Below are 72,089 nucleotides of genomic sequence, written 5' to 3'. Positions count from 1 at the left end.
CATTGACGCTTGGGGTCAGGCGGGACGCCTAAAGTCGAGAGATGAGAGGTGAATAAGCCCTCATTATGATGCCTGGGTTCGGGATGACGCCTAAGGTTATGAGACCCTTGATGGGAGATGCAGAGGTCACCCAATGAAGGGTATGAGCAATGTGTGGGCTGTAACACCCCAAATTTTCTGACCGAGTGTGTCACTATGCTGGGTCCCAAAATATACATAAATTCCTTTTTATCACGGTACATATCTTAAATCTCAAGTACCGAATTCCAAACAAACCCCCCTAGCATATCATAAAAATTGCAAAAGCGATAATCGAAACCTGATATGGTACACAACTGAATTCACTTTTATTATATCATGAGAATCCGTACCATAGTACATCTTCAAATACTTCAATACATGGAGACTCATCATTAAGAGATAGCAACTAAATACCTCAATTATACATCGAGCTAAACTTTCATTTAACAAAACTAAACCTCAACGAGACATAGCTAAAACATGCTACATACGACAACAGATAACTTAATCTTCTTTCCCTTAGAGCTGCTCGTCAAACCTGGAACGTTTGAATATTCCAGGGACATAGTCCAATTAGAAGATGAACCTTCTAGTGAGAGCTCCAAAAACAGTTTATATCAATGCATGAATAGGTATAAAACGTATGAGAAAAACGAGGACTACTCCGAAGTGCCTCGAGAACATGTCAGCCTCCTCCAACGAGAGCTTTCTTAAAGGCGCACGCACAGTGCCTCTCGGGAGGTCCCTAACCATGTCACCTCGGCCCGACCTCATAGAACTCATGCAAACACCACATCCACTGTCCCTTAGACTCACGGTCTTCCCCACAAGAGCTTTCTCGATGGCGCACGCATAGCGCCTCTCGGGAGATATCCGACTTTTACCCTCGGCCAACAACAAATAGGTACAAAAGTATGGCCACACGAATTTTATAAATGCAACAGTTAAAAAGACAACAACATATATTTTTCAGAAAAATATAGTTCATATATGCAACATGATTTCACGTAAGAGAATAACAAGCATTTATGTATAAGAACTTCACAAAACACGTCTCATGTAATAGAAGTCTCCCATAAGAGAATAAGATTTGGAGTATAGGAGTCTCACCTTGACTTAATTTCGGAATTCCTCAAAATTTGTGCAAATCCACCTTCTCACACGCCCTCAGGCGTTGAGCAAGTGCTTCTTCTTCTCTAGGAACAAAAGCCTTCTATCCACTAAGCTCGAAACACTCTCGTCTAGCACAAATTTATCACAACACAGAATGAGGAAACCCTTGGCCATGAGCACCTTATTTGTAATACCCTAAAACTTGTAAGTTATTTCTATTTAATAAATGAAACGATTTCTCGATTTTCTTTAGGTTCTCAAAGACTCGGGAATTTGTGAGATTCAAGGATCTTCAGGGGACTTAAGGGCAATGGACTTCAAAGTTTATTTAAACCTAACTTTGGATTCCAAAAAGATATCAAAAGTGGCTATGGATTTCAAACCCAAATTAAATTCAATTAATGGACACATGTCACCATATGGATGGAGACACATGGGTAGAAATGATTACATGGACACGTGGCGTAATTTGGGTGGAAAATAAAAAGTAATGATTAAACACCAATCTCGAGGGACACGTGGCACTATAGGATGGAAGCAATGATGAAGGCTCACATCTCGAGGGACACATGTCGTAGTAGGAAGAAAGTAATAATGAAAGCTCATATCTCGAGGACACGTGGCACCGTAAGATGAAAGCAATCATTATGGCTCAAATCTCCATAACACGCGGCGAAAATCCATTCGTTAAAGGGTTAAAAATGTCATGATAAGGCTCATATCTCAAGAGCCACTTGTCACCATGGGAAGAAAGCAATAATTAGGGTGTAAATCTCAAGTGCCAAGTGTCACCATCTTAGAAAGCCAAGTGTCTCAATCCTATGGATTTAAGGGCACTATATAAGAATGCCTTGGGTTGGGTTTTTGGCCACCAAATTAAGGAGGTAAGTTGCTTATAAAGGAGGGGAAACTCTGCTGTAAAGAAGGGAAGGAAACCCTGCTTGAGTAGGAGCCGAAAGCAAGCCGTTGGAAGGCACGAGCCCCTTGAAATCCGTGCAAAACAGTAACCAAAACTACAAGGTAAGCTCATCTTTTTTCTGTAATCACGTAGAGGGTTGAAATAGGAGTCCGTAGGTTCAAACGGCACTCGAATCGGAGTTAAAATGAGAGAGTTATACCCGTTTTAATTTTCAGGGTCGGAAGTCCGTCTGGCGCGTGAGCCGCACGCGCCCAACAGAGCTGCGCGTCCAGCCGCGTGGCAGCCCTTGTGGGAGCGCGTGTGGGCGCGTAATAGGTCTTCTTGGATTGAAATTTTTCATGCAAAGTCCTAATTTTAGTAGCTACTTACCTATCTAAATATATGTTATGTTTGGATACAAAAAGGTCTCGATTTTTATAGAACAGTCCACTTGGAGCGACGTTCGGCCGTGAATTTGTGCAACCAAGAAGTGGGAAGCTTCGGTGAGTGGTTTCAAAACTGTATTTCTCACATGTTGGGCATATTATTGAGCATGTTGGCGGTGATTGCAAGTGCATATCATTTTTATTTCATTTGATACGCATGTTTCTTTCCATTTGTTCATGCATCACTACATGTGGCTTGTGACTAGTTGTGAATATCATGGGTGAAGGGAGTCTTCACTTGGCCGTGTTGTTAGGCTGTGTTACATGATAAGGTTGGCAGGGGTGATTGCAACACCGTGGCGTCACATCCACCTGGAGCATGCATCTCTGCATTTTTCATTTGCACGCATGAAGTTATTTTTAACCCTCACTTAGATTTAACGATCTAACCCGGGTGGTCATACCCCTGGAATATTCAAATGTTCCAGATCTGTCAAGCTCGGGCTCAAAGGGAGAAGGCCTGGAGGCGGTACGAGTGTAGTTATCTTGTTTAGGCATCTCTTATGATGTTATAGTATGTTACAAGATTTTTACTCTAACTTTGACAATATTTTGTCTCGTGGAGAATGAAGTCTACTTTCCTTGCTATCTTGATAAATTGTGTGTGTGAATGTTTATTTTATGGAAGTCCCAACATTTCAGGTTACGATCCTTACTGTAGTATATGGGATTTCCTTAACGCCTGTGTAAATATTATAGTACCTTATATACTATCTTGGGGTTGGGGCGTTACATTATTTATAGGTTTGGAAACTTGGCCACTAAGTAAGTCACAATCATTTCAAATCTTTTCTAAATCTTCTAAGATATTCCAATCATTTCAAATCTTCTAAAATATTCTCTAATCATTTCAAATCTTTTAAGATATTCTCTAACCATTCCAAATCTTCTAAGATATTCTTTAATCATTCCAAATTTTCTTAGATTTTCTACATCATTCTTATCTGATTCAAATCTTATCAATTCAAATCTTATCCAAATCAAATCAAATCTCATCAAATATTATCAAATAAGTCATCCTGAGCTTTCATCTTATCTTTAAAGTCATCATGAGATTTTATCCTTAATCTCCCAGATGCCCCTAAGAAAAAGGTTTCAAGAATTACACTTTGGCCCAAACTTTTCAGGTAATTGCACTTAGACCCTTTTCAACTTGGTCCCTAGGCCAATTTTTAATTGCATTCTAGTCCCCAAAGAATGGACTAATTACGCTAATGCCCCTAATTTTTGGATAAATTACACTTTTACCCGAACCTCAAAAATTACGATTTTGCCCTTGGCTAAAAAATTGAACTTTTCTCTCAAGACCTTTATAACCCTTCGAAATATCCTAAAAAATTCCCTTGAAGATTCCGAAAAAACATCGTTTCGACCTCCCTCTGTCAATTTCGAAAAACTGCACTTAGGCCCGAATCTTCGTTTTGGCTACAAACCATTTTGTTTCTTCCAAAAAAAAAAAAAACTACTGAAGGGTTTCTCTACATACCAAATATTAACTTTCTCGGGGTTCCGTTGACTTCCCGAATGCCCCGTACGATAATTCGGTATTTCAGCCTAAATCATAACTGTCTTTTTGGCTGTACTAGAACCATTCCCGATCCAATTTCTTTTGGTGCCATAAATCATACCTCAAGATGCTTAACGATGTCACATCATTTTCCTTAAGCATCTAGGCTCTAGGGCACTCCCTGCAGCTGATTCAGCAACTAATTGCCATTTCAAGCCCATTTTTTGATATTTTAAACTACCTTAAAATACGTGGCAACCTTACAAAAATATGGGGTATTACATGGGCCGAGGGTAGTGAATTGTGGCAACAGGACATCCGTGGGCTATGCGCCTTCAAGAAATGCCAACTTTGGATGCCATGTGGGCAGGGGCATGGTAAGCAATGTGAAAGCCTGAGAATTTTATATTCCAAGTCATGGGAGTCTGAGCGAGGCGTGTGGGAAGGCCAAGCTAGGCATCGTGACTGAATGCATACGTGAGTGTGCAAAGAGAGACAAGAGGTCTCAATTTACCTAAAGGGTAATGGTAGGTGCCCTATGGTTATGGGTGCCGAAGCATGACGTAGGCTCAGTGTGTTGGTTGTGAATTGAGAGGTCATTGATAATCAAGCTCTAGGATGAGTTAGGTGGTGAAATGAATCATGATGGGTTTGGATCCATTATCATGGAAAGTTGGAGCTTTCAAATTTTGAATGAGAGTCGTGAGGTATAATCTTGTGGGGTAAGATCAAAAGGCCTCAAGATGTGAAGTGGTTTGAGAGTCTCTTAAGCGGTAAGAGATGTAAATTCCTGAGGAGCGGGGTTTATGGTATGAGCTCGAGGTTATCAAGGCAAGGATAACCAAGTAAAATGGCTTTAGTAAGATGGTGGCGGAACTATCATAGCTCGGAAGGCTTTAAGTAGCTTTGAGCTATGGGTGCAAGGCTCGATGTGCCGGATCGAATGCTATGGACCGTGTGGCAGAGGACTAATAAGTTGGCTCGTGTTGAGGGCAAATGGCCCATGGGCCTAAGCAATTTAGTGAACTGCAGGTGACGGTCAGATCCCGAAGAGCTGGAGCAGCACCTTAGAAAATTTGGTCAAGTGAGACCGAGAATCTTTTGTAAGGGATAGGACATCTAGAGTAGTCCTAAGGAGGAATCGCAGAACGCGGTAATGATCCGATAGATTTTTGCCGAGTAGGAAGCCTGGTAAGGATAGTGGCTGCGAGCGTGGCGAGGTAGTCACGATTGAAGCCTCTCATGAAGCTAAGGGAACTTTCAAAGTTAATGGGCAACGATTGAAGCCTTATGTCGATAGTGGACATATATCTTTCTCAAAATCCACCATTCACTTGAAGGATTCTTGAGAAAGATAACTTAGTCAAGCTAATGACTATAAAGAAGCGCTTGATGGGAGGCAACCCATTCGAAATATTATTTATTTTTTCTTTTTATTTCTTATTTTTTAGAATATTTTTGGATTGATTTCTTATTTCATTTTTTTTATTTATTTTTCTTCTTTTTAGGACATGTTGAATAAAGAAATCCAGCCTCTCTTCTTTAAAAGAATAAGCCCAACAATCTTCAAGCATTTCAAGAAGATCTACATCAAGGGAGTATTGCTTTTCTTTTCCTCTTTTCTTATTTTTAAACATTGGGGGTAATGTTTAATTTAAGTGTGGGGGTGGGAAATTTATTACTTAATTTTTTTTTATTATTACAAAAAAAAAAAAACAAAGAAAGAAAGAAGAAATATATAATGTGCATGAAGGATGATTTTCTTTAGAAAAATGCTTTATTTTCTTATCTAGGCCAATTTCATGTTTCCTATATTAACTTTGGTTCAATGCATAGTTAATTCAAAATTGGGAATTCTTCTATTTGATTATTGATTCTGGGTTTAACAGTGTTAAGGAAAATGAATTGATTATGCCGAATTATCATGATTGTTGAAATATATGCTTCTTGACAAAATTCATGAGATTTTGTAATTATGCATGATTGTTTATGTGAGAATAATATTGTGATTATTTCTCAAAACTAGGCCTAAACAGAGTTGAAGTAGAATAGGATGATGGAAAAAAAAAAGAGCAAAAAAAATAAAATATAAAAAAAATTATTATTGTTATTTATCTACTCCTATGTTTTTGAGCTGCTTAGTAGTAACTGGGGGTTGACAGTGTGCTCATACATCATCCTTTACGTCAAACGATAGTTCAAAATATGAGTATTCAAATGCATTCTAAACAATTATTTAGGGAAGTAACCGGGTGTCTTCATCACAAAATGTCGACATTCGTGTCAAAAACCAAGTAATGCTTAGAAAATAGTGATTCAAAAAAAAAATCATTATCCTTGTTACTCCTTATGTTTGTAGTAGTGGAGAGAATTGATTGCAAGAAAACTATTGCATGATTCAATTGTGTTAGTTGTAAGGTTTCATGAATTAATTTTGAAGTATGTATGGCATCAAAAGTGACGTTTTTGTATGATTAATTCTTTCAATTAATACTTTAAGATTTAAGAGTTGATATGATAATATGGATGGTAACCAATTTTGTGATTAATTATGCGTTGATATGTTATTGGAATTCTTGATTTTGGCATAGCATGAAAATGAAATGTTTATTTTGTATTTCTTCTCTATTTTGCTTGAGGACAAGAAAAATGTTAAGTTTGGGGGCATTTGATAGGGTTGAATTGTTTACATATTTTTATCTTAACCTCGTGTTATTTTTCTTACGTAAAATGTGTGTTTATATGAATTTTATATTATTTTAATCTTGTTTTGTAAGAATCCAGCAAAGGATATTATTTCGAAGATTTGAGCGTAAAAAGAAAAAAAAAGGAAAAAATATATATTATAAAGTTAATTTTAAAATTAATATTATAATATAAAATAAAAATAAATATTTTAAATAATTAATTTTATAATATAATTAAAGTTAATATAATTAATAATATATTAAATATTAAATATTAAATATTATATTATATATTAAATTATAATATTTATATATATATTATATTATATATTATCTTATATTATTTATATTTATATATATAATATTATAAAAAATTAAATAATATATCTATATATATAATAATGGCTAACAGTGGCATATGAAGGGAGATTTGGGCTCGGGCACGGCCAGCGCTATATATATATATATTATATTATAATAGAAGGAAAAACATGGAATTTGAGGGCTAAAGGTGCACAGAGAAAAGAGGAAGCGGCCGAGCACTTGAGGTGTGCACAATGAATAAGGAATTGGAGCGAAGAATTGAAGGGTGCCCGGAGGAAAACAGAAAGATTGGAGTGGGCAGCGACACAACACGTATCATCAATTGCGACCCAGATCTGGGCAGCGACACAACACGTATCATCAATTGCGACCCAATCTTTCACTCTTTTTCAATTTCAGTGTTTATTTTTACTTTAATAATGTCTAGCTAATTATTTTAACTAACGTTTGGATGGATTTTAATTTTGGGATTATGTGATTATTTGTTTAGTTCGATTCAAAACCCGATTATTATTTGCGTGAAGAATTTATATTGTTGTGTTTAATGCTTTAAAAGATTAGCCACCTTTTAATGATTTAATTATTTATGCATGACTGACTAAATGATTGTTATAAATTAGATCCATAGACAATATAAATCACATGTTTGACTATGAGATCGAAAGATGATTAGCTCATATGTGAGAATTGAGGAGGCTTAGTGAGTCAAATCCTCTTTCGAGATTAAAGGTTTCCAAAAAACTTAGTGTTCATTTATTTCGTTGATATCTGCTCAGAAATCTAGCAGTGAAATTGAATTAATAAAGGATTAATATGACTTGAAAAAGCTTATTAATTAATTGAGGAAATTCCACCATCATATGCAAATATTTATAAAATACTGTAAGGGTATTTTTGGTTTTGAATTGGAATTGAATAAATAATTACATAACCTAGATTAAATGAAATCTAAACCCCAGTGCACTCATTAATTAATTTTTCTCATAAAGAATCCAGTTTTCCATTTATTCTTCTTTTTATTGATTCGATTAATTAATTAGTTCAACTTAGACTAATTAAAATTATTTTGGTATTGTGATCTAGTGCTCGTGGGATCAACACTCTTTTCATCACTATATGCATATTTGACTAGGGTACACTTGCCCGAATTAATTGTGCATAAATCACACATCAGTTATGGACCAAGTTGAAGAGTTAGCCCATTGGGGTTAATAAATGTGTTGGGCCATTAATGTGGGCTTGAACCCATGTGCATAAAATGTGGTGTTTTAATTAAATGAAAAATGAGATGGTGTAATGACTAAAGAGGGTTTATATTTTGCATTGTGTGTGAAAAAGGTAAAGGTAATGTGGGGATTTCACAAATGAGTGGAATAAAGAAAATGTGAAAGAAATAAGAAATTAACAAAAGACCAAAAGAGGCTTGGATACTTGTATGTGTGTGTGTGTGCAATTGGAGGGTAAAATTAGAAAGTAAAGTTGGTAGGTAGGAGCAGGTGGCTGGCGGGAGAGCCATGCCTCCTTGCTTTTCTCCTTCAATTTCTTCTTCTTCTTCTCTACATTTTCTTGTTTCTTCTTACCACAACTTCTTCTTCTTCTTCTTGCTACTAGGCGCCCAAGTAGTAGAGGTGGCATCTGGTTCTTCTTCTCCTTTTTAGGCATCAACCAACTTAAGGCAAATTCCTATTCTTCTTCTTCTTTTAAGCAAACATCCAATATTTATTTCTTTTAAATGGTGGCTAAGATGTTTCTTTTGCATAAATGATCATGGCTTTTATCTTTGTGGTAGTCTTGAGAACCATTTTTGTAGTTAATGGATTTTATTCCATTTATTTCAAAATTTATGGGTTTTCTCTTAAAATGTTTGTTGAATCTCGTTGATAGTCTCCATGGGGTTTGTTCACCCCATGTTTTTTCCTTCAAGGAATGGAAAATTGGGGGTTAGGAAACTAGCCTTGGGAGTTTGGTTGTGTTTGTTGTTTTTTAGTTCTGTTGTGACTTCGGTCGACCTAAGTCATCCAATGGCTTCGGTTGAAGTCTCGATCAACTTAAGGTTATGGGTTGGCATTCTGCCCAACTTCAGTTGACTTAAGTTTGATTTCGATCGACTGAAGCTTAAAAGTCATCATTTTGTCCAACTTCAGTCGACCTAAGATACTTAGCCATTTTAGCACCCACATTTTTTTTAACACGAGGAATTATGTGCACCTTGTGCTCTTTTGAGCATAACTCTTTGTAGAAATATTGGAATCAAGATCCACTTTTTGCGTTGTAATCTAAACTCAATAAGATTCGATTTGGTATAGGAATTGAACCATTTGGACAACTATTGAGCCCGTGGGATTCCTTTGAAATGTATGCTTGATTAGTAGCTTTCTCGTTCCTTAAAATTCGTTCTTATTTAAATATTAAATTTTGTGAAATAGCCAAGAATCTTAGTGGGCAAAAATTGAGAATGTGTATAATATATTTGATTATGCTCTAAATTACTGCAATTAACTCCATCTAAATGCTAAATGATGCAAGTAGACTTAAGGGCTTTGGAAGTAAGACAGGAATGATAATGTGGTTATATGGTTGCATGAATTAAATTGTGAAGTGCATATAAAAATTTTGGATACATTAAAATGCCCTTATAATTGTATGATAGATAGGGGCCTTTGATAAAGGAAATACACCCATAAAACATTAAGGATATTAACCATAATATGCCTTATGATTGTGATTATATAAGTTGCATTTGAAATTGATTATGATGGTGGGATTATGGCATATATGAAGTATGTTAAGCATGGCAGTAATTACTATTGTGCATTCATAGTATGGCCATGTATATGAAGCTATGTTTTAAGAGCTTGCATGTTTTAAGGTATTTAATTGTGTAATGGCATACACATGAATTACATAAGAATTGTTTTATTGTAATTGAACATGAGCATATGAAGATGAAATTGTACATATCTTGTATAGTGGTGTGTCCGCATAATGATCTTCTATGGCATGCCATGACGCTATTTGAGCCAAGATCCCCTCGGGAGGTGCGACCAATCATCCCTACGAGCCAAGATCCCTTTGGGAGGTGCAGCTGAGCGGTTTCGTAAGCCAAAATCCCTTCGGGTTGTGCGGTAAACGGATGGTGCAATGATGTCCCATGAGCCAAGATCCCTACGGGAGATGCGACGAACGGATAATGCGTTGTTAAGTGATTTCCTGATTTCATTTGATGTGTATATATACATAAGCATGAATGTGAAGGCTCGTGAGCCGTTGTGGTGCATGTGAGCTCATCACTATATATATATATATAAATACATTTATGATGATTGAATGGACGCATACAAATGCATGATGACCGTAGCATGGAAATGAATATAAGGGAAAATTCATGAAATAAATCTGGCATGACATGCATGGCGATGATGCATATGAGCTCCATTATTACCTAAGAGGAAATGAGTAAATGCATGAGATATATGTGGTGCATGTGATAAGTAGATACATGTGATGTAGGTTTTACATGACTTAAGGGATATGTGTCGTCATGTTAAACCTTGTGTATGTCTATATGAGGCATGTGGTTAAAGGGGCCTTATATGCCAATCTATTATGCATGTGCATGGGAACTTTATGGGATTGAATGTTTCATAACCAAATGTAAAGAAATTGTTTTCTTTGAGGATGTTGTGTTTTGATTATAGAAGGCATGAGTCCAATCAATGTCCATATCTCAGGTAGCGTCTTTTCTTGGCTCTAAGTTATTCATGTCTTCCCATGTCGATATCATTATCGTTTTTATTTACTTTATACTTGTTGAGCCTTGTGGTTCACTTTATTTATTTTGTCATTCCAAGAAAGGGGAAGATAGTTATTTGTGGTGAGTCCTGATTAGATGTGTACAAAGATATCACGGCCTCAAGATCCATGGATATAGTTTTGAAGGCTTGAGTACAGTACTTCATTATGTATCTAAAATTTTAGTGACTTTTGTTTTGAAAATGTATGGATTGTAAGCCTAAGATAATGATGTAAACAATGTTGTATAATTTATTTTACCTCCTATTGTTAGTGAGCAAATACGGAAATAAAAAATTTTGAGTGATTCTTTGTATCTGTATCTATTTTGAATGGACCTTCTCTCGAACTTCCTATGCTAATAGGTAAATCCGAGAGCGAGCCTTCACATTGATGATCTATCTCTTAAATTTGATAAATTAGATCCTTATCTTATAAGTTTTATGACTAATTTTTGTGTAATATTAAGGGGGAGTATTTCTCTTAATCTTTTTACTTGGAATGATATAGTTTACTCCTATGTTAAATCATTTAATGTATATGCCTCTTATATGATGAATGGCTATGAATTTGATATGGTGTTTTGATATTTTAAAACAATTATAATATGAGTGATTATTTAGAATAATACATTTTTTGCTATATGATCATGAGTATGGAATAAGGTATCAAAAGCTTTGAACTATTTAGAGATTATTATGGCCACTTATATGAATGACTCATGTATATGGATTATATGCGTATTAAATAACTTATCATTTTTAATTCCTTAATGTTATTGATTACGTTATCTGAAGGAGGAGCTTGTGTTAGAGAGATTGATGTAAGTGTGTCTAAAACTCAACTTTTTTAAATTGTTGATTTAAGAGGGAGTTTTTGCAGTTGCTTGTTATCCCAAAATCATTTAAATTTTTTTTTTCTGTTTAAGGGAAAGTATTAAGTTTCAATTTTCAAAAACATACCTTTTTTATTTATGGCAAAAAAAGGGAGAGATATATATTGAAATTGATTTTCTAAAAAAGAAATGAGTTTTGTCATCATCAAAAAATAGAAGATTGATGTTTTACTCTTGTGATTGATTTTGATGATGAAAAACAACAATTGGTTTTGAAATTTAAGTCAAACAAAAATCTATTTAACATACAATGAAAAAATGGTTTCATGTATTTTGTCAACATGATCAATCAAACTATATTCTTATACATAGAGATTTGCACAAACAAGTATTATAATGAAATCTCCTAAATGATTTTCAAAAATTAGTTTTGAATCGTTGGTTAAAATAAAACTAAATTTTTTCAAAGGCAAAAGACCATCTGTCGACCGTTTTAGCATTTTGGACCAAATTGTCGACATATTGAAAGAGACTGTCGATCATTCGTGTTAAAAGGCTTCTGGCTGTCGAATGCCTTAGGGTTGTCAACCGACACAATGCTCATTCTCAATGTTTTGCAATTTGCCTTATAGCTCTAGACCATTCTACTATGAATTGTCGACCGAAAAATGTATGTTAATGGTAGTTTGATGTTTTGCCTTTGATATGATTTTGATGATGAAAATTAATTATATTTTGAGGATGAAATTATTTTGTTAATAGTTATTAACTTGGTGCTTCAAATTACTTTTATATGATCTATTAAACACCAAAATTAAAATTAATTTCATCATACATTCTAATGTTAAAAATCTTGTAAAAAATTTCTTGATGACATTTGGAATATTATGTTTTTATTTGATTAAAAATGTGTAACGACCCGCTCCCACTTACGAGCGCCACTGATAAATAATCGACCGGATTACTCACCCAACGAACCACAACTAAAAGGTTGGACTATGTTTCAACAAGAAACGCCCTAGGTGGGAACTAGGTTTCGTCTTTCCCTTCGCTCTACTCGGGAATCGATCCCAACTCAACAAGAAAACACAGCAAACCGAGACCCGAAAACAAGTGAGCTTCACCTCTCTTCAGCTCGCCTCATAGCAAGCCAAAGGTGACCTAGGCACAAAGCTAGCATAACAAACACTTCGTTGAGTATTGGGGATTTATGAGAACATACCTCGCTGATCTTTACTCGGTCCGAACTTGGCTTCAACAACTCAAGCCACACAAAAATCACGCGGACTCACAATCATCTATCACACTGATATGATTACAACAATTAGATACATCCACGCTCAACCACATACATTTACTCACAAGAGTATACATACATAACACCACATGGCTACATACAAGAGATAATAAAATACACAACTCGGGCAACACCACTAGTTGCCACAACAGCCTCTTGGCGCCATCCCTGCTTGCATCTGGACTTGCAACATCTACACATGAGGTGAAACCTCATGATTCATAAAGACTCAGTAAGGGTGCAATGCATGTAAATATGAATATAACTATGTTTATGTATGCTGAATGCATGCAAATGAGGCTAGGCCCACACATCCTCACAACTTACCAAGGTTTGAGGCATCAACCTATCAGCCCCCACAACACTAGTCCTCCATATGGCCATAGGTCCGCTAGATCTCACATCACGCGAGTGTTAACCACTACATGCAAATGCAACATAAAAATATTATCAAACACATTTACCAACTTGCAAGGCCACCTCCACATAGGGCCATCCCTTACCTAGCTCAAAACCTCATCTCTGCCTCGGCACGACCTCCAGCCTAAACCTCGAACTCCTCTAGGATCACCGTCTTCCCGGTCAAACCTAGATGCCACACAAACCTATTCCCATTAGGCATTAATCTAAAGCCTATGATTTTGCCACACACTGCAAAACTACTCATCAACAAATTTCCAAACAACCCCCAACTGAGGGTTTAAACCAACCAACACTTCACGTTATATCATCTTCACAACATCCCAATAACATGCTAATGCTTGAAAAGAAATTTAATAAATTTACCTTGGCTAATCTTGAGAGAAATTCGAAAAACGCCCAACCGACGTTGCCTTTCCAAGCTGCCACTTGTGCCAAAATTCCATTTTCGAGCTTTCGACACGCTCCTCAAGCTCCAATTTAATTTCCATAACTTTCCTCAATTTTTCTCGAATTTTTTGGGATTTTCCCTATTTTCTCATTTATTTCCAGAATTTATTTTATTTTCTTTTTTTATTTTTTTTCTTTTATTTTTTTCCTTCTTCTTCCTTGGATCTTCCCGCGCGCGCACTGTGCTTCTTCTTCTTCCCCACGCTCAGCCACCTGCTCCTTCTTCTACTTCACACACGGAAGCCTCTAGCCACCGCCTCCCAGCTTCACCGGCCGCCGCTGCTTCCCGAGCCATCACCGCCGGCCACGCTGCACCGGTTGGCCGCCGTCGCCAGGAGCCATCGCTGCAAGTAGCATCGCGCGCACCCCTGTGCGCTGCCATGGCCGATCGCTGCTGCACGCATCAGCCTGCTGCTGCCTTTGGCCGCTGCTCGCACGACTTCACCGGCCCCCTATTAACCAGCCATTGTTGCTTCCCTCGTCGCCCCGAGCTCCTGCAACCGCAGCCATGGCTGTAGTTGCTGCCTCCATCCGCGATCGCCATGGCCGCTCCAACTGCTTCGCTGCAACGCCTCCGCCATTGCCTTCCCTCGATCTCTCTTCTCCCTCTCGCGAGCTCTCTCTCCTTCTCTCGCTCTCACTGATCTCTTGGCTATCACTCACATTCTCTATATTTTCCAAATATCAGAGGAAGAGGGATGCACGAAGCTTCCTGGAAGCTCACCTCACACCTATATATATATATATATAATTACATATTAAAGCCTCCTCATTCACTTTAATTACACTTGAGGGATTTATTAATTATAATTAGAAATTTAGATAAATTCACTTTGACCCTCCATGCCTTAATTAATAGATATCAAGTCCCACTAAATCTTGATTTCTCCAAAATTAATTACCGATGCTTACTTGATAATATTGATTTCGTCCCTACGCCTGCACGGGACCTTTATTCCATCCGAAAACACCTAAGGGTTGTCTTACTCGCAAAATCGAACCACCCCTAGGGCCCTCTCAGCTTCCCGGAGGTCCCCTACGACAATTCGGTACTGACACTCATTCCGGCTTATACCGAAATTATTTCAAAAATTATTCACGATCGGACTGCTTCCAGCATCATAAATCTCGTCTAGAGACTCTCATCAATCTCTTGCCCTCTTCCCTGGACATCCCAGTCCCGAGGCACTCCCTGCCGTCAATTCGACAATTTTAATAATTAATTTCTCGAAACCGACTCTTGGGCTTCCTGGACCACTCGAGATCCTTTCAAAATAATCAAAATTATTTATTTTCAATACCATGTAATACCGGGTATTACATTCCACACCCCCCTTAAAGAATTTCATCCTTAAAATTTACTTTACCATACTTTCCTGCCCAAGACAATCACATTCTCAGGCTACTCTCCGAATCCCCTACTCGAGAATCTCGTAGCTGAACCATTTCTCCACCTTCACCTCAGATTATTCCCACCTCAAGGATTCATTTAGGCTTTTGGTCCTCTGACTCTCTAGGACATTCATCAATCTAATATCCACTTTGGCCTCCCGCCAAATCGCCCCACTGGTCGTTGGTCATGCCTTACTACAACGATGTCCATCTCTTGATGGATTTCCTCTGCCTCGAAGCATTGCTTTGTAGTTTATTTCCCATTTCCAGTCAACCGAATCCAACACGCGTTAACATTGTATCACTGATCAATCTACTATGATTTTACGTCGATCCCTCACGGCAACGTTTCTCACTGCCAATCATATATGGCCACGATTTTACGCTGGTCTAACCAGCAACGTCTTAGCACTGATCATCAGCCGCAATGTCTCTTCTAGTGCCCACAAGACACTCTAACACCCATTCCACCATGGCATACCGCCATTAATTACAAGCATGCATAGTTTGAGTCGATCCTCATGGCAACTTCTCATTACCGATCAATTAATCATGCTAGCTCTACCTGGGAAGCAACCATTTGGCCTACCCAGCCAACTTCGACCATTTCAAATATGGCCTATTACCTTGACCAGCCGACCCTCATTTATCGATACGATTATGCATAATTGACATACACAACACTATGCCAGACAATTTCATATTGCAATCATACGTGTGCTACCCGAGTCCACCTCGAGGTTGGCGATGCACGCACCATTACAATCTCACCTCGAGCTTAACCATGCTCGGGCCACAACCTTCTCCTAACCAGGAGTTTTTCGCATAAGCACACAAACTACGCTGGCCTTCACTTCTGGACGATATTACACGTTAGTAGGGGTCTCATACCTATACCTGGGAACTCTTCACTGAGCAACCCCTCTTCAATTCTCCACCCCATTTCATCTTTTACAATCATGTCCCATGCTAGGCCTTACCTTGGCTGTTAAACCCTACCGCGAGTCATGGATCCTACCATTGCGCTTAAAGGCGTGGAACCATTAACCGGCCCTTATCATCACCCACGGTGTGTGGCACAAGTGATCGGCTATTTACCATCTGCACAATCACTTATTACACTGCACCTGTAGGTTGACTCGTGCCTTTGGTCCCATATCATAACAAGCTAACATGGTTACACCCCCACTCTTGTAGCGGTTTTCTTAGCCAAATTCACTCGCCCAACTTCAATTTCATTGGGACCTTTCCAATTCTGCCATTTCTCAACAGAGCCTCATATTATGGAGGCATGAATCTTTTCGGCCATCTTAAATCAGGTTCATTCTCAATTCGCAATAAACATCTAACTTAAACCATGCATAATGGTTCTCCTTATCCTTCTCGACAATGACATACCAGGTCAGCAACGAATTTCCTTCCACGGACGTTGCATCTCCCCTCTCACAGGTCAACCTGATCCATACAACCCTATTCTTGGATTAGCTTTTCTCTACCATCTTGCCATTTCTCGGATGGCATACTGATCCCTCGAAAATCTCTGGCTTCTCCCGAATTTTCCTATACACTTTGATTCAATCAGGTCACATCACTGGGTGAGCGACCACATTGGCTCTAATGCCATCATCATCGGCTAAGATGACCTATTGCCATCACTTAGCGCCACATCCAACCGCAACTGCGACTCCGGAGCCACCTACGCCACTAATCGACTATTCGCACGATGCCCCGCGGCCATGGCTAGTTGTCGCTCGTCGCTGTTGCTATCAATGGTCGGCGCCTTCGGTCACCACCAGCTACCCTTAGTCGGTCACCAATCGACTCTTTGTTAGCTGCTTTCTTTCACACCCATTAGCCTCTAACCACGAGACTAAATCTCATCAATTGCCCCCATACCAAGGCATCCCTCTAGCTGTATTACTCATAGCTTTCAGGTGATTTCATCACCTAAACACCATTCTTGGGAGCCAATCTCGTCCCACTAGCTCTTCATTCGAGCTCTCATCACCCATTGGCGACATCTTAAATTCGCCCTCAACTTCCATTTAACCAACTCGATTAACTCTACCCGGATTGCCCAGCTCACAACCAACACATCCTTCCTCCAGGCATTACACTTACAATCATTGACTATGACTTCGATTTAAACTCCACCCATTGGAAATCACCCCTGCCACTCCTGTGGAACTCACACTTCCACTCGATGCCACAGGACTCACCTTCCTACGCAGGCACTCGCCATTATACTGGCTTTCCCCGGGTGATCCATCCTATTAGAGTTCTAGTGCCTTAGGAAGTTTATCCCATGTTGTTGCCCCATGCTCAACTTTTCTTGGAATTCTACCCAGGCTTCATTTCAACACTACCATCTATAACTCCCGCTTTAAGGAGTGCTCTCCTTCAAGCGGCATAATTCTGCCCTGACCAACCATCTTTTATCACCTTAGATCTCTTTCTCAAAATTCGCCTAGTCTAGCCACCAGGACCCGCTGAACCTTTATGTACACGGTTAATCAACAAGGCTTTACATCACAGTCCTCGAGCCTCACGCTCTCATCATTGCCATCAGGTGCTACCACCTGGCAATTGATCATGTGTCATCGACCGGAAATCCATCTAGTGCTACATGAGGATACTTCCTCATTTTCGCATCGACACATCAGGACTAACACCAGACTGTGCAATTGCGAGCCTTCGTGGATTTTGAACCGTGCCTTATCCACTTCTTCAGCCTGTCACAACTCACATCGCAGGATTAGAGATCCCCTTACTCGGAGCCTTCACGCGCTTCAATATTCCCATTTCATGGTTGGCTACTAACTCGTAAGTCTCGCCTTCCATGACACTTACCTAACATCCTGGAGCCATTTACCGACTCCACCAATCAACCTATCTTCCTGCAGCATCGCAAGGTCACACTGGGTCCATCATCCCAATTTACCATAATCATTTCGGTCAATTTAACCACAACTGCGTTAGCATCCTTTAGCAAGGAGCATCGCTACGCATCTTGTTATCCCACCATAAGATATCACTCAATCAATTCACAAACCTTCTTACAGCCAAGACAACAAAAGGCACTACCCCGATACTTCAACTCTCATGGAAATTTAGGTTTAGCCCAGACATAACCTACAACACAGGTCTTCGGCATCTAACCGTCTCCATCGTAGACGGGTTACTCCACATAAAGGGCTGCAGTCCCTCTCGTGAACTAACTGTCTATATCTAGTGGTGCTTAGCATTAGACCCGTCAACAGTAGGCATTAACCATAGCGTTATTCCCACTCTAGACCCGTTTCTTTTTCTCGGGTTTCTTTCTCGAACATCTCGAGATGCTATGACGCCTTAACATTCGCTAAACTGCCTCAACACCGATTATTACTCGCAGTTGAGTTGTGGAACTGACCACAGCCTTCGTCACCCCTATCGAGGGTCTCACAGATCTACAGCCCCTGACCATCTGCATAATCACTGTGTTGCCCTGTGTTTTAGGTGAGCCAACACATGGTCATCATTACCGTGTCACTCCCATACACTGCCCCAACACTGGTTCCCCGTCGTGTTGCCCTGTGCTTCAGAGAGTCAACACTTAATCATCAATACCATGTTGCTCCCTTACATTGGCCCAACAACAGTTCCCAACAGCATGGCTCAAGCCCAACATTGATCTGCTTCGCACCCCGTAGTGTGACTCCTAGCCTTCCGGTCCCACCTCTGATAACGAACCCGGCATAGCTACCTTGTCACGCTCGCAACCATTATCCTCACCAAGCTTCCTACTCGGCCACTAATCTATCGGATCATTACCGCATTCCGCGATTCCTCCTTTGGACTACTCTAGATTTCCTATCCCTTGTAGGAGACTATCGGTCTCACCTATCCAAATTTCCTAAGGTGCTGCTCCAGATTTTCAGCATCTGACCATCACCTGCAGTTCACTAAGTTGCTCAAGCCCCTGGGCCACTTGCCCTCAACGCGAGCTAACTCATTAGTCCTCTGTCACATGGTCCATAGCATCAGATCCGTCACATCGAGCCTTGCACCCATAGCATCAAAACTACTTAAAACCTCCTCGAGCTACGATGGTTCCACCACCATCTTACCAAAACCATCTTACTTGGTTATTGTAATACCTCGAGAGCCCAGAGAAATTAGTATATATCGAGGATAGTGTAAGAAAGGAAACAACACCAGCTGGATACCTTTTGGGCTGAATGTTGGCAAAGAACTCCCAAGTTAAGCGTGCTTAACCTGGGGTAATCCAGGGATGGGTGACCCCCCTGGGAAGTTCGCGTAGGCCCATCAGAGTAAGTTGTTCCGGTCCTTCCTATCGCTCGGTCGGGTCGTTACAGGTGGTATCAGAGCCGACCCCCGAGCCTCTGAGCGCAGTGGTGGGGCAAACCTCAGCAAGGAGGCTGAGTCCCGAGGGGTGTGTGTGTGTAGGCCCCTATGGGGGGTGCGTGTAGGCACCTTAGGCGAATCCTACATCGGCCATGCAAGGGGAGAGATCTGGGACCGGTTGTAAGGTCGCATGACGAGGACGTCATGTGCTTAAAGGGGGGAGAATGTAATACCCCGAGAGCCTAGAGAAGTTAGTATATATCGAGGATAGTGTAAGAAAGGAAACAACACCAGCTGGATACCTTTTGGGCTGAATGTTGGCAAAGAACTCCCAAGTTAAGCGTGCTTAACCTGGGGTAATCCAGGGATGGGTGACCCCCCTGGGAAGTTCGCGTAGGCCCATCAGGGTAAGTTGTTCCGGTCCTTCCTATCGCTCGATCAGGTCGTTACAGTTATCCTTGCCTTGACAACTCAAGCTCATACCATGAGCCCCGCGCTTAACCTGGGGTAATCCAGGGATGGGTGACCCCCCTGGGAAGTTCGCGTAGGCCCATCAGGGTAAGTTGTTCCGGTCCTTCCTATCGCTCGATCAGGTCGTTACAGTTATCCTTGCCTTGACAACTCAAGCTCATACCATGAGCCCCGCTCCTCAGAACTCTACATCTCTTACCGCTTAAGAGACTCTCAAACCACTTCACATCTTGAGGCCTCATGATCTTACCCCACAAGATCACACCTCACGGCTTCCAGTTAACATCTGAAAGTTTCAACTTTCCACAACAATGGATCCACATCCATCATGATTCACTTCTCCACCCAGCTCACCCCAGAGCTTGACTGTCAACGGTCCCTCTATCCATGACCGTCATGCTGAGCCTACCTCGAGCTCCGGCACCCATAGCCATAGACCACCTACCATTACCCTCCATGTAAATTGAGACCTCTCGTCTCTCCTTGCACACCCATGTATGCATTCAGTCACTACGCCCGCCCTGGTTTTCTAGCACGCCTCGCTCGGGCTTCCATGACTTGGAACTAAAATTCCAGGGCCTCCACATTGCTCACCATGCCCCTGCCCACTTAGCATCCAAAGTTGGCATTTCTTACGTGCGTATAGCCCACAGATGTCCTGTTGCCATACACTCATTGCCCTCGGACCACACACCCGTTCATACCTTTCATTGGGTGACCTCCGCGTCTCCCATCAAGGGTCTCGTAACCTTAGGCGTCATCCCGACCTTGAGCATCACAATGAGGGTCTATTCACTTCTCATCCCCCGACCTTAGGCGTCCCACCAGACCCCAAGCATCAGAATGAGAGTTTTGATTGGCCCCTCATCCATCAATCACATGAACGGTCTTTTGGCCCTTCATAACTAGGACATCTAACCTAATGGCTCTCACACGCATATCAACGCATGCCTAATTCCTTAATCCCAAATTTGGATTCCCCTAGATTCCAGCTCGACCTACTTGGGATTTCCATCTCATACAAACACCCACTAGGGTCCACTTGCCACACACCTATCATTCCCAAGGATAAACCTCGTCTCATCATGAAACCAACTAAGGTCCACTCATACCCTAAGCACATTCCCTCCGAGATCGTCATAACAATACGATCACATCGCATCACATACATCTAGCATCCTGACTCCCTTCAGAGTCCTTCTAGATTCTACTTATGTTATGCCTTCACTGGCCATGACATACAGATGCATTACATGCACACTCCCCATAGAGTCTCACTGCAATTTAATCTTACCCCCTTCCTGGGGCTCGCCACCTAGCTCGCTGATGACTCATTTCCTTGAGCCCCGAGCTAACTTCCACTTTAGCTCACTCTATCTCAAGCGCACAGGCCTTACTGCACCACTTCCAAGGGACAACTCTATTCCCTCGAACATGCTCGACAAATCCTTGACATAGGGACGCTCCACTAATCCCACCCAGACTAGTCATGCTTCGGCTTTGTGTCCCCACACAAGCCTCAGCTCTTCAATCTCAAGGAGTTCCCATCCTTAGAACATTTCATATCCCCGAAATGCCACATTCGGGTTTTCTTAACACCAACACCCACAGTTGGGTTTCCGGTTCCTCATACTCGACTTGTATACCCCTTACAGCATATCATCTCAACCCATGATATTCTCTTATCCCTATAACAGGAATATCCGAGCACACCATTCAAACCATCGTAAACCTCAACGCTTCGACCCAATCCATAGGGTCCTTAGACCACATGTCCAACTTTCAAGGTTATCGGACTAACTTCACATCAAAGTCTCGATACCACAACCAACTGTTCTCGACCCCAACTCAGCAGTTAGGACATTCCGACTTACATCCAAATCATGTCAGACAATCCCCGACTCAAAACTCTGGCAATCGCTCACATCAATCACTTAATCAACCATACATAAGATTCCAACAAGCTAGCCTTCCCACTCATATAGCTAGTCATGCTCTAATACCAACTGTAACGACCTACTCCCACTTACGAGCACCACCGGTAAATAATTGACCGGATTACTCACATGACGAACCACAACTAAAGGGTTAGACTATGTTTCAACAGGAAACGCCCTAGGTGGGAACTAGGTTTCGTCCTTCCCTTCGCTCCACTCAGGAATCGGTCCCAACTCAACAAGAAAATACAGCGGATCGAGACCCGAAACCTGAGTGAGCTTCACTAATGTTCTACCCTTATGTTTAGTTTTGATGATGAAAAACAATATGGTGTTTTATCCCCAAGTCATGGGTCAAGTTTATGGTTTTCAACAAAAATCAATTTCAAATACTTTGTTAAAATGAAAACCAAATGATTTATATTCTTATACATGGAGATGTGAATAAACATGTATTATGATAAAATCTCCTAAAGTGTTTTTCGAATTAGCTTTGAAGTCGTTGGTCAACATAGAGCTAAAATTGTTCTAAGGCAAAAGATCAACTAGAAATTCAAATGAAAGGTTTTCAATATAAGTTTTTCATATTTTGAAACATGCACGAAAGGTTTTGGCTTGAAACTTAATCGTATGAAAAATCCTTTAGTTCATGCATCATGTCTTGAAACTCATTTTGATATCGTTTCAATATTTTTCTAAGTCTGGAAAACAAGCACCTTATAAGGAGACATATATGAAAATGTTTTCTTTTTAGAAAACTAACTCCCGGTAATTCAATAACTAACATTTATTAGTAATAAAATGATTTTTAACGAATTTTTCAAGAAATGAAAAGTGTATATCTTGGAGGTGGTAAAATAGCAAAATCCTAAGTTCCTACTAAAATCCAAATTCTACTTTTTTATTCTTATGGATTTTGATTTTTTTGATATTTTTATTGAATCCAAATGGGGGGTACTTTCTTATTTACATTTATGTATTAAAGTAAATGGAAGGTAAAATATAAATTAAACAAAATGAAGACATTTTGTATTAATCAAGTGTGCTTCTACATGTTATCTATTAAGTTTCCAGATTTTCCAAGAAGATAGTCGACTATGCTGTTTAGTGCTGTCGATTATGCATAAGGATAGTCGACTATGCTTGTTCTGTCTGTCGACTATATCTTGCATCTGTCGACTATTGTGAAAGGATAGTCGACTATGCTATTTCATCTGTCGACTATGTTTGTTCATGAATTTCAAAATTTTCTTTGTAAATTTTGATCTGTCGACTATGTAAAAGGATCTGTCGACTATGGGATTTTTTGTGTTATAAGATAGTCGACTATGCTTATTTTCTCTGTCGACTATGTGTTTCGCAGAAAGCTTCCAACGACTATTGTTTCAAATCCCAACGGCTCCAAACGGCTATATTTCTCTTCAACTTTGTGGGATACTTATATATACATGTCATGGATGATCAAGAGAAGGCTAATGGACGGAAACGAGATGATCTAAATATTACAAATCATTTTATTTGTGCTTACAGTGTTCTCTGTGCTTTCATTGTTATATTTTTCTAGCAAGGCTTTGTTCTATCATTGTAAATCTATTCTTAAGCCTAGTTTTCATTGTGAGAGAACTTGTAACTAAGAGTGTTAACTCTTAGCTTCTCTCTTTCATTTGTATCGTTGTTATTTTCCTAGCTTGTGTAGCTAAAGGGCCCATTTGAGTGGGAGGTTGTAATTCCTAGTCTCGGACTAGAGGACCTACTCGGGTTGAGTAGGGGGTTGATAGTGGATGGTTTGAAAAATCCTTAGTGAGGAGCTAAGGTAGTGGATTAGGCTTGGGTTAAGCCGAACCACTATAAATCTTTGTGATCTCTCTTGCTTATGTTTCTTTTTATTTGTTTATCACTGCTAGCATTTCATTATCCTCACGTGCATTGAGTTATTTATTTTCAATCAAAAGGATTTCAAAGTTCTATCAATTAAGTTTTTTTTAAATAACCAATTCACCCCCCCTCTTGGTGTGTGCCATAGAACCTACTGTTCTAACATTCACCTCTCTCCAGCTCGCCTCATAGCAAGCCAAAGGTGACCCAGGCACAAAGCTAACATAACAAACACTTCATTGAGTATTGGGGATTTATGAGAACATACCTCGTTGATCTTTACTTGTTTCGACTTGGCTTCAACAACTCAAGCCACACAAAAATCATGCGGACTCACAATCATCTATCAATACACTGATATGATTACAACAATTAGATACATCTACGCTCAACCACATATATTTACTCACAAGGGTATACATACATAACACCACACGGCTACATATAAGAGATAATAAAATACACAACTCGGGCAACACCGCTAGTTGCCACAATATCCTCCTGGTGCCATCCCTGCTTGCATCTGGACTTGCAACATCTACACATGAGGTGAAACCTCATGAGTCATAAAGACTCAGTAAGGGTGCAATGCATGTAAATATGAATATAACTATGTTTATGTATGCCAAATGCATGCAAATGAGGCTAGGCCCACACATCCTCACAACCTACCAAGATTTGAGACATCAACCTATCAGCCCCCACAACACTAGTCCTCCATATGGCCATAGGTCCGCTAGATCTCACATCACGCGAGTGTTAACCACTACATGCAAATGTAACATAAAAACATTATCAAACACATTTACCAATTTGCAAGGCCACCTCCACATAGGGTCATCCCTTACCTGGCTCGAAGCCTCATCTCTGCCTCGGCACGACCTCCAGCCTGAACCTCGAACTCCTCTAGGATCACCGTTTTCTCGATCAAACCTAAATGCCACACAAACCCATTCCTATCAGGCATTAATCCAGAGCCTATGATTTTGCCACACACTGCAAAACTACTCAACAACAAATTTCCAAACAACCCCTAACCGAGGGTTTAAACTAGCCAACACTTCATGTTATATCATCTCCACAACATCCCAATAACATGCTAATGCTTGAAAAGAAATTTAATAAATTTACCTCGGCTAATCTGGAGAGAAATTCAAAAAACGTCCAACCGACGTTGCCTTCCCGAGCTATCACTTGCACCCAAAATTCCATTTTTGAGCTTCCGACACGCTCCTCAAGCTCCAATTTAATTTCCAGAACTTTCTCCAATTTTTCTCGAATTTTTCAGGATTTTCCCTATTTTCTCATTTATTTCCAGAATTTATTTTATTTTCTTTTTCTATTTTTTTTCTTTTATTTTTTCCTTCTTCTTCCTTGGATCTTCCCGCGCCCGCACTGTGCTTCTTCTTCTTCTTCCCCGCGCGCGGCCACCTGCTCCTTCTTCTACTTCACACACGGCAACCTCCAGCCACCGCCTCCCAACTTCATCGGTGACTGCTGCTTCCCACACCATCACCGCCGGCCACGCTGCACCGGCTGGCCGCCGCAGCCACGAGCCATGGCTACAAGCAGCAGCGCGCGCACCCCTACACGCTGCCATGGCCGATCCCTGCTACCTTTGGCCGCTGCTCGCACGACTTCACCGACCCCCTATTGGCCGGCCATTCCTGCTTCCCTCGTCGCCCCGAGCTCCTGCAACCGCAACCATGCCCGCAACTTCTTCAAGCCGCAGTTGCTGCCTCCATCCACGACCGCCATGGCCGCTCCAACTACTTCGCTGCAACGCCTCCGCCATTGCCTTCCCTTGATCTCTCTTCTCCCTCTCGCGAGCTCTCTCTCCTTCTCTCGCTCTCACTGATCTCTCGGCCATCACTCACATTCTCTATATTTTCAAAATATCAGAGGAAGAGGGATGCACGAAGCTTCCTGGAAGCTCACCTCACACCTATATATATATATATAAAATTACATATTAAACCCTCCTCATTCACTTTAATTACACTTGAGGGATTTATTAATTGTAATTAGAAATTTAGATAAATGCACTTTGACCCTCCATGTCTTAATTAATAGATATCAAGCCCACTAAATCTTGATTTCTCCAAAATTAATTACCGATGCTTACTCAATAATATCGATTTCGTCCCTGCGCTTGCACGGGACCTTTATTCCATCCGAAAATACCTAAGGGTTGTCTTATTCGCAAAATCGGACCACCCCTAGGGCCCCATCAGCTTCCTGGAGGACCACCCCTACGATAATTCGGTACTGACACCCATTCGGGGTTATACCAAAATTATTTCAAAAATTATTCCCGATCGGACTGCTTCCAACGTCATAAATCTCGTCTCAAGACGCTCATCAATTTCTTGCCCTCTTCCCTGGACATCCCAATCCCGGGGCACTCCCTGCCGTCAATTCGACAATTTTAATAATTAATTTCTCGAAACCGACTATTGGGCTTCCCGGACCACCCGAGATCCTTTCAAAATAATCAAAATTATTTATTTTCAATACCATGTAATACCAGGTATTACAAAATGTGCCAAAAATCTTGTGCTAAATTTCTTGATGGCATGTGGAAATTTATGTTTTTATTTGATTAAAAATGTTGTACAAAAAAAAAATCAAAAAAATGTTTTTAAAGAGGTTGAAAATAAAACTAGCACTATTGTCCCCATGCTCGAACCCTCACCACTAGCTGCGCCCAGGCTCTTATGCGTGCGCACAAGACCACTCGATCTGCAACACTTCTCATTTATGCATGTGCACAAATTAATTATATGATAAATCGAATCCCTGTTTCCTTGGCAAGCTATCGATTGATCTTTCTTGGTCTATCAACCAACATAATGCATTTTTGCATATGTTGATCATTTGCTTCAATTTATTAACCGACAGAAGCTTTGTATTGAAATTGTTGATCATTTTTCACTCATCTGTCGATCGATTTTTAAATTTTAGCTAACCAATTGACTGATGTTCTTCATCTGTCGACCGTTTCTATTGCAGAAACCTCCAACAGTTAGTTTTTTCACTCATCCAAAGTGTTCATCTCACTACCAACTACTGTATTCTTGAAAGATCTCATCAAATACTATAAATAGAAGCCATATAGATGATTCAAACCAATTAAGAGAATTTACAAGCTTTCAAGTGCTTTATCTTTCAAATACTCATTTGTTCTTCATTTTTCTTTCTAAAAACTTTGATTATCATTTGTATTATTTTGTTCAGGTCTTATATTTATTTTGAGAGATTTTGTAATTAAGAGTGTTTTACTCTCAGATCCTCTTTTTTGTATCATTCTTGATTTTTCAAACAAGCTTGCTAGAGAGTCTATATTAATTGTAGAAGATTGTATTTCCTAACTTGTTACTAGAGTGCCTACATAGATAGTAAGAGATTGCATTTCCTAGCTTCTTACTAGAAGATTTGCTTGTCTAAACAAGATATAATAAATTTCTAATTTATTATTAGAGGACATATCCAAAGTAACAAGAGAATTATAGTGAATTGATTAAAAAAATTCTTAATGGAGAGATAAAGAAATGAATTAGATTTAATTTAAGCCAAACCACTATATATCATTCTCTCTCTCTTTTTTGTTTTTCTATTTTTTGTTATTGTTTCAATTATTGTGCCAAGCAAATTCTCTCTTGCATTATAATCTGATTTTCCATAAAAAAAAAAATTCAAATTCAAACAAGCTTTTAAATAACCCAATCAAACTATTGGATATTGATACCATTGCTATACAATCCCAACGTTATTACTCTCTTATAGTTGCTCAAATGAAACATTTTCAGAGATTAAAAGCTATTAAAAAAAAGAAGGGGGACTGGCTTTACAAAAAAGTTGTAGCAGCTTGTAGGAAGGAGCTTAAAAGCTATGTTTGACCAAAGAATAAAAAATAAAAATAAAAATTAGCCACAACACTCTTAAAAGGCCTTAACTGTTGCTCTAATGGTAACCATAGTACCCGTCGTAGATAACAAGTTTAAGCTTGGCAACAAACAATTTGAATAATAATTACCATCCCATATCTCACATATATATATATAGCCTATATATATATATACATATACAACTTCCAGACTCTCAAAAGGCGATAAAATATGATGATGACAAAGGACAGAACAGGAGAAATGGATAATAATGATGAATACAGAGTTTGATCATCCAAAATGTCAATGCATGCATAAATAAATAAATAAATAAATAAAAATCATGGAAAATCCTATTCAAGAAATCCCACAGTTGAGTTGAGATGTAATACAATAATTCTTGTATTAGTTCACCCCATATATATATATTTCTGAAGCAATGGTTTGACTTTTGAGGGTTTGAACCAAACCTACCAAGAAAAATACAATACAACCAACCACCACCCAAAGGATAAACGACTCCCATCCCAACTGAGACGCCCGTAGATATCTGAAGAAACAACTCTACAATCCAATAGACTTCTCCACCTTCTGGATTTGGTTCAGGAATATCCATGTCATCTGCAAAATCACATCATCCAAAACTTAGAGCCAAACTTGTATCCATCCCCTTGGGACAGGCAGAAAGACAGGGAGACAGAGAGTACCAACCATGACATGTGGGGCAATTCTAACACAATATACTGGAAATCCTGTATAGAACTTGAAGGGTCCTCCAGATTTTAGGGTTTTCGTGGCACAATCCAAAGAACCTGTGTAAGGGTATTTCCCTTCCGCGTCAGGTTGCATCTTCTGTATTTGCGTTTTCACATAATCAAAGGGTAAACTGCAGGCTGATGCAAAGAAGCCTGAAACTGTGCTGGCCCCTGAACAGAAGAAACAACACGCAAACTAAACTACCTAAATGGAAAAGAATGCCATTACATTACGTTATCTACTTACACAATTCCTGTAACATTAAACAACTATGTGCATCACAATTTGGTATGGAAAAAAGGCATTCTTCAAGGTCCCAAGGAGTATAAAACTTTAATACACAACCTACTCATTAGCAAAACAGTAATATGTTATGTCACTGTTTTGTTTATTTTTTCAGCATTTTCTGTTTTGAAAATAAAAAAATTTAGTAGTCATCATGTGATGGAGAACTTGACTTAGTCTTAGAAATATAGCAAGTTATTTGAGAGCCATAGAGTGGGATAAAGGCTGGATATGTTGTTGTTGTTGTTGTATTTGAGAGCCATGGTGTTGTGCCAATGGTGCATCTCGATCAGATTTTTCTTATTCCTTAAGATTAGCAGTTATTGTGGGAGAAATTTTAGATATGGGCGAGTACAACTGTAACGGCATCTGATTTTAGCAATTAGAAAGAATTATGCAGAGGAAATTAATTCTTTCACCCCTAAGCTATTCCATTAACTTGGGAAACTTTGTTACAATTGTAACCCGAAATTCAAATTTGACTGAGATTGGGACTCCTAATTTGATCGTGATTATGACTTCGAATTTGACTGTAATTATGATGTTGTCAAATTCGATTTTAAGTGAGATTTATCTTATTTAGAGGAATATCCTTATGTATCATCTTCTGATTAAGATGTGATTTCATGTGTACATCTACAGATGATTTTAGATCTATAAATAAATGCTCAATGTTCTAGAATTAGTTGCAGCTATATCACTTTTGTATTACTAATATTTTGTTTTTTTTGTCTGTGCTTCAAAAGTACTCGAGGAAACAGAAATGATAGAAGCATAAACAATTCAATGGTTTAAAACTGTGCATTTTATCTGACAAGGAGTCTTACCTAGAATAGTAGCAGCTTCACCAAAACCAAGAGAATCCCTGAAGAACTCCACACTTTGGTCATATGAAGCAAGCATTCCCATATTGAGTGCCATCGCTCGGACTACAGTTGGCCCTGCACCTTTCCAAAGTGCCAAAACTCCTTCATCTGCAACAATCCGATAGAGGGCATGGAATGCATTTGTGTAGTTCCGGCGTTGTGCTGCAGGCAAAGTAGCATCTGCCTGCATCCGAATGAGAGCCAAATCTGCAGGACTTCCAACACATGCTCCAATTGCTCCAGCAGTTAGCCCACACAAAGCCTTCTGATACAGAGGTAAGGGCTTCCCATCATTGGCCTCAACTGCCTTGCTTGTCAAAATCCTAACACGAGATGATAGGGGAAAAAAAAATCCACATTTACGTTAAAAGATTCATATTCATTATTCACAATGCCATCTATTGTAGCCCTACATGTAACAAAACCAGGAAAGGGTTTAAGTTCCAAATTGTGTTTTACAGAAAAGCATTTAAGAACACTTGGATTTGACCTCGTGGGCTTAGGAAAAAAAAAAACTATACCCCTCTGTTTCTTAATCTTTAGAATAAGCCAACAAATACATGGACTTTACTGCTATTTGTCCACTGCTGGAATTTCCAATAATCGAACAGAAATTCTCTTACACAGATTATGGATCCAAGTTCTTATTAACATGAAAATTCATATAGCTGGACTCGTATTCAAAATTTCAAATAGAATGTCTGCATTTTAATAGATTAGTTGCATAAAAACGTATACACAACTAGTCAGTCCACATATATAAATATACAACTAACATCATGTAATAATAGTGATGCAGGAGCAGATTATTTGCTCATTAGTGTTTTTACTTATTTTAATTTGTAGTTGTGGTCAATATTTAAGTTACTAGGTTTTGAAAACTTTTTTATTATATTAGTTTTAATGAACAGCGGCTGCTAGGTGTCCTTTAATGATTATATGGCTGAAAAAAGGGTAGCTTATTATGTTGCTAGGTGTCCTTTAATGATTTGAGGGACTGTTAAGTCAAGTCCCAAGGTTCCAGCTGCTGTCCAAGGCTGGAAAAGTGCCTAAAGAGCCTCAAGAAAGGACCAAACAAACAATAGTTTTAGAAGGAAAGCCCTAGAGTTCTTGGGGCTTCAAGTTACAACCAAAAAGGGAAGGAAGTCATGCATTTTGGAGCTTCAAAGGGTGCTAGCAACAACTCTACACAATCTGTCATTCAATGTTTCCAACTGTCATGAGTTTTATCATGCCTCTTATTCTAGTCTTCAATGTCAAGTTAATTTGCTAGAGGCTGAAACTGAGCACGAAGAAGACATTGGAGAACCCCTTTATGATGAATATGTCAAAGATTTGGAAGAAATTAGACTTACTACATGTCCAGGGTGAAAGTCTTGCCGTATGGCAAGTTTTATCTACTCTTAAGGTGGTAGAACAAGAAGATTGGAGAAGTCATAGCATATTTTTCACTAAGGTATCTTGTGGAGAAAATGTTTGTGATGTTATTGTCGATAATTCTAGTATGGAGAATACTGTGTTGAAGGGAACAGTGGAAAAATTAAAAATTGCTATACAAAACATCTCCAACCTTGCAAAATCTCATGGATTTGGAAGGATGGTGAGATACCTAACACTTTAATATGTTTGGTTCAATTTAACATGGGTGGTGTCTACAGAGATGAGGCATGGCATGATATTTTACAAATGGATGCTCGTCATATTTTATTAGGTAGTCCTATTTATTGATCGTGATATGAAACTTCATGTGCCACCAGAGGATAGGTCTAAAATTCGCCACCAAGTGGAAGACTTAATTACTAGAGGATTCATGCAAGAGAATAGAAGTCCTTATGTATCGTGCTTACACTACATGCTAAAAAGAAGGATGGGTCATGGAGAACATGCATAGACAACCTAGCAATCAATAAATCACAATTAAGTTTAGATTTTTAATTCCAATGCTAGAAGCAATGTTGGAACAACTTGTTAAGTCAGTGGTGTTCTCTAAGATTGGCATGAGAAGCGGTTATCATCAAATCCTACTCAGGAGTGGAGATTAATGGAAAATAGCTTTTAAAACTCCAAATAGCTTATTGGAATGGCTTGTAATGACTATTGGCCTTTCCACTACCCTAAGCACTTTCGTGGACATGATGACAAATGGAAAGTGATTCTTAGATTCTAAATCTCTACAGTTGAGAGCCTTAAGTAGTGACAAGGTACAACAAGAGTTTCACAACTTCTTCAAAAAAATTGATGATCATCTTGCTTTTTGGCCAAGTGGGCATGTATATTTAGGGTTTATCATACGCGTACGAGTAGATTTTAGGATGTCTTATGTTTAGGGTTGTTCTATAATTTCTTGTATTTGTAGGTATGCTTTTTATTTATGTTTGGACATATAACGTGAAGGATAGTTATGTGATTAGATTTTTCAAAACTCCCCCTCTCAAATGCTCTCACTAAGTTTTTGTGAGTATTTATGTTTGCATGTGTTCTTCTTCTCTTGTCTCTGTTCCCTTCTCCATCCCCTACTGTCTTACATCACGTATGGAGGTTTCATATTTACTTAACTTCTCCATTATTATTATTTTTTTAGCTAATAAAACTTCTCCACTAATACATGCAAATATACCACTAGTTTTTCAAATATTAAGCTCTTAAGATGTAGTCAATCCCCTATCCAATCCCCGCCCGCACCCCCCAATATATATGTATATGTGTATATTTGTATATGTAGAAGGGTGGGGCATGGCCAAGAGGAAAATGAAAATACAAGTTCAGTTACACGATTCTTCTTATTATGCACTGAAAAATAAAATAAGATGCAGATCATTCAGATTGTATATTATATAAGGGTAAAAATAAAATTGGATAGTAAAAACTGTGTTGCTTACTTATAAAATCTGGATTAAGTTAATACAAGTCCAAATAAAGACAAAGGTGGTGCTTTGATTAGGAAAATACAGCTCCCTTTGTAATTCATCTCACAAGGACATATTTGATGCAGTATGGGAGGAAGAATCAGCAAAAACAATAGCAAAAATTGTGTGGAAACAGTGTAAGGTCAAATATGAAATTAGGGTTTAAGAAAACCAAAAAGTTGAATTAGAATAAAAATGGCTAGCTACAAAGTATCTTAAAAGAGACTATTTATACTAGGTTACAGCTATAATAAATCCTAATCCTTGATCACAAGGAGTCCATCTAATCTTAGGAATCTTATATTTTTCAAAAGTCACATGCTAGTCACATGACTACTTATTACAGCTAATAAATAAAAAAGTATTTAAAACCTAACCTTAAGAATCTAAGAAGAATTAAACTGACAAGACCCCAAGGATCCCCAAGGATATAATAGTAATACGTATTATATGTAATTCTCTTTTGGTTGCACTCTTCTGCTGTAGTTGTTAGTATCTTCAGCTGTAAAGCCTATAAATAGGCTAGGTTAGTTAGAGAAGACAGTTTTGAATGAAAATTGATTTCCAGACTTCTCTCTCAGATTCTCTCTAAAATTCCCTCTCATTTTCCTCTAATCTCTCTCTCTCTCTCTCTTTCTCTATTCTGTCTGCATTTCTCCCTCTATTCTTGCTGTTATCTCCCTCTCTTCCTGTCTAACTTCCCCTCGCATTCTTCCAAATTCCAATCTAAACCCTAGATAAACCCTAGGATCATGACATAAACAAATAAAAATAAAATACAAATACTAATACTAATAAAGAATGAATTTGCTCCTGCATCAATCTCCCTGTGTAGAAAACAAACTCAGTTCAGACGAGAAAACTTGGAGGTGTTGATCATAAATGCTAGGATCAATTTTCTGCAACTCTTCTTCGGATATCCAAGCACTTTTTGTTAGAGGTTTGCCCAATCACCAGACAGGAAAGGATTGCCTCATCGGGAACGAGCCCTTTCATATCAAGAACTTGAACTCAAAGTTTCAGGTCTCCCAACTCAAGTTGGTTCACAAACTCCTCCATCCATTGGATTCTATTGGCATTGTTGTTGCCAAAATACAACAATCTATTTTTAATTGAGGAGAGACGCAAGAGTCTTGGGAGTCGTATCTTTGCTGATGAGAATCTGGACAAGCAATTGGATCTGATAAAGATCCAGATCTGATAGTCTGATAGGGCTGATGATCTGGTGGCCCAAAATGATCAGGTGACCCAAAATGACCGAGTGGCCTATGACCGAGTGGCCTAAGGGTGACGAGTAGCCTTGACCGAGTGACCTGAGGATGACAAGTGGCCTTGTTCTCGACTGAGGCCATTCGGTCATGACCGAGTGGCCCCCCACTGGGTTGTGGTCGAGTGGCTCCGGCCTTCCCTCGTCCTTTTATGCCTTTAGTCACTTGATTTTCCTTCAATTGTTTCTTTCTTTTGCCTTGTACTGATGTTCTTTGTCTTTTGTGCAGGTGTTTTGCTTCCTGTGACCTTCCGTCTTTCCTGTTGTGACAAGGTAACGGTCTCGTATTTCTTTAATATGTCGAGGAGAAGACCGGCATCACCTCCCGGCCCCGCGCACATTCCTACAACTTCGAGTTCCAGGCTTCGATACGGGGCCTATGAGCAAGTTTATGACGCCACGCTTTCTGGATTTATGGTGAGGTACCCCCGTCTTGATGAGCCGGACCTCTCTCGGGTAGACGAGGGCTCCCTTGGTCTTCACTTTGCTTCATTTGAGGTGGGACTCCGCTTTCCTCTTCCGCCCTTTGCAAAGGCGTGGTTGCGTCACTACAAGATTGTTCCCGCTCAACTTCATCCTAATGGTTGGGCTCAGATGGTCGGCTTCTCTGTACTTTGTCGACTGAGGGACGTCGTCCCCTCCTTGAGACTTTTCAGTTGTTTCTATCGACTGCGAAAAGCCAACAAGGATCGTGCCCTTTACACGCTCCAGAAGGTGTCGGGCTTAGAGTTGTTCATTGCTCTTCCAAACAAGATTAATCGTTTTGAAGAACGGTGGGTAGTGATAGAACCTCCACCTAATTGGGATGCTCCTTTATTTTGGAATCATCAAGACGCCAGCCAAGGGTTTCCTCCCTGCAAGGAAGTTCGGGGCGTGTATCGTCACCTAGTAGAAATGTTAACGGCACAAGGCCCCGTTGACTTGATGAGCCTCTTGACGGTGGAGAATTTCATAATCGCGGGCTGGGGGGTCGTGACGCCAACTGCTCCTCCTCAGTCTTCTACGCTATCTAACCAGGAAATGGAAGGAGTCGAGGAGGAGGAGATGGAAATGCCTGAATCGTCTTCGCATCCTCCTTTTGATCCTCAGGAGGAAAACACTCCTGGGGGTAGAATATCTTTTGACATTGCCTTCCTTTTTTCTTTTCCCATTATTGCATTTTTCCGTATTAACTGCTTTGCATTGACTTTTGCAGAAATGGCTGGGTTGAATAGGCTGATGGAGTTACGTAGACGCCAGCGTGAGGAGGAGGCACGTGTTGTAACAACAGCTGGGACTTCTACACATGGTGCCGAGGGATCTACAAGTTCTCGCCCTCCTCGGTCACGTAGGCCTGCCGGTGTTTCTCCCATTGGAGTAGAAAGGCGACGTCGTCCCAGAAGTGACCAATTGAGTGCCGAAGCTCCTTCTCACACAGAAAGTCCATCTCTTCCTCTTTCTCATGAAGAGGCCGTCGACCCTCCATCTTCTGCTCCCAATTCGCGAGGGGGGCGAACCTCGTCTTCTCGGTTTGCTGGCGATATGGCTCGGGTGGAAGAAGAATGTCGCCACCCTGTAGTTCCTAACAGGAAAGATCGTCACCGTCTTGGGGGGGAGAAAGCATTGAGACCACCTCCTGTACTTCCTCTTCCGGGCGAGGTGAAGCACACTGTGATTCTCGGGGATGGTACAAAGCTTACTAGTCGAGACTATGAAGTTTCCCCCGGGGTATTGGAAACAGACTCCGTCACTGAACCAGGGATTGGCGCTCACCTCATTTACTCCACCATTCTCCCTCGAGATGAACGACGACTTATCGGTGGCAATTATGCCCAGACTAGGGATGAAGTGGAGCAACTTCTGGTGCAAGGGGTTCAAGGGATAGTTGCCTCTAATGCTAGGGACAGGGCCTATCGTGAACAAGTAGAGGCCCAAATGTCAGACTGGAGGAAGCGCCAATTTTCTTGGAATGAGAAGCGTCAAGAGTTAAAGGGTCGTGCTCGTCGGGCGGAGCTCGGGAAGAAGAATGTAGAGGCAGAGATTGGGCGCATGGAGGATCGACTGTCCGAGGCTTCTGTTGGTACCTTGGGTCTTCATGGGGAAATTTCAGACTTACGCTCTCAATTAGAAGCTGAAGAGCGCAAGAATGTTGGTTTGATGGCGCAACACGAGGCACTTTTGCAGGAACATTCTCTACGCCTGTCAGAGTTGAAGATAAGTCGGAAGGATGCTCGGGATATTCGGGCTGAAGCAGTGAAAGAATATCGTCTCTCAACCGACTGTCAAGATAGGAAAGGAAAATATGCTTCAGGTTTTCTGAAATATGGGTTTTATCTAGCACGCGCCCATCTGGAATCTCAACGTCCGGGAGAGACTTTTCCTGAACTTTTCCTTACTCTAGAGGTTGAGGAGTCTCATCAAGTAGATTGGCGCCAGTATGAACCGAACGAGCCCATGAGTCCTTCTTCTTATTTGGATTCTTACTCGGTGGATGATTTGGAGAATTTGGCGGGCCCTTGGAACCCGTTTCCTTTCAAAGAAGGCATGGTGGTTGACCCCGGAGCCATTGGAGAAGATCCTAGCGCGGCCATTGAAGATATCTCTCAAACGGTTGAGGTTGAAGAAGGGGAATTCCCCGCGGATCCTCCTGGGATTCCTGTTGCATCGTTGGGATCTTCTAAGCGTTCCTCTCGCAAGTCTCGCTCCCGCGAGTAGACCCTCATTGTGGTTTGATTTCAGCTGTTGTCGGGCGAATGTGCTCCTCTCGTTGTAGTTTGTTTGTTGGTTTTATCAATGAATGTTTTTTCTTTGTCCTACCCAATGTGTTTCGCTATTTACTGCTTGATTCATCCTTTTATTGTTGTCTTTAGTGACATAAGGCCAACACTTTTCTTTCGCTATTGGATCATGCACGATGTGGCGAGCTTGAGCGTATTTTCCTTGTTATCGGGGTAACGAGCTCGATCGTAGTTTTACCTCGTTGCCGGGCCATAGGCGGGACAACGGGCTCGATCGTAGTTTTACCTCGTTGTCGAGCCATAGGCGGGACAACGGGCTCGATCGTAGTTTTACCTCGTCGCCAGGCCATAGGCGGGACAACGGGCTCGATCGTAGTTTACCTCGTTGCCGGGCCATAGGCGGGACAACGGGCTCGATCTTAGTTTTACCTCGTTGTCGGGCTATAGGCGGGACAACGGGATCGATCGTAATTTACCTCGTTGCCGGGCCGTAGGCGGGACAACGGGCTCGATCTTAGTTTTACCTCGTTGCCGGGCCATAGGCGGGACAACGGGCTCGATCGTAATTTACCTCGTTGCCGGGCCATAGGCGAGACAACGGGCTCGATCGTAGTTTTACCTCGTTGCCGGGCCATAGGCGGGACAACGGGCTCGATCTTTTCTTTTCCGCAAATAAAATGACAAACCATGCGCACACAAGCGTTTTTACGTGGTTCGGCCAAATGCGCCTACGTCCACGGTCCCATTTAGGACTTATGTTATTGCAGATATTTTCTCAGATACATTGTTCATATACAACTTCAGATAGTTCAAATTCCATGTTTTCCCCATAGTGTCTCCTGAAAGAGTCTGTAAAATGCAAGTGTTGGGGCCAAGCAGTTTTAGAATGCGGTACGGCCCTTCCCAATTTGCTCGTAACTTTCCATCATCCCTTAGCGCGTTGGTTACAACAGATCTTCGAAGTACTAAATCTCCTTCTTTCATGGGTCTGTTCTTCACCCGAGAATTGAAATAACTGGCTACTCTTCTTTGATATGCAGCTATCTTCATGGCAGTGTTATCCCTCTGCTCTTCAATCAGATCCAAATTTTCTCGCAACGCTTCAGAATTCCTTGCGCCATCCTCTTCCTCATATACCATCAGTCTTGGGGACTTAGCTGAAATTTCAATGGGAATTAAAGCCTTTGTTCCATATACCAGATTGAATGGAGTTTCTCCCGTAGCTACCCGACTAGTTGTTCGATAAGCCCACAAAATGGTGAGCAGCTCGTCGGCCCATGTGCCTCTGGCTCCTTCAAGTCGGGTTTTTAGGCCATGTAATATGGTTCGGTTACTGACCTCAGCTTGCCCATTAGCTTGGGGATACGCTACTAAAGCGAATCTTAGTTGAATTCCTACGTCGTTACAGAATTTTCTAAAGGAGTCACAGTCAAATTGCTTCCCATGATCCGTGACGATAATTCTTGGTATCCCAAACCGGCACACAATGTCTTTCCATACCATTGCCTCCACTTTTCGTTCCGTAATAGTAGCCAATGCCTTAGCTTCAATCCATTTGGTGAAATAGTCAGTGGCCACTATTAAAAATTTTCTTTGCCCGGGCGCTTGAGGAAAAGGTCCCAGAATATCCAAACCCCATTGAGCGAATGGTATAGGCTGGAACGCAGGTTGCAACTGAGATATTGGGGCAGATTGGACTGGAGCGTGTCGTTGACATTTGTCACATGATTTGACTTTCTTTAACGCGTCGGACCTTAATGTGGGCCAAAAGAAACCGGCTCTCAAGATTTTGGTTGCTAGGGCTCTTGCTCCCAAGTGCTCTCCACATATTCTACTATGAGCTTCTGTCAAGACATATTCGGCCTCTTGAGGGCCTAAACATTTGAGAAGAGGTGTAGTGTAAGCTCGCTTATATAATATCCTGTCTATGATGGTAAACCTTGAAGCCCGCATCTTAAGTCTTCTTGCTTCTTGTGGATCATCTGATAATTCATTATTAGTGAGATAACGATAGAAGGACGATCTCCAATCCACTCTTGTCTCCACACACGATATTTCTTTTTCTTCAATGCTCGGCTGATGAAGTATTTCAACAAATACTGCTCTTCCGGTTGTTTCTTTAGTGGACGCTAGTTTAGATAAAGCATCAGCATGTCCATTGAGTGATCTGTTTATTTGTGTTAACTGAAAACTCTGAAATGTCTGTGCTAGGTCTTTCACTTTGCACAAGTATCGGGCCATTATCTACTCTCTGGTTTCATATTGTCCCTGAAACTGCTGCACAATCAACTGAGAATCACTATGAGCAACCAATCGTGCTACTTCCAATTTTCTTGCTATCCTCATTCCAGCGATTAATGCTTCATATTCAACTACGTTGTTGGTACTCGGAAAAGCAAACCGTAGGGAATACTCAAACGTTTCTCCATCGGGGGATACGAGTACTATCCCAGCACCACTCCCTTGTGAACCAGATGCCCCATCAACAAACAACAACCATTCTTCCTGCCTATTTTCTGTCGCCTTACCGGAGTGTGTGCATTCTACAATAAAGTCAGCCAGCGCTTGTCCTTTTATAGCTTGTCGAGGTTGATACTGGATATCATATTCACTTAACTCGATGGACCATTTGGTAAGGCGACCGGAACATTCGGGCTTTTGTAAAATACTTCGCAAGGGCTGATCTGTAAGTACGATGATCGAATGAGCTTGGAAGTATGGCCTCAACTTTCTGGATGCGTTTACCAGTGCTAATGCCATTTTTTCTGCCACTGGATAACGTGTCTCGGGGCCCTGCAATACCTTACTGACATAATATATTGGTCGATCCACCTGTCCTTCTTTCCTGATTAATACTGCACTTATGGCTTCATCACTTATCCCCAAGTATAAGTACAATGTCTCTCCAGTTTCTGGTCGTGTTAATAGGGGAACTTCTTTCAAATACTCCTTTAACGCTTCAAACGACTTTTGGCATTACTCCGTCCAGTCAAACTTTTTTCCTGCTCTTAATGTTTGTAAGAAGGGTAACTCTCTTTCGGCTGACTTGGAGAGAAAACGTCCAAGAGCTGCCATTCGCCCTGTCAATCGCTGAACTTCCTTAGTTGATGCTAGTGGTTCCATGTCCAATATTGCCTGTATTTTCTCAGGGTTTGCTTCGATTCCTCTTTGCGTGATCATGTATCCCAAGAATTTTCCAGACTGTACGCCAAAGGCACACTTTGTTGGATTCAACCGCATCTTGTATTGTCTAAAGACTCCCAACACTTGCGCTAGTTTTTCTACATGGGATTCGTCCTTTCGACTTTTCACAATCATGTCGTCAACATATGCTTCCATTGTGTCGCCCAGCAGTTTTTTAAAGACTTTGTTCACCATGCGTTGATAAGTGGCTCCGGCGTTCTTGAGTCCAAAAGGCATGACTTGGTAGCAATATGTCCCCTTTTCAGTGATGAATGACGTCTTCTCATGGTCCGGGGGGTACATCATTATTTGGTGGTACCCTGAGAAAGCATCCAGAAAGCTCAAGAACTGGTATCCAGACGTTTCGTCCACAAGACGGTCGATCCGTGGTAGCAGGTATGAGTCTTTGGGGCATGCTTTATTTAGATTGGTGAAATCCACACAGACACGCCATTTTCCATTAGGTTTTGGGACCATAACAACATTGGCCAATCAGTCTGGATATAATACCTCTCGAATGAAGCCCGCTTTTAGCAATTTGTCAACTTCTTCTTCTAATGCGTGTTGTCTATCAGGCGCAATGTTTCGCTTCTTTTGTCGGACCGGCTTGAATTAGGGGTCCACATTCAAGTGGTGACATATTACTTCTGGACTGATTTCTGGCATATCTTCCGGTTTCCAAGCAAATACGTCTGAATTTTCTCGCAGGCATCTTGCAATTTCTTCTTTCGTATGCTCTGGAAGCTGGGATCCCACATACGCTATTTTCTCTGAATCTGATTCACTTAGATGTACTGTTTCCAATTCCTCAACAGGTTGAGGTTTACGTGCGGCTCCTTCCTCCAAGGATTTATGTATGGCTTTCTCGGCTATGGATAAGGTTTCTTCAGCTCTTTTCCCTTTTGTGGACGATACATAGCAAGTTCGGGCTTTCTTTTGATCTCCTCGAACTTGTCCTACTCCGACGGGTGTGGGGAATTTCATCAATAAATAGCACGAGGATACCACGGCCCTTAGATCATTGAGTAACGGGCGTCCCAAGATCATATTATATGCTGCCGAGGAGGTTTTAACCACCATGAAATTTGCTTGTCGAGTTACGAGTTGGGGGTCCTCACCTAATGTGATAGGCAGCTGAATTGATCCTGCAACTGGAACTGCTTCTCCAGTGAAGCTATATAGAGGTGAGGATACTTTCTTCAGCCAGTCATGAGATAAATGCATTTGTTCAAAACAGTTCCAATAGATCAGGTTGACAGAACTGCCACTATCTACCAGAATTCTACTGATGGGGTGCTTGGCAACGACTACTGAAATAACCATGGGATCATCATGTGGGAGTATTACATCACCCCGATCGGTTGGGGCGAAGGTGATTTGCTCTTCATCATCTCTTACCTCCATTACTGAGTTAACTTGGTAGGCTTGACGGGCGTATGCTTTTCGGGAGGCTGATGTGTCCCCACCTAGGGTTTCCCCACCTGAAATAACTTGAATGGCCTGCTGAGTCGGTTCATTGTCTACATGAGTATCTTGTCGACGATCTCCTCTTCTCTATTGTTGTCTCGGATTTGGCCTTTCATGCCCATCACGCCTATCTCCCCTTTGCTGGGGTTCCCTGTTTTCTTCTTCTTCGTGTCTCACATATCTTTGCAAGTGTCCCTCACGAATGAGCATCTCAATCTGATTCTTCAATTCTCTACAGTGGTCAGTGGAATACCCTCTGGTTCGATGGTATCTGCAATACTCTCTCTGATTTTTTCCCATGGGGCGGTCAACTCTGTGGGGTAGTTTAAGAAGTCCTTCTCCCTCTATTGCAACTAATATAGTTGATCGGGGTTGTAAGAGCCGAGTATAATGATTAAAATGAAGTTTTGGTACATCTGGTCTTCTATTCCTTTCCTGTCGTCGAATAGGCTCTTCTTTCCCTTCACGTTCCTTTCTTTGTCTTCTTTCCCCGCCACGTTCCTCATAATCTCAGTGTGAAGGATATATCGGTTTGCTCTGACAAATAAATCGGCCAGGGATGTTGGAGGGTCTAAAGAAAGTGATTCTTGAAGAGAGGCGAGGCATGTCCCTTGGAGCATAGCAGATACTGCCACTTGAGCCGGCAAGTCTGGGATTTCAAGAGTAGCATTGCGAAATCTATCCACAAATTGACGTAAGGATTCCTTATTCCCTTGTCATAAGCTGAGTAAATAGGTGGCATCCTTTTTTCTTCTACTGTTAATCACGAAAGCCTTGGTAAATTCTGTTCTAAGCTGCCCAAATGATGAAATAGAGGCTTCTGGAAGGCTGTTGAACCATGTTCGAGCATGTCCTGATAACGTTAAGGAAAATGCTCGGCACATCAAGTCGTCGTCCCATCCGTGCAATATCATCAGCGACTCGTAATTCTGAACATGATCATATGGGTCATCCTTGCCGGAATAGGGGGTGATCTGAGGCATCTTGAATTTTCGAGGCAGAGGTCTTTCTAATATATCTGCAGTAAAAGGACATTTTCTATGCTGGTGCTCTTCTGTTGCCGGGATTAATTTTTTCTTCTCAAGCACCTCTTCTACTACTCTTTTCATGTCATCACGCATACTAGCTGTCGTCTGGTTGTCATGTCTTGTTGGTGTACTGGCCACTGTTTCGTGATACCTCCGCCTTTGAGGGCTTTTGGTCCTGTTTTCAATTCTTGGGTTTTCATTTTTTCGAGGCACGGAATGAGGGATCCTTCTTGGAGGTGGTGACCTGGGTCTACCCTCGCGTGGAGGCGTAGATCGTGAATGTGAATCGGGAGTAGCCTCTTGATAGGAATCAGCCCCTGTCTCGGGTTGAGGTTCAAGAGGTGGCATAAACTTTTTTAGAGTATCTGGCAGCGTCCCTCCGGGTATCATACTTTGGAGTACACCAGCCATGTCTCGTAGTGCTTGCATGCCTTCAACGTGTTGTTGTCTCAATGCTTCATACTCTTCCCACGGGACCGTACGTGGTGGCTGTCGTGAGGTCCCAGCTTGATCAATAGGGAGTGATCCTGAGCCCATGTTAAGTGGAGGTGGGATTGATTGATCCCCCATCTGTCGGTTTGGAGAAATGGAGCGATCAGCTCCTTGCGTTTGAGCGTTATGAGGGGGAGGATGATGTTGCTGAGAATTGTGAATAATGGGAGGCGCTCCCTGTTGCTGAGAGTTTCGTGGTGGCAGGCGTGTCTCTACGCCTTGAGAGAGAGTTCGTCGGTGTCCCCGAGTGTTTGCCATTCTTAAGTTAACTTTTTGTCTTGCGTTTCCCACAGACGGCGCCAATTGTTGTTGCCAAAATACAACAATCTATTTTTAATTGAGGAGAGACGCAAGAGTCTTGGGAGTCGTATCTTTGCTGATGAGAATCTGGACAAGCAATTGGATCTGATAAAGATCCAGATCTGATAGTCTGATAGGGCTGATGATCTGGTGGCCCAAAATGATCAGGTGACCTAAAATGATCAGGTGACCCAAAATGACCGAGTGGCCTATGACCGAGTGGCCTTGATGACCGAGTGACCTGAGGGTGACGAGTGGCCTTGACCGAGTGACCTGAGGATGACGAGTGGCCTTGATGACCGAGTGACCTAAGGGTGACGAGTGGCCTTTAACCGAGTGACCTGAGAGTGACGAGTGGCTTCGGATGAACGAGTGACCTTGATGACCGAGTGGCCTACAAAACGAGAGCACCGTTAGGATGCGGGTGGGGTCCCCGCGCAAACCCTTCGATGCTTAAGTCAGAATCTCCAGAGAAAATGAGGAAATTATACTTTTATTGCTAAAAAAAAAGCGTCCCCCGTGATGAAAGTCGGGTCTTATATTTATAGTGGAGGAGAGAGAGAGATCTCGCGATATTCTCGGCGGGAATCTCGGGGCCCGTTTCGAAATTTTCGGGGCCCATTTGCTTAGTCAAGATGGCGGCCATGGGCTGGATCGTCACAATAGGTCACCCGGCAGGGTGTCAGGTGACCCCCCCCACTTGGTCTCCACCCGAGTGGGGGTCATTCGGCCTAGCTGAGTGGACCTCACTCGACTAGGCCGAGTGAGATGTGGGCCACTCGGCATGGCTGAGTGGCCCTCACTTGGCAGGGCCGAGCGGCCCCCCATTCGTCCGTGCCGAATGGGGGGCGCCGAGTGGTCTTGGCCACTCGGTTGTAGCGAGTGGCCGTGGCCACTCGGTCAGGCCGAGTGGTCCTGGCCACTCGGCTATGCCGGGTGGGGCAGGCCACTCGGTTATGCCGAGTGGTTTTCCCTCAGCTGGGCCAAAAGGGTCTTTTTTCTTTCCCCGGCTCCGCTTTACCTGCTTCGTCTTTCCGGGTACATCAGGCATGGATATGATCTAGCTCTAGCACCATTGGCTTGTTTCCGTATTTCTTGAACAATTTGCCTTCCAAAGAGTTGTTGCTATTTTAAATCCAACAGCTCCTGTGCATAAGGTGCAACAATCCTTTGAAAGGAGAAACCTGGATCTAGGGCATAGCCTACACCTTCAAGTGTCGAAGAAACCCTTGGCCTAAGATAAAAGTAGACAAAAAACCAGAATGACTGATCTTGTTCTATGGCAAACAAATCCTCACTTATTACAACCAAATTTTGTTGTTTATCCGGTCTTTGGTTCATCAAATTATCCAAGAAAAATTGCAGAAATCTCCTAATGGGTGACAGAGCTCCTTTGGAGCTGAAGTGATTCTAAATCTATGAGACTGCACATAACCCTTGTTGTGTCTTCCTCATAAACTACATAAAACAGATCCAACATTCACTCCTACATGAAAAACTTAATCTCTTCCATCATAGATGACTGATTCACCTACATAAATAGAAAAATTTATACAATGAGGATCAATATGAAAGAACCCAGTTTTCAAATTCTGAATTAAGTATGCTTCAATAAAATGGGAGTAAATTTGAGATTGATTGTAAACCCAAGCATCTATTTGTAAGATATCACGCCATACCTTATCCTTATAGACATCGCCCATGTTAAATTGAACCAAAGATCGCGAAGTGACTTGTATTTGATTATCCTTCAAGAACCATGAGATTTTGTAAGTTCGGGGATGTTTTTCATCTTGTCCAGGTAATAAGTCAATTTCCTCCTTAACAACATATTCATCATAAATGGTTTTCCAATATCTTCTTCATCCTTAGTTTCAGCTTCTAGTCTTCAATCTTCTTGTTCCACTACCTTAGGAGTAGATAAAACTCACTGTAAAACAAGACTTTTGCCTTGGACAGGTAATAAGTCAATTTCTTCCTCATCTTCATCATATCCATCATAAAGAGGTTCTCCAATGTCTACTTCATGCTCAACATCTGCTTCTAGCCTTCTGCAATCCAAATAGCCCTTGGCATGCGTCTTAGAATAAAAATCAGCAACTTCTACTTGACTCCACCATCTGACAAATCAAGTCTCGAACTGACTGCTCTTCCAATCTGCCTCGTGCCACGAAATCTGCAGTTCCAGCATCATGAAAGGGGTTTTCATCATCTCCATCATCAAATTTTCCCTCAAGACCACCTTCCTGCATGTCAAAATCCGGAATCTCCATATGAGTTCCCACATGTTCCCATCACTGCAAAGCATGCACAGCTTGCGACAAATCTGCAATCATACACTATATAGCAGCCAATTCTATTTCTCGGGCTTGATTGCCTCTTCCACGTCCTCTAGCACATCCAACCATGGCTCAAAACTAAAAATCCTAACACACACAACTATAGGATCATTTCGCTCTGACACCACTTTGATGCAGTATGGGAGAAAGAATCAGCAAAAACAATAGCAAAAATTGTGTGAAAACAGTGTAAGATCCAATCTGGAATGAAGATATGAAATTAGGGTTTAAGAAAACCAGAAATTTTGAATTAGAATAAAAACAGCTGCCCACAAAGTCTCTTAAAAGACTATTTATACTAGGTTACAGCTATAATAAATCCTAATCCATGATCACATAGGAATCCTAGTCCTTGATCACAAGGAATCCATATAATCTTAGGAATCTTATCTTTTTTTTTTTTTAGTCACATGCTAGTCACATGAATACTTATTAAGCTAATAAATAAAAACGAATTTAAAACCTAATAACTTAAATACTAAGTAGAATTAAACAAATTAAAAATAAGAAAATACTAATAAACAAAGAATTTGCTCCTGCATCAATATAGCACTTTATTGCCCAAGCTTGTCATGCTGCTTCTACACGTTCCTCCAGCAGTGCCAACACAGTTTCTCTACTTGAATTGTTAGTTGCTGTTACATAAGTTAGGAAACTGTTTAATGATAGTTGACGTACAATCCTTGTCAATTAAAATGAATTTGGAATTCAAAACAACATTTGAGATACTCATGCGCACTTACATATATAGAAGGAGAGTAGAATTAGGGAGGGAGAAGAAAAACAGAAATGTGCATCTCAAAGTAACCAAAATCAAAATAATGAGCAAATCAGGGAAACCTAGACAACATAAACTTCTTCAGTTTGTTAGTTAACTTCATATCTGTTCAGATGTTAGGGACGGTGAGTGTGTGTGAGAGTTTACACACATTTTGACTATCATGCACCCCCAACATGGTAGGCTTTTCAGTAATGAAGAATGAGTGCACAAACCAAAACTTTGGATAAATAATACACAGGTATTTAATGTTAGTAGATCAATAAAAACTCACTTAAAAGATCCAAGTCGGGCAGTCGTATAAGTAGCTTGTCTAAGCAACCCTGCAGAGAGTCCCTGCTCAAGAATGATCAAAATTAAGCAGGAAACTATGTATAACAAATATTTCTAGAGAATGACAAGTTCAGAACAATATCCTGATGCTGCAATGAAGATAATTTTTATCCTCTGGTGGACAGAGGTTAAAATGAGAGAAACCAAAAAAGTACACACACAGACAACAAGGGCATACTTTTTTATTCAGTATTTCGCTTCTTTTCAGCAAAGCAGACTATTCATCTTAGATTTTATTTTTCTCTGTTTTTCCACTTTGAACCATCAGAAATTAGAAAGATAATCTAATCACAACTCTAGACAAAACCATTACAACCAAAGAGGTCACCTACAATTTCTTAACTTTGACAAATAGATTGACCTTGTCAGCTTTAAGAGTGAACAATTTAAACAAAACCTACAAAATTCTCAAATAACTACCAGCATGCTGTTACAACCCTAGGATTTGCCTAGGGTCTAGGAAGGAATTTGGTAAGAATTAGAGGTAGATAGGGCAGAAAGGGAGGGAAAAACAAAATGGACAGAACTGAGGAAGAAGAGAGAAAGACGGGAGAGAGAACTAGGAGAATTGAGAGAGGGAAAATGAGAGAATTCAAATCATTAATTAAGCTCCTTCCTCTAACTACTCAAGCCTATTTATAGGCTTACAATTGAAGATGCTAACAACAATAACAGAAAATGCAACTAATAAGAAAAACACATGACATATATTACTAATATATCCTTGGGGTTCCTTGGGGTCATGACAATCCCCATCCCTTCAAACAATTCTTGTCCTCAAGAATTGATAGCTGTTGACCCCATTCCTCAGCCGATTCTAGCCTTAACAATTTGGTTTCTTCTTTGCTTGTTCTCGTTCTCATCTCTTATCCTCTTTCTCTTTTGCCTTTCCGTGTCTTTTTCTTCAAGAACATCAATACTATGACTTGCTGCAACAGCAAGACCAGCCATCCCCCTCATCCTGATTTCCATTGAGAATGGTTCCAATTGATCCATTATTGCTGCAACCATATCATTTCCAATCATAGAAAGGAACTCCAGCTTCGTTGCAAGCCAAAATCTGCTTCGACATTGCAGCTCTCCAACTAAAAGAGGAATAAACCAAACAGCAAGAGTCTTGCTCCCCTCAACAAAAATTTCTTCCAAGCACAAGCAGCCTCCGTTAATCTCTAACCAACCTTGAATTGTACTTCAATGGGCATTCACTTTGATTAAAGCACCGATTCCCTTACTATTGTAATCTTCAAACTCCTTGGTGTAGTCATATTCTCTCCCATCTTCACAACCTCTTCTCCTTCCTTATCTTCAATAGAGACTTCCAGGACCTCCATGCTAACTATCCCTTCTCCATTATCCGAAATCCTAAACCGTGTGGCAGCAGCCTCCTTTTCCCTCATCTTTTGAACCACATGGCTGTTCTCTTGTTTAGTTAGTTTCAATGGCTCCTTTTCTACTAGAGTTAACACTTGTAACTGATCTACACCCTTTGAAGTAACAGAAAGACTGTCACTCGCAGCAGCTGCAGGGTTGTGCAAGTCCACAACCTCCTCCTACTTCTTCCTTTGGTCCAAGTCCTCGTTGCATGGCTGTCTTTCATCATTGGCATGGAACCTATTTGCAATGTCATCCTCATCTTCCTGCGCTACTCCATCAGCTTCCTGCAAATATAAGCTGTGATTTTCGCTGATATCCATGTCCGATCTCTCTTTATTGCTGAAGTTTTCAGTTACAACTGGCTGGTCCAGCTCCAAATTTTCCTCGGATTCCTGTTGGTCATACTTTGCAGCCTTAGAGGCTCCTTCAATCTGTTTGCTGCTCCCCATAGATCTGTTAGGCTGCAGCCCATACTTCCCAAAGATGGCTTCCAAGGTGAGTTCCTGCAACCTTGCTTTTTCGACCGCCTCTTTCACGGTTGCAGGCATCATCATTTTGACTATTAACCTCAATCTATCCTTCAACCCACTAACAAATCTTGAAACAAAATAGTGCTCCGTCAGGGTTGGTTGAGCACTCCACATTAGAGGCCTTATCTCCTCAAATTTAACCCAATAATCTGCCACCGATCCCTCCTACCTTAAATTGTTGAACTCCTCTATCACTTTAGTCATGTTCTTCTTCTTCTCAAATTGGTCGCGTAAATTTCCAGCAAGATCAGTCCCCCCTGCCCTTCCCTTCTCTAGGCATTGGGGCGTGATGGGGAGTGAGGGAAGATGAACCTCTTACCTGGATTTTCCGGTTTCAAGGCCGGTAGCTCCTTTGCCCCTTGGAAGCCATAGGTCATAGGGAGGGTGTCATGTTTGGGCAGAATTGGATCAACGACTGCCAGGGGAGGAAAATTCGATGATAGTTAGAATTGAGGCAGCGAAGACAGCATGTTGAGCATGCTATTGATCCGCTGGCCATGTTGCTCCATCATCTTCCGATGCCTCTCCAAGTCTCTCTACATTCCTTCTTGAGAGGCAGCTATATCCTCCCTCGTGTTTTCTCTTCTGGCTGCATTGTCCTTCAGGCCATGGGTCATCGCCTCCTGCATTACCTTGGATTCCTTAGCTTCCGAATTCAGCCTCTTAAAATGATCAACAGCCTCCAAATCCTTTGTCGACTCCGCCTCAAACAATCTACTTGCTCTGAACGGTTTCAGACAACCTGTTCTAAGCAGTTTCGAAAACCTGCCACGCAACTTTTGAACCCCACACTTCCCCTTTGCAATTACTTCCGTAGTGCAACACTGAAACTGAACTTCTGTTGCGCACTTACTTTCGAAAATCTCTTACCTAAATAGCTTCGATCAGCTTTCAAGAAATAGCAGGCTTCTGCAATTCACCTGAGAATTTTGTCTCAATAGATGTCTGCTTGAGTTCCAGCCAACGAACAATCAACTTCCCTTTTGAGTTCGAGTTCAAAATTCAAGCCGCCGGCTCTCAATTTCGTTGACTTGCCCTTTCACATGCAGCAACTTAGATCTGAATTTTCGTTCCCGACCGCCTCAACCACATGCAGCGAGTTTGCTGAAATTATAATCCTAAACCTCCGCCTTAGTTACGATGGAGTAGCTAAGGACTGTCACCTTCCAAATTTCAGCTTCTTAAGAGTTTGATTGGCTCTCATTGCAACTTCTTGTGAATCGTCGACTCTCACTTTACCAAGTCACCAAAATTCCGTCTGAAATCATCCACAGTAGTCGCTTGGGAGAATCACGTTGATCTAGCTGCTCAAAATTCCTTTATGGACCGTTTTCGACCGCTGCTTGGAATTCCCTTGAATTCTTGTATCACCCAAGGCTCTACTTCAGTCAGTGTTATTAAAGGCGCAAGGCACACTAAGGCGCACAAGGGTCTTGGAGCCTAAGGCGCAAGGCACAAGGCGAGGCCCGAGCCTGGTGGAACTAGGTGCAAGTCAATAAAAATAAAATAAAATAAAAATATAGTTGAAGAAAAATGTATAAAATAGGTCCTAACTTCTAATAATATTTTAACAAACATGTTTAAAAAAAACCACTCTACCAAACATTTCTATATTTTCATCATTAGAAGCATCATCTCTAATATCTTATTCCACATCATCTACTCCTCTTGTTGGATGATTTCTATGGTTTAGAAGTGTGATGATAGTTTCATATATTTTTTTTGTAGGTAATATACTAGACTTGAATTTGCATCTTTCTTTGTTTTGGTGACTTAATGTTGCATTTTGTTATTGCATGCCTTGAATTTGTTCAATTCTCCCTATCCATCTTCACCTAGTTCAAATTCAATTGGAGCATTTGAAGTAGTAACATTTTTACTTATTGTCAAATTTGTAGTTGAAGTAATAAATTTAAACCCTAAACAGTAAAAAATTAAATAAAGTAACAAACGATGAAATAAAAAGCTTGAAAAACAACTAAAAGGCCCAAGGCGAGCGCCTTTGCCTAAGGCGCCTTGGGCTGAGGTGTGCTTGAGGCGCGCCTTTTGGTCTGCGCCTGCCTGGAAGGCTTTCAGGCACCCAGGGTGCGCCTTGCCCCTAGGCGTGCCTTTAATAACACTGGCTTCAGTCGTGCCTCAGCTTCGCCTTTCAAATCTGATTCACTTCCGACTAACGTTTTCTTTGCTCGGCTTCTCCATTCAAATTCGAGTTCAATTCTACCTTCCAACTAGTCGCTTTCTACCCCGATCAATGCGAATCAAATTGCCCAGTGGAGTCGCCACCCAATCACCGTCCACTGTCTCGCTTCCGCTATGTAACTCCTCTGCCTACCTGATCTGAGTTCGTCACTGAAAGCAATTGCAATTGATGTCGGCTCCGATCTACTTCTCTTCGATGCCTTAATCTCCATTTAAATCGCTACTCGATCAATTGCCAGAAGTCGCTTACACTCTGGCCAATTCGATCCACTTCCACGCAAGTGGTGTCTTCAGATTTGCCGCTGCTCACCTCAATCAAAACTCGTAACAGTCTCCTGAGAATTGATTCTCTTTGTTGATTTGCTTAATTAACTTCATGGAATTGCTACTCTGATGCACCTCAAAAGTCGAACTAGAATGGCCAGAATTCACCGCCAATAGTTGTTGAAATTACTCAACAGAGAAAATCGCTGAGGATGATAGCTCTAATACCAAATGTTACGACCCTAGGATTTGCTTAGGGTCTAGGAAGGAATTTGCTAAGAATTAGAGGTAGATAGGGTAGAAAGGGAGGGAAGAACAAAATGGACAGAACTGAGAAAGAAAAAAGAAGACAGGAGAGAGAACTAAGAGAATTGAGAGAGGGAAAATGAGAGACTTCAAATCATTCATTAAGCTCCTTCCTCTAACTACTCAAGCCTATTTATAGGCTTACAATTGAAGATGCTAACAACAGCAAAAAATGCAACTAATAAGGAAAACACATGACATGTATTACTAATATATCCTTGGGGTTTCTTGGGGTCATGACACATGCGGAGTAAGAAAACCCAAAATTATCTTTGTTAAAATCAGTCTAAGTGGAATTAGTAGATTATGGATCCCTGGACGGGAGCCAGCGATCAGCTCTTTGAGGGAAATTTATTTTCAGAGATATGTCGAATTATGATAACAGACGATAGCAAAGAAATTAGGGCATAGAGGACCCTAATACTATTCAGCCACTTAAAAATATAGAATTATTTGTATGCCTCCCTGAATCTTCATTTCATTGCACTTCTATGTCATTTGAGCTAAAAACAGGTGGCTACATCATAGTTTTTCCAACTCTACATTACTTTTACTTCCAGGAAATGAAAAAAGTTAAGTACTTATGAACATATACAAAAAATATTTTAAAAAATAAATAAATAACCAAGAGCATAGCAAACGGATCTGTACTGGGAAATGGAAAAGTCCAGTCACCCGCTGATATTTTTCTCACCTAAATACCTCAGAGTATAAGTCCAAGCAAGTACATATGATCCACCAGCCCAAATTTTAGAAATATTCCTAAAGGAAGGTCAAAGAAGCCAAGTATAGCCAAAAAAGAAAGATAAAATATCAATTCGCAGACACCAACCTTGTAAAAGGCACCAATGCCCTCATTTTTTAGCATGCTCCTCGTCACCTGGCCTGCTGATCCCTGACCCAACTGAATTCTCACCTGTCATTACCAAAGAAATTCACTGTTAAAATCAGCGCAATTACATTATTATGGGTCCCAGTCGCAGACAAATTCAGTTTTTAACAACTAACATGCCTGTCGGCACATTGACATTTAGTTATCAAAAACGAAACACACACACACACACATATATATAACGGAGACCAACTGCCCACATTGATGCTGAGGCCGAACAATTAGAAACAAAAACATCTTCATTCAGTTCAAATGTCCGGAAGCGCCGGACCAACGCTCCTCCAAGTACATAACAAAAGAACTATTAGCTACACAGAAACAGAACTTCTGTCTGACGCGAAGCATTTCTAAGAAGTTTAATAGAAAAGCATAAAAAGAAAACAGGTTAAGTGCCCAGAACTGCAACAAAGAAACATGAATATAAGAATTAGTCCAAGGTCTGAAAGGGTTCAAAAGAGCAAAATCACGAAAGATTTCAGAACCAAAGCATAAAACATGTGTATAGATGGAAGAAAGAAGGTACCTTGATCATGTCAATGGGCTGGATGACGCAGGTAGCCAGCATGCCGGAGGCTCCGCCATTGACGAAAGGCTTGACGGTGGGCCACACACCACTGGATTTTGGCTTCTCCTCTGCCATGTCTTTCTTCTAAACCCTTACGCACGTCTAATCTCCCGCGTACACAATCCGTACCCTTGCACCAAAGAGTGGATATATGGAGGAAAAACACCAAATACCAATAAAATTTTCACAAACTTACGGAGGAAACCACAGCCACAGGCCCGCAGCCACAGCCACGGCCACGGCCACCACTGCGCTGCTCCGTTTAAATGACAACCATACCCCTCCCTCCCCATCTTTCCATACCTCACATTTTATGCAAAAACCAAAGACTCTCCCCAACTCTCTCTCTCTCTCCCTCTCTCTCTCAAGCATGTTATTGAATTAAAAATTAGAATTTTTTTATAAGATAATTAATTTAATTTATTGACATGAAAAGAAAGAAAAAAATAATGACATATGAAAAAAAGGGAATGAGCAATAATAATGAAATTGAATAAATAAAGTTTAGGGACTCCCTAGTAAAAAAAAATGTTCATCAACTTCAACATTCTATACCTCGTCAACCTCATCAATTAGGCTAAAGCATGAAAGAAATGTAGATCCATGACAGAAATCAAATCTAAGCATGAAGAGACCTTAAAAGTATATCAACAGTTGAAGGTGGCTACCAGCTTTTATCTTAAAGGTCCATAAAAGCCCAATACTACTAAGCTAGTTGATCATCTAGTGGAAGTACCATTAAAGAAGGAACAACCTAACAAAGTCATAAAGATTAGTGCTTGTTGTGGGATAACAAAGCAGGCCTTAGCCAAGCATGTCTTAGTAATCATCAAAGAAATTCGAATAGTTTTGTAATAATAGTTTTGGGTTTGTCGTAAAAAATGGAGAGATTGTTGTTTTACTTTTGATAAAATGTTTTGATAATGAAAAACTTCTTTAGAATTTAAAAATGATTAGTGAGATTAATTTGTGAAATATCTAAAATAGTTTTGATGATGTCAATGATGTCTAGTTCAAGGATACGCTAGAGAGACTAATGGATGGAAATAAAGTGATTGGAGCTTATAAAACTTATTCATCTTCTCACTAGTGTTTTTTCTTTTATTTTTCTCTCAAAATGCTATAAATATCATTTGTATTATTTTATTTTAGTCTTTGTATCTTTATTTGAGAGATCATTGTAACTGAGAGTTCACCCTTCTCAGAGCATCTAATTATAATTCTGATTGTTATTGTATTGCCTAAATTATAAATAAGAAGGCCTATCGGGTTTTGGTAGAATGATTGTAATTCATAGTATTGAGGCTATAGGACCTACTTGAGTTCAAGTATGAGGTTTTAGTGAATTTGAAAATTCTTAGTGAGGAGGTTAGGTAGTGAAGTAGGTTAATTGAGCCGAACCACTATAAATCATTTGTGTTGATTTTATTCTTATTTTAGATTTTTCAAAGCTTTGCAAACATCATTTTACATTTACTATTCTATTGCATTAAAACCTCATTTCAAGCAAAAATTTGTATATCTCATCTCAATTTTTAAAACATTCAATTCATCCATCTTTTGGGTGTGTGTGGTGACATTCTTGAGCCAACTTAACATTACCTATATTTGCGATGAGGCTTATCCTGTCATGGAGTGAAATTTTGATATGCGGTTCGACCCCCTCAGCCTACATCCATGGTAAGGTTTTAATGTCGTGGTTTGGCAAAAATTGGCCTATGTCCACACAGGGCACCAGCGAAATGGATGAAAGCCCCAAGTTCCATATTGTTATCACAGTTAAGAGGTTCCATTGGCTACCAAAGTCCTGAAATTTTGTTATCACGGTTTGAATTGCCCTACATCAGCAAATTTGGTATTTCGTTTGTTGCGATTCAACAGAAAACCAGCCTATGTTTGCGTGAGATTTTGGTAGCCCAGTTTAGTGCGACCCAACCTACATCTGCAAAAAAGGATTTTGATTGGTGGTTCGATATTGCGCCTACTATGTAACACCTCGCTTTTCCAAGGTGTGTCACTTATGCTGGGAATTTTCTTTCTTTTATCACAAATGATTTCCTTAATATAAAATCCCCATATACATACAACATTTCATATGATAAGCTAAGGAATGATAACTTAAACACTTGCGGAAGCTAGAATTGAAACCTGAAGGATATCATAATTTCGTAAAAACACCAAACATACCATACTATTCTCAACAGCCAATAAATTACAATATCCAGTAGGTGAAACTGTTAGTGTAGGTGCTCTAGACCCAATCAGATTGGGCATGTTGTACACTGACAATTGTAATCATGTTATTATTTGAATAAGGAGTTGTTCAAATTCACAAGAAGTTATTCTATTAGTTTCTTGTTATTATTGTAATAATCGAATGAAACTAGATAGAAGTCTATATGATGTATACTGTGATTAATCTATAAAGATGTGAGATGATGCATCACAGTTTCTAGACATCATTAAACGTCCCAAGTCGTAGCAATGTCAAGAATGAACATTGACAATTGCGATAAGACTTGTATGTGTTATGTTTTTCCTATGTGATAGCAATGGGGTCTCACACCCATAGGCATGGCGATGCCTAGATAAGTACATAGGTGACCAATGTTGGAGAACGTGTCACTGGACATGACTCGCCATGAGAATCTATTTTGGTTATATGTTGATGGTATTCTCATACGAGATGGGTGTAACTAATCCTTGGACTTGAGGTTGTCACGGTCATCTCATAAGAAGACCGGTATGCTTTGACATCGTTTCGATGGGTCTAGATAAAGGCTGCACGTGGGCGATCGTTGGGCATATCGTGAGGCTTATGGAGATGGGTGTATAACCAAGATGGGACTCGTCTATCCCTTGATAGAGGATGATATATCTAAGGCGCTTTCGGTGGATATTCACTTTAAATCCATGACCATGGTAAAAGAGATCAATAAGGAGTTATTGATTTACTTTCTATTAAGTGAATATATCTAGAAGACCGAAAAAAACTCATGTGATCATTATCAAGAAACACATCGTCATACTTGAGATCACATAAGATACATTGACGAGAAGATCGAATTACATGGTAACCATGCTGGTGAAAGGTTATTTGCGGATTACGAATCCTTCTGAATAATTGGGTAGGCATGATGCCTTGCTAGAGGCCAATCTTGTCTTATGTGTTCGTACCGACACATTGCCAACATATTCAGAAGCCTAATGAGTCATACGCAATAGGCACGGTCCCTGGCTTAAACCAGGAGAGTGGACGTATGGTTAAGTGGGACACTTCGGTAAGAAGTTATGCCGTCGTAGGTTCTCACGGAAAAAGAACAAATAGACGTAATGACGTCGATATGACGAGGAGTCATCATAATGGAAAAAGTTTCCTAAAATGGCAATTGATTAAATTAGAAAAGAGTTTCTAATTTAATAATTTTCTATTTGTTGGAGTGGCAAATAGGAAATAAAATATTTTTGGGCTTAAGTTAATATTTGGATTAAATTAGATTTGGGCCAAATATTCAATTAAATATTATATTTGGACTAAATTAGATTTAGGCCAAATATTAAAATAAATATTATATTTGGACTAAATTAGATTTGGGCCAAATATTAAATATTATATTTGGACCAAATTAGATTTGGGTTAAATATTAAATATTATATTTGGGCTTGAATTAGATTTGGGCCAAAATATTTTATTTAAACCTATAAAAGGATTTGAGCCATTTAATTATATTTCTAGTTGGACTAGAATAAGCCCACTTAATATTCTAATTAAATTAGAATTAATGGGCTAGCCCAATCCATTAGGGTTTTAGAAACCCTAGGATATTTCATTATAAATATCCTTTTATAGGTTGCCCATGATTGCAGTGATTTTTGGTGTCTTTTTCAAGAGTTGAAAAACGTATTGCCATTCTCACTCTTCCCATTTCTTTTTGGCATCGATTTGAAACGTGGGCGTTCTTTTACCGTCCATACACAAGCCGCGCAAAGGAGAAGGAGCTAGCACTCTTATTCCGCTCTTCTTGCCAACGGACGCGTGCCGCGTATCATGAGTTAGAGACCGGACGCTTGGACGGCTCGAATCCGCGAACGACTCGATAATCTAAATGTTAGATTTATTTATTTGTTTGTGAATGATTTAATTTCGACGTTGATCCAATCGCTGGGATCGGGATAAGTTCAAAATTTTTGAACTACGCTGTTTACCCCGTAGCGATCTTGCTTTACTTTCAGAAACAACATATAAAACTACTTCAAACTTAGGGAACATCATGAATTGAAACTAAACTACACTTCAACCATTCATTTCCCCTTCTTACAGCTCGATTCACCTAGAACGTGGAATATTCTAAGGACAAAGTCCAAATTAGAAGATGAAACTTCTAAGTGAGAGTTAAAATAAATTTCATGAATAAATGATACAAATACATGAATAATCAGACACCCTAGCGTAGCTACGGAACCCTAGGCAATCACCCCAGCAATCACCCTTGAGGAAGATCCATCCCCAACACGGGAGACTCTTGTGATATCCGGCAACACCCAATAAGGAAATGCAGCTATACTACTAGGGTAACATCCCACCCCAACACAAGTATCGATATGCCAACAAGATCATGCTAAATAAAATATCACAACTATCAATGCAATAAAGTATGTACAAATATGATAAGATGAACATAAATTGCATGTAATTTGGTAACCCTCATGAAAGTCATGCTTAAATTAGGAAAAACATGTCGAGTATGAATTTTTAGCAAAAACCACCCACCTTGACTCAACCTTTAAAGACTCCTAGATATGCATGCCCTAACCTTGAAATGTGTGCCTGAATAATTTCCTAACAAAGATCCCAAAAATATTAATAAAACATATTTTTTCAGAATTTTTTCACATTTTTTTTCCTATTTTTCCCTTTTTCCCTATTTTTCTTATTTTCCCCCCCTATTTCCTCACCTTATGTGCTGCCCATGTGCTTGGTGCGTGCCTGCACACGCTCAAAGGCCATTCATCTTCTCTGGTGCTTTCTTCATTGCCGACAACTAGTCCAACCTGATTTTTCTTGATTCTCCTCCTATCTTGACCTATTCAACCTCCCAGACATGATGGGCACCCTTGTTTCATGAAAAATCCGGTTGAAACACTTGAAAATAACCGATTAAAGCTTGGCTCTAGCGAAGCCCAATTTTTCGACAACCCCTCAAAACAGCTTTAAATCAACACTAAAATGCTTCCAACTCTCCAGAAATGATCCTTGCTACCTCGAGAACAAAAGCCTTTTATCCAATCCTCACGATTTTTCCAAAAAACACAAGAAATTAAATCCAAAACTTGATGAAGAAACCCTCGACCATGCCCGACTATTTATAGTCGTTTTCGATCGCGTTGCCGGTCAATCACGGCCACCCTTACATCATAAGGCTTTGGCCTAGGCCATGATGGCCCTTGGTGACAAAAATGTAGTTCTACGGCACATGTAAGAATCCATATTTTCATGAGATTGTCACATAATTTAAGCAAGTTTAGAATACCGAAAAAATGGCTTGATAGCAGTTATAAGTGCTGAAACGATTGCAGGGAATGCCTCGGAGTATAATCGTCTAAGCAAAATGATATGGTCTCGATGGGTGTCCCGAAATATGATTTATGGTGTTAAAAGAAAACAGAATTGAGACAATTTTCGATACAGCTAAAATACAGCTTCAACTCAGGCTAAAAAACTGAATCATCGTAAGAGACTTCCAAAAAATAAATGAAACCCTGAGGGGGCTCCGGTTTTGCGTAAGGATAAACCCTGGAGTGGTTTCGGAATGAAACAAAGGTCCGAGGATGGCGCGTGGATGAAATTGTCCTTATTAAGTAAATTGGAATTATTAATTTTGGATTTTTGGCATCGTAATGTAAATTAATTGGACGTTAGAGGGAGTATTAGCAATTTAAAAAATTTCCAAAAGTAAATAAAGATGTAATATAGGGATTTAATGTATATTTTCTTGTAATTATATTAGTGTAATAGATATAAAAATATATAACTGTAAAATGAATGGCAGACTGTGAGGGATGATATTCACGCATGAGGGGCCAAGTTTGCTGTAATTAAGGGACAACCAATTAAAGCATTGGGATAAGAGATTGGGTTAAGGATAAGGGCGAGAGATTGCTGCAATTATTTGATTATGTGATGTAAAATACATATATACATATGTGTTGTGTGTATGTATGTGTGCAGAGGGTTGAGAGCTATGAGAAAAGTCAAGAGAGAGAAAGACTGAGGGCTTGGCCGAGGGCCGTGAGAGACCGAGAATGAGAGATTAGAAGCGAGAAAGAGAGATGGAGAGTTGGCCCAAAGCTTCAAACCCCATGGCAGCTCGTTGGTGGCTGAGATTGGCTGCAAAGGAGGCCAGGCGGAGCTGGATTGCATGGTGGCATGCGGTGTTGGAGAAGCCAGCGGAGCAAGCAACAACCATGGCTGCAAGCCGCGGCCATGGCAGCGCGAGGCAGGTGCACGCGGAGGTTGCAACGTCGGGCAGTGTTGCAAGCAGGCGAGGCGTCCAGCGGTGGTAGCGGCGAGCAGTAGCTGTGGAGGCACCTGAGGCGATGGCTGACGGCGATAGCAACTGGTTGGGTCAGTCATGGCAGCGTAGCAGCTGGTTGGCAGCCGCGGCTGTTGTAGGGGACGTGCACGTGAGGAAGAAGAAGGGAAGAAAGAAGAAAAAGAAAAGAAGAAAGAAGAAAAAGAAAAGAAAGAAATAAGAAAAAAGGATGGACATGGCTGGTTCGGGTGTTGCAGGTTGCTGGAAGGAATAAACGAGGAGGAAGAAGATGAATAGGAAGAGGATGAAAGAAAAAAAACAAAGAAAATGGGAAAATGTGAAGAAAATTCCAGAAAATTCTAGGAAAATAGGAAATGGAGATTTATGATTATTCCAGAGATTTTGGCTAGAAAAATTATTCGGACACATGTTTTGAGGTGGTGCACAGAATCGAGGTGGTGCACGAAAATTGATGTGGCGTGCAAGAATCGAATTAATGCATGAGAATCAAAGCTGAGGTCAGGCACGAGAATTGAGGCAAGGCTGGGGAATTCAGATTGTGCATAAAGGTTGAGACATGTCCCACATATCGAGGAAGCCAGAGGGGCTATGTTAAGGTAAGTAAAAATTCCCTAGAAATTCTAAAAATTCAGAAATGTTATTTTATGTATTATCATAATGAAATATTTGAGAAAATAATTGAGAAATATTTAGTTTAGATTTATTGAGGAAAAATAGGGAGAAAAATAAAGGAAATGCAAGAAATTATGAAAAAATAGGTTTTAATACTTATTTAAATAAATATTATGAATAGGGTGCTTTGAGGCTTAAGATGAAGTGACTTGTGCGAATTTTGAGATTGGCATGCAAATCGAGATGATGCACGTATTTCAAGGCAATGCACGAATATCAAGGTAGCCCAATAAGCTTAAGAAGGTAAGTGGTACTTCCCAATTGTATTTAGTTTTATGAAAAGGCTTGGTTTGTAAGTGATTTTTTCAAAACCTAATTTTATGTAAATGGTTTTATCATGTTGTCATGTCTTGATGTGAATATGTTCATATAAATTGCATTTACATGTATTGATGATGAGATATGCATATGAACACGATGATATTATTGATCATGCATCGCATAAGGGTTTGAGAGTATAGGCCGGGACCGCTGCTCTACCAAGGGTGCACCCATACACCTCGGCCTGGTAAGAAGGCTGTGAAAATGGGGAGTAGCAACAAGGTACGGTCGACTCAAACCAAAAGGAAATGGAAAATGACATTTTGCAATTTACATTTTACATTTATGCACAAAATATGTTTATTGTTCCCTTACTTAGATGATTCATCATCTAACTTGGGCTTTGCCCCTAGAATATTCAAACGTTCCAGATGAAGATTGTAGCAGAAACGAGGATGAATGAGGCATGAAATGGCGCTTAACAAAGTACATGATGAATTGTATGATGAGTTGAATGTATGTTATGTAGCCCATGAGTTTAAGTTCTGCTACTTTGAATTCTGAACGTTTTGAGGAATGATGATATATAGTCTCATTTATAGTTAATGATGATGTATAACCTTAATCAGGGTTAATGAGAATGTAAAAAATAATTTATGATTAATGTTAAGATGTTAGATTCGATTCTAGCTTCCGCATTTAATGTTTATGATGACTCTCTTTCGAGAAAATGTATGGAAATTTTGGGATGGATAAGAGCAATGATATGATTTAGTTTTAGTAGTATTGAAAAAAAATTATTGTCCCAAGTTATAACACGCCAAAGAAAACGGGGCGTTACAGCACACACCAAGAGGGGGGTGAATTGGTTATTTTGAAATTAATGACTTTTAAAAACTTTAAACAATGTAAAATATTTTCTAGTGAAAGATTGAATTAAGAAGCGAGGAATGGATAATTGAAAGAAGTGAAAACAAATAATATAAGTACACAAGAACACAAAGATTTATAATGGTTCAGCTCACCCAAGCCTAGTCCACTACCTTGACTCCTCACTAAAGATTTTCAAAAACAAATCCACTAAAACATCTATTTTAACTAAGTAGGTCCTCTAGTTCAAAGACTAGGAAGATACAACCTCCTATCAAATAAATAGATCCTCAAGCTCTATAAGCTTGGAAACAAATGAATCACTATAGTAATGAGAGTCCTAAGAGTTTGACCTCATAGTTACAAGTTTTCTCAATGAAAAATAAGGCTTGAAAAGAATTAAGCAATAAATAGATTATAAGTCTTTACAATGGATAAGTGAGAGAAAAGAATGTAAGCTCAATAAATTTCTTGAACATTTGCTAGCTTGGTAGTTGAATCCACTAAGAGATTTAAATGAAGTCCCAACCACATATATATACTTGGTGGTGCTACCTTCCAAAAATCTGACCTTTTGAGGGAGTTGGAGAGCATTAAATGCGACAAAAACTAGTCATTATTTGAAATCTACGAAAAAGTCAGTCGACTAATGCAAAGCATCTGTCGACAGATTAAAGAACTAATTCAAAAAACAGACAACCAATGAGAATGGTTAGTCGACAGATCAGTTATATATATAAGAGATTAACACATGCATACATACTGTTAGATGACAGATGAAAATGATCAGACGTATGATACAAGCTATATAACAATCATTGAAGAGATGCAAGCAATCTATTAGGCGATAGATGAAAAACGATAGACGACTAACTTAGACAAGTACTCACTGTCAGACGACGAATTAGAACTGGATAGTCAATAGATTTAAGTTAAAAAGCTTAAGACATAGATGTATACCATACTGTTAGTCGATAGATGATAAGGAGTCTGTTGACAGATATAAGCCATTTTCATTTGGTTAATCACCTGATCACAAAGGATCAGTCGACCGACAGAAAACATATTTGCCCATCAGGTGACAGATCTGAATACTTAGACGACTAACACTCTTAACATCTTTAAGACTCAATTTTGCCTTATCCCTCAAACAAACTCAAAACATTTTGAACTAGGTTTTCTTTCCATTATCTAGGCGTATGTCCTTTAATTTCATTTAATGATTTAAACTTATTTTTAATATGAATCTCATCCAAAATTGATTTGAACTTTGAAATATACATTTGACCACTAGATTAGGAAAAAGCTTAACTATTTTTTTCATCATTAAAACTTTAAAACCAATAACATTATATCACTAGGCAGCCCCAACTGGCTGTGATACGCTATGGCTGCTCTGGTCATCGTTTGCCGTGAGCCCATCATCAGTCATCTGCCTTGGTCCTTAGCCTCAGGTTCGTTGTTACAGGTTATGCACTTATGGTGTTATCGATATGCTAGAACTCATAGTCCCAACTCCGAGAGCTGCAATGGTTCTGTTTCTATCATTTCTTTTCACTACAAGAATTTATATGACTTCCTTGGTTGTCAAGCTAACCTACAATCTAGTTTTCCCATCTAACTAATCACATTAATTGTAGGTCCCACATTTTCTCCAGTTACCACAATTTCTTACTAAAACATCCAAATTCAAGTTCATCACATTTTCGAAGTGATCCTTAAAAATAACATTCTATGTCATCAAATAAATTCTTACATCATTTGATCCTCAAATCAATACTCTATATCACGCTTAATTCTTCCAGGCAATATCTTTTGTTGGCATAATCAAATGCTTAGTCCTCAAAGAAACACTTGATCCTTAAGGCATCATCTCATGCTAATCGACTATAAGATCTACTATCTTGATCTTAGATCCATATATCATAGCTTAATTATACATGTGCCACGACATTGAACCTATAGTATAAATCTTAACTATCATGGTTACACCAAATGTACTAACCCTGCTTCAGTTTCATTGAAACATCTCCAAATTATTTCTTATCATAGCCTTGCTTTCTACATGGACATCCAAATTAACTTTCTTTTTAGTTCACCACTAACCTTTGACCTTGAATCCCACCATGCATAATGATTATCTTGGCTTCTAGCTTCGCCACCACGTTGACACATTCCTGATTAACACTTGACTGTGTAACCGTAACCCCTTACAGGTTTTGTATCCATGCCTTAACCACATGTTCAACCTATCTCAAATGCATAACATAGACTTAGAGATCCCTATATCCGAAATCTTTGCATGTATCAGTAGTCTCATCTCAAACTTAACTTTCATCTCGTAAGTCTTGCCTCTTTATGTCACTTACTTCACATAACGTCCTTGGGTTAGTTATCAATTCTTCTAATCAACCCTAATGTCATGGGGTCTTATTGGATACACCCTCTCAACTAAGATCAATTCTAGCCATAAACATACTAGGATTCTTTTAACCATAAGTAACATTACTTATTGTTAACCTTAAGGGTAAGTAAATGTGATTTTGATGATAACAAAAATATTTTTATGATATAAATGTATTTTTTATTCATGCAAAATGTAAATTTATTTTGAATTAAAAGTGGGTACAAAAGTAAATTTATTTTGAATTAAAGGTGAATTGTCTTTAGACATGTTTCTTTGTTTGATCATTCATGTCTCAAAAGTTTATGTTTAAATTTTCATATCTTGATAAATGCATTTCTTACTCATGCATAAAGTAAATTTATTTTGAATTAAAGGAGAATTGCTTTTAGACATGTTTTCTTGTTTTAATCATTTATGTCTCAAAGGCTTATATTTGAATTTTCAAATATTGAATTAAAGGAGAATTATTTTTAGACATATTTCCTCTTACTCATGTAAAAAGTAAATTTATTTTGAATTAAAAGAGAATTGCTTTTAGACATGTTTTCCTGTTTTAATCATTTATGTCTCAAAAGCTTATATTTGAATTTTCAAATCTTGATTTCTCATGCAAAAAGTAAATTTATTTTGAATTAAAGGTGAGATATGTTTTTTTATTGTTTGAGAAAGTCTAAACATTTTTTGAATTTCAAGCTTCATATTAACATTTTCTTTAATGGCTAGTATGTTTGGAAGATGTATATATATAGGGTAAGTATGGAGGCTCAAGTTGGAGAACAAACTTGATAGAGCATTCAAATAAGAGTGAGAAGGTTTGAAGTGCTGGAAGTGTGCTAGCTGGTGGAATTCTCAACCATTGGTGACTTGTTTGTAATTGCCTCTGGTTGTAAGTTTGTTATTTTTACTCACTTGTTGTATGAGGGGGTTGTATTTGCTAGTAGTGTGCTAGTGGTTCTTGCTTAGGCAAGGGATTGTATGTTGGTTTTAGCTCCAATTAAAAGATAGTGTTGGTTCTAGCTCCAATTAAAAGCTAGTGTTGATTCTCTCTAGTTGAACCTCATGCTAAGTCTTGAGAGAGAGGATTAGGCTATTTAGAGTCGAACCTCTATAAATTTCTCTTGTTCCTTGTGCTTGTGTGATTTTATTGTTATTAATCTTATTGCAATCATCACATATTAAGATCACAAATTTAAGAGTTTTCAAAAGAGTTAAAATTATTATTTTTTTTGAAAAACCCAATTCACCCCATCTTGGGTATTTTTCTGGGCAACAATTGGTATTAGAGCAACTATATAATCTACTCTAGTTGTCTATTACTCTTTCTTGTTATCTTTATCTTTTCTAGATTTTACTATGGCATTCAAGGAAGGTTACCGTATTAATATGACACCTTATTTTGACGGCTTATACTATGAACATTGGAAAATAAGAATTTATGTTTTCATAACATCCATTGATCCTTACTTGTGGAATATTGTGAAAAATGGTTTTGTTTCAAAACCAAAGTTGGAGTGGGATGTTCATGACAAAAGAACTTTTCTTTAGATATTAGAGCTATGCATATTTTACAACATGCCTTAAGTGATTATATCTATGTTAAAGTTTCTAAGTGCATTAATGCTAAAGATATATTGAATGCTCTTGATTCAATTTATCTTTCTAACAAATGTTGTGAGCGTGTTGATGAAAGTTTACAGATTGAAAATCCTTTGAATCATCAACAAATAAAAGAGAAAGGAAGTTCCCATGTCTCTAGTGAAGAAAACTCAAATACATGCTTCATAGTAAATGAAAAAGAGGAGGTAACCTCTACTTTTACTTATTATTTGAATGATAATAATAATATTGAAAATGATCACGAGTCTAGTTTTTTGAATGCTAAGAATGATGATCATGATACTTTTTTAAATGAAGAGTTGTTGAATGCTTTTAATGATTTACATGTCAATTTTGAAAAACATTATTTAAAAAATAAGACTTTTCAAAAACAATTGAATCTATTGTCAAATGAATTGGAAGTTTTGAGACCATAGAATGAATATTTGCTTGCTTCCAATAAAGAATTTTTATTGGAAAAAGATTTGAAGGAAAATAAATTGAAATCTCCTAATGATGCTTTAAATGAGAAAACTACTTTAAATAGGGAGATTTCAAATTCTTGTGATCATGACAAATGTGTTCAAAATCTTCATAGTCAAAGAGCTAAAGTCAAGAGCTCATCTTTACACACCTCTCATGACATTAAATGTTTTCATTGTTGCAAGTTAGGCCACATTGCATCTTATTGTCCTTTTAAAAAAAAATTATTTAGTGATCCAAAAATGAAATGGATTCCTAAGGGAACTAAAATATCTAGTAGTTCTCATGCTAAACCTTAAGGATCCAAGTATGTTTTGAAACCTAAAAATTATTATTTTAAGATGAATGTGCATAAGGATAAAAGGAAGACAAATTTCAAACAAAAATCCATTGCTTCACATTCTAACCATTGGAATCATTTTGAACATAAAGGTTTCATAACAAACCACCCATATACGCTTAAACAAATTTGGGTTCCTAAGGAGGAGCTCTATGCTAACAATGGTGAACCCAAAGTGGTTTGGGCACCAAAAGCTTGTAGATAGTTATTTCTACAAATTTGCTTGTCATCCAAATAATACTCAAAGTGAAATCCTTATAGATGAATCAAGTATGAAGGAAAAAGGGATGAAAAAGATAGTCAACCCCAAATGATGTATTACCATCCAAGAATAAGATTTTATTAAATAAAATCTTGGTGGTATGTTTCTATTCCTAAACTCTCTATTCTTATGAGTTTTAATGATTTTGAGTTATAAGTTTGTCTTTATGTTTTTGTGAAAAATTTAATTGATCTCTAAAATTTAGAGTGATTGTCAAATCTTTGATATATGCATTGATTAAGGAGAATAAACCTTGTTGATATGTGCTGAAAAATGTTGTCTTGTAGATGATCTTAAGCACAACTTAATTAGCATAAGTAAATTGTGTGATAAGGGACATAGAATATGCTTTATTGCCAATTCTTAGGAAATTCCCTAGTGTCATGATTTAGAAGGAAGTAAAATTTCATTCTTCTTTCTTTCATTAAAGTTGAATATGTACCTACTCAAATCCTATGGATGGAACATCAAGACTATGGCATAAAAACTCACAATATTCAAATCAAATGTCATAACACAAATAGCTTTAAAAAAAAAAAAATATCGTTGACCTTTCATCTCTGTTCTCTCTATCTCACTCTCTGTCTCTCGAAACCCATCGTCCTTCTCTTTTATCGCCCGTGTCCTTCTCCATCGTCCTTCTCTCTCTTGTCGCCCATGTCTTTCTTTCTATCTCACTCTCTATCTCTCTATTGTCGCTCGCATCCTTCTCCATTGTCCCCTCGTTCGTCGTCGTCTCCGTCGTCCCCTCGTTCGTTGCCGCCTTGCCCTCGTTGCAGCCTATAGATCCGCGATTGCCACAGCTATTGCTGCCACCCAAATCTATGCTCACCGCCGCTATTACTATTGCTAAGATCTGCACCCGTTACTGCTGTTGCCGTCGCCCAAACCTATGTCGACCGCTGCTCCTGCCATATCAAATATACGGTGAGTTTATATACACTTAGATCTGCTTTACCACCATCAAATCGCAGTCTTTGTTATTGTCGCCCAAATCTGTGCTGACCACTTCTATTGTTGCCTCCCAGATTCGCGCAGACAGCCACCCTTTCAGCACAAGCCACCGCTGCCCAGATCACGGTGAGTTTCTATTTTTTCTCGGTTCTCAAATTATTCGTTATTCTAGCCAGATCTACCCAAATCTGGCCTCCAAGTTTGTCTGTTTGTTTTTCCAGCCCGATCTACCCAGATCCAGCTAGATTTATTAAGATCTACCCAGTCCCAACATCCAGCCAGATCTACCTAACTCTGGTTAGATCTACCCAGTACCCAGATCTAGTTAAATCTACCCAGATCTACCTAGTGCCTAGATCTGGCCAAATCTACCCAGTCTTAAAAAAAAGAAATAGATCATGTCAGGATCCGGTTCTCCATGCGGTGCCTGCAAAGTATTAAGAAGAAAATGTACCCAATCATGTGTCTTTGCCCCTTTCTTCTACCATGAAGAAGAACCTACTGATTTTGTAGCTATCCATAAGGTTTTTGGTGCCAGTAATGCCTCAAAGCTCTTGGCCCAACTTCCAGCTAGTGACCCTTATGGGGTTGTTGCTACACTCTTGTATGAAACTCAAGTTAGGCTTCAAGATCCTATTTACGGCTGTGTATCCTACATTTTTGCCCTCCAATAGCAGGTCGTCGATCTTCAATTTCATCTAGCTTTATTAGAGGAATTATTATTTACAAACTCTTATGAAAACCCTCACAATGTTCAAAATTGGTTTCACCCAGAAACTACTTTAAACCCATATTTTGACAATGGATCTTTCTTCGTGGATGATCCAAACCCTATTTGGAATTTTGAAAACACAGTCATCTCAGAAAAAAATGTGTCGTTTCCTTGTTTCCAAGAGATTAGTTCACAACATTACCTCGTCGAAAGCAACAGCCAGTGGGCATTTGTAACACCCCGTGTTACCAATGTTAGAAAAATGAAAGGAAAGCCCAAGAAGGCCCTTGAGATGGAAGGGCTTAGGCCGGTATCATAATACCGAGGCAGGGGTATTTTGGTAATTTGGGCAGTAAGACCCGATAAGAGGTTGGGTATAGACCTTGGGTATTGCCTAGTGCTGGGAGTAAGAATTTTAGCTACATTTAATAGGCCCTTGAATGGTGTGAGAAGCCAAGGGTGGTTGTGAGCAGCGGGGTAGCAATAAAAATGGCCGAATCGACTGCAGGGAGGGCCCCAGGACTCGGATGATCGGGAATAAAGGCATGGGACGAGTGAGCGTCCCGAGATATGATTTTTGGTGTCAAGAGAAATTGGACTGGAGACAGTTTTCGGTATCGCTATAATACGGCAAAAAATACCGAATGGGCCGCAGGTTTTTTCGATAGCCTCCGACAAAGTGCTGGAGCCTGAAGGGTGGTCAGGTGTTGTGAGGCTAGCATGATGGAAGCGACTCTGGTATGGACAGAAGTCCCAGCTAGGTGCCGGGATGAATCTGACCTTGAAGTGAAAGGTTAGAAATTAATTTTGGTAAATAAATCAAGCAAGGGAGTCTTAATGGTGATTTTGACAAGGTTTTGGTCATGGGAGACATGCATGTATATATGTGCATGTGTAAAGGGTTGTGCATAAGTGTATCTATGGGCACGAGTATTGTGTAGATATTTTGAGAATATATGAGTGATTAAAGAAATTTTAAAGGAAAAAGATTATTAGTCACTCAAGCATTTAATGAGGCAATGATGGTAGCTTTTCTTTAATTCCAAAAGAAAATATTTATGTCTCTCACCATTAATGAAGGCCTTTATGATGTTGGAAGAGAAAAGAAAATTAATTGGAAAAGAAAAATTGTGTCTTGAGATGGAAGACATGATCCAATGGCCAAGATTAAGGATTGGAGGCCAAGTAGGTGTCTAGTGATGACACTTGGCATAGTCTTGGGAAGAAAGATCATGTATGTATGTGTATGTGCATGGGTGGAGCCATACATGATCATATATATGTGGATGTTGGGAGAAGATAAAGTGAATTAAGATAATTCAAAAAGGAAAGTAAAGTGGTCTTTCAAGCATTTATTAAGGGCAATCATTATGTTGCCTAAAAGAAAAATGCAAAAAGAAAAGAAAATGGTCAAGCATTTATGAGTGAAAATGAGGGATTAATTTAAAGAGATATTATGTGATTTTAGTCACTCAAGCCATTAAAGAGTGTGATGATGGTGTTGGGAGGCTTGACTTTCAAGATATATATGCATACATATATATGTGGTGTGTTATGTAAATGGAAGAATAAGGATTTTAATGAGAGGTGGGGATTAATTCTCCCATTTCAAGAGAGATCCAAAGGTTCATATTAAACCTTGGAGGTTGGGAGAAAGGTGTAAGATATATATATATATATATATATATGAGAGAGGCATAGGGATGGGAGAGTTCTCCCATTCAAGTGAAAGAAGAAGAGAGGAAGAAGAAGAAAAAGGAGAAGAAGAAGAAGTCCAAGAAGCCTAGAGGTAAAGGTTATATAATCTTCTTGTATTTCTCATTTTTTTAAGGATCTCTTTACGATCCTAGGCTTGTTTTTCATGAAGGAGCTCGAGGAAATTAAGGGAAGTGATTTTGGAGGCTTGAAGTTGTTGGAAACTTGAAGATCCATGGAGTATTGAGGTAAGGGGAAAGCCCCAAGTGGATGGTGGCTAGCAAGACCCTTGTATGCATTTTAACATTTTTGTGCTTGCTTTGCATATGCTTGTGTGTATGAGACTCATGGCCATGAAGTTGTGTGTTGAGGTGGGTATGTTGAAGCCTTTAACCTTAATGGTTGAGGTATTGGAACCCTAGGCACTTGCATATGGCATTGGCATCTATATTGTTAATTTTCATACTTTATGTTATTGCACCCTTACTGAGCTCTTGGAGCTCATGAGGTTTATTTTGACCTCTTGTAGGTATTGAAGCATGCTATGGAAGGGTTTGGCAAGAGAAAGAGGCTTGAGCATGAAGAATTTGTATATTTTTCCAAATGGTGTAATTTTTTTGCCTAATTTGTATATGCCTTGTGTAAGGGTTTCTTTAAGCCCAAAGGGTACATTTTGATGTGTATATATGGAAAGAAAAATCTGGAGAATTTGGGCATTTTTGGGGTGTTGGAAAATTGTAAAATTCAAAAAAAGAGGTTCTTGGACTTTTCTAGAGCAGGTAGGCCGGGGCGGCAGCAGGGGGCGCGCGCGCAGCCGGGCCCGTGCAGGCGCGCGGCCAGCGTGCGCGGCCAGCCCGCGCGGCCGCTGCTGGGGCCAGCCCGCACGACCGCGGGTTGTGGCTGCCCCAGGCAGCGCGCGATCGGGCCCAGGGAGAGCCCAGCCGGCCGTGGGGCCCGCGCGAAAAAAAAAGGGGGGAAAATTCTAAAATTAGGGGAATAAAAGGGGGAATAATAGGGCCCAATTTTGGGAGATTTTGGGCTATAGAAAAATTTATAAAATTCCCCGAAGGAGTCCCCGAGTGATGAAATGTTGGAAATTTGGAGGATTTTCTGAGTTGAGTTTTCCCTTAGTCTGGCCCGGTGTTAAGAAGCATCTTGAAGCCCTTGGGCGGTGTAGCGGGTTATTTCTCCGTTCATAAGAAACTTGCGAGGTCCTAGGGTGTTTATGGATCCTGGGTAAGCGAAGGGCCAGAAGAAGCCTAGTTCCCACCTAGGGCGTTTCGTCACGAAACATAGTCTACCCTTCAAATTCGGGCTTTGGGGCGAGGAATCCAGGAGATTATCGTCGGTAACACCCGCGAGTGGGAACGGGGTGTTACAGCATTCCTAGGTGATGTGGATGAACTTGGATCCGTCTTATTCGGCAACCATCATTAGCACTGAACATCGGTGAAATCCAAAACTATCAACATGGGTGAATTAGATTATTGCTCTATAGATTTTGTAATAATATTGTACTACTTGAATATTATATGATTACTCTCTTTGATGTTGTGTAATCTTGGATCTATGGTTGGAATAGTTAGCGCGTAATTCCATGATAGGTATGACGTACTATTCTTAGTACTTAACGTTGCATCTATATTTTCAGTACTCTTTGTTCATTATCCATCATATTGTGGATTATGCTCGATATATTTTTCTCATGGGCTGTATTGTTTATATATCTTTATTCTCTCAATTCACAATACCTTGTTGATTAATGACAAAAAGGGGGAGAAATAACCTCATGTTTTATTTTTTGTCTTGATCTTATGTATTCCCATATTTCCCATATTTGTCAACCGTTGGTGACTTGTTTGTAATTGCTTTTGGTTGTAAGTTTGTTATTTTTACTCACTTGTTGTGTGAGGGGATTGTATTTGCTAGTAGTGTGCTAGTAGTTCTTACTTAGACAAAGGATTGTATGTTGGTTCTAGCTCCAATTAAAAGCTAGTGTTGGTTCTACCTCCAATTAAAAGCTAGTGTTGATTCACACTAGTGGAACCTCAAACTAAGTTTTGAGAGAAAGGATTAGACTCTTTAGAGTCGAACCTCTATAAATTTCTCTTGTTTGTTGTAGTTGTGTGATGTTATTGTTATTAATCTTACTGCAATCATCACATAAATTTCCCTTAGGGTCCTCAGTCCACATGTCCAACATTCAAGGTTACCGGACCAACCTTACATTGAAATCTCAAAATTTCAAATCAATTGTTCTCGACCCCAACTCAGCAGTTAAGACATTTCGACTTATATCCGAATTCATACCAAACATCATCGACTCACTACTCTGGCAATCGCTCACATCAGTCACTTATCCAACCATACTTAACACCTAAGCACGCTAGCCTTCCCCACTCATATAGCTAGCCATGCTCTGATACCAACTGTAACGACCCGCTCCCACTTACGGGCGCCACCGGTAAATAATCGACCGGATTACTCACCCGACAAACCACAACTGAAGGGTTGGACTATGTTTCAACAGGAAACGCCCTAGGTGGGAACTAGGCTTCGTCCTTCCCTTCGCTCTACTCAGGAATCGGTCCCAACTTAAATAAGAAAAATCCAGCGGACCAGGACCCAAAACCCGAATGAGCTTCACCTCTCTTCAGCTCGCCCCATAGCAAGCCAGAGATGACCCAGGCACAAAGCTAGCATACAAACACTTCGCTGAGTATTGGGGATTTATGAGAAC

General features: G+C 39.9%; 1 protein-coding gene across 1 annotated transcript; it reads right to left on the bottom strand.

The window, feature by feature from the left end:
• Nucleotides 1-28,027: 28,027 nt before the first annotated feature.
• On the bottom strand, nucleotides 28,028-52,819 carry LOC127811167 (mitochondrial dicarboxylate/tricarboxylate transporter DTC). The gene is made up of 6 exons (XM_052350876.1): nucleotides 52,502-52,819; nucleotides 51,919-52,002; nucleotides 46,355-46,416; nucleotides 29,565-29,926; nucleotides 28,408-28,622; nucleotides 28,028-28,317 (listed from the first exon to the last, which is right to left on the bottom strand). Exons 1-6 carry the CDS (start codon nucleotides 52,616-52,618, stop codon nucleotides 28,261-28,263), a joined length of 897 nt encoding a protein of 298 aa, XP_052206836.1. The 5' UTR covers nucleotides 52,619-52,819; the 3' UTR covers nucleotides 28,028-28,260.
• Between the last annotated feature and the right edge of the window lie 19,270 nt (nucleotides 52,820-72,089).

This window comes from Diospyros lotus, chromosome 1 (genome assembly GCF_014633365.1).
Source record: "Diospyros lotus cultivar Yz01 chromosome 1, ASM1463336v1, whole genome shotgun sequence".
Lineage (NCBI taxonomy): Eukaryota > Viridiplantae > Streptophyta > Magnoliopsida > Ericales > Ebenaceae > Diospyros > Diospyros lotus.
The sequence above is the reverse complement of the archived record's forward strand: the minus strand, read 5'-3'. Positions and strand labels throughout refer to the sequence as shown.

Excerpts from the sequence above, each read along its gene's own strand:
- LOC127811167 (XM_052350876.1), bottom strand. The coding sequence starts at position 52,618 with ATGGCAGAGGAGAAGCCAAAATCCAGTGGTGTGTGGCCCACCGTCAAG. Across the intron at positions 52,003-52,501 it reads AGCCCATTGACATGATCAAG|GTGAGAATTCAGTTGGGTCA; the intron begins GTACCTTCTTTC and ends TGGTAATGACAG. Across the intron at positions 29,927-46,354 it reads GCCCGACTTGGATCTTTTAA|GATTTTGACAAGCAAGGCAG; the intron begins GTGAGTTTTTAT and ends ATCTCGTGTTAG.